Raw genomic sequence first — 71,779 nt, forward strand, 5'->3', positions numbered from 1 at the left:
CACGAAACAAGTTCATGAATTTACGTCCTTTAAACAAATGTAAAACATTGTTTGCTAGGATGAAATCTTCACCATAACCCATTCACATAATCATAACAGTATATACAAGATTATGTTGATGTCATATCTACGAAGTTCAAAAGATAAGTGTTATACTTCGTAGTCTAATTCCCTAATACTATGATCATACAATTTTGACCATGTCACATCACTAGAGTATTATACAATATGTACAGTATATATAACTTCGCAGTTATGTTTTTAATATAGCACGACTTGAAAGATACGTTAAAAATGAAACCTTTAAGTGGAAGGATGATGTCGTCGTCGTTGTAGTTCGTTACTTCTTCATATTCTTCAGGTCTTCAGAGTAATACTTGTATGTCTCAACATACGTAGACTTTCAAGTCAAACCTAAACGAAGTTGACTCTAGTATATAATCAAGTGACTTTAGATGAGTTTTGACACATTAAAATATGACAACCAAACTTGACATACCAGCGCTTGGTGAGTTCAATCGATCTATGCTCTAACAGTGTCCTATCAAATTAGTTCATTTGCCAAAGTCCTACTGGACTTGCTCTTACAGCGGTTGGTGTAACTGATTTCTTTTTAAGCAAACAAGACAAAACACAACTACAAGTTATCAGCTCTTCCCTCCATGTAATCATTGCACAAAGTAGGAAGGAGCCACACTGGTGGAACAACCCAAGCCATATAGCTAGCATTTACCTTTCCTTATTGAGCTAGATCGTGGGCATCCCCATTACATATTCGATTAACAGCTTTAAAAGTTAACGATTGAAACTGGAGATTAGTACTTTAATATCTTGGAATAGTCAATGAGTTCATAGATCTCCCAAGAAGAGCTTCTTGTTAATCTTCTCAATAACAGATGCAGCATCGGCTTCAATTATAATATGGTCCGACTTTCTTTTCTTCGAAACTCTTAACGCGTCTCTGATTCCACAAACTTCTGCTTATTCTGCTGAGAGACAGATCAAATTGGTCGATTCTACATTAATAAAGTTCTGGGTTGAATCTCTTATTAGGTAACTCATTTGTTAAGCGAACCTAATTAAGGGTATAAATCCCTCCTTGGAGATTGTTCTAGGGATATATGTCCTAGCAGTCTACCACGTGTGTGAGCAAGTAAAATATCGGGTGAAAATAAAGATGTTTTTCTTTGGGGAATCAAACATTTTCCTTTCAGGGAGAGGGGGTTTGGTTCAAGCTTTAATTCGCAGAGGGGAAAAAAAACACAAAAATGGCAGCAGATTCAATTTCTCGAAAATCTTTATTAATTCGTAATTTCGACAAATCAATCAAAAAGAAACATAAATTGTATTTATCATTCCTTTTCACTTTCATTTTCACCTCCAATTTTCAACTTCAACATAACCTTTGAATTTCTCGTTTCTACAAGCTTGAATCTCTACTCTTTGAAGGTATTTCTTTAAACCTTTTTTTTTTATCTTGTTGACAGAAGTTGAAAATTGTGTTTAAATTTGTGTCTGGGCATTGATTTTTGAATATGTCTTGTTTATGTGTTGAATTGATTTTGAAGGTTGAGAAGAGAGGCATTGTTGTTTCCCAATTTACAGTGCTGCTGCTTCTGCTTGTTCTGTATCCAAGCTTCCTCCTACTGAAGTTTGCACATTTATGACGGTTAGTCTAATTATTATTGCATTTATTTTTCTTTCGATTTGTAGATAAGAACTATACACAGTACATCTTGATCAATCAATTTGATCCGGAAGACCATAAGATTCTCATACTACAACCACCCTAATGAAATGGAGCTTAGTATAGAACAACGGTAGAACGAGGTACATACTAGAGAGATTACATTTGGTTATTCCATGAAAAAACAAGTATGCTTAACTATACACAGTACATCTTGAGCAATAGTGTAGTACAGGGTTTGCAGGGATGTTGATGAAATATCCTCATACCAGTTAGTAGAGCGAGTCTTAAAAAATAGGATCCGCGCATTTCCTTTAGTTGCTATGGCATAAGTCAGTCTAGGAGTTTTTCAGATGTTGTGACACCGTTATCAACCACTTTGTAATGTACCAGTCGACTGATTCCTCATCTAGATATAACTAGTGCATTGACTATTTTGGAAGGGATGTTGTTATTGTGTAGCTATCTGTTACTCGAAAGTGCATAACTATTGGTTGTTTCCACATTCACATCACCAACTAAATTAAAAACCCTTTTTCATTACAAAAAGTCTAAACAGAGACCGAGTAAATGAATGAAGATTTGTTTATACAAGATGAGAATAGGTAGAACCATACATCGGTGATATATATGTGCATGCACATTCAAAAGTCTCTTTCCTTCTAATTGCCAAGGTAGGTATAGACAACTTCAATGTAAACGCCCAGACTAAAAAGTGTTGTCTTAAAAATAATCATGATCTATATTAGACTATTAGTTATGCTGTAATTGACTTTCTATTGCTTCTTTGGATTTATATGCGATTATGTAATGGTGCTCTTATCCACCTTCAATTATGTATGTTCAAAATTTAATACGAAATATTCAAATTCTCATCTGATAAAAAAAGGACTCTCCATCTGTCTCTCAAAGTTGTAACTGAAACAACTTAATACGAAATATTCAAATTCTCACAGTACTCTTTTCTCTGCAGTTCCCCAGCCTTCGATCATTCACGTCCAGTGAGTTACTATGGCGTGGTATAAAGATCCTCAGTTGTATATATGTCGTGAAACGCCGGGGTTAAAACTATACAGGATGAAGGAACCAATTGGTACTCCCATTGCGCTATCAGGTATAATCGATTACGGATTCTTATATTACTCAAAACATCTCTCTTTGGCAAATAACAAAGAAAGTGATTTTAATGTTTTCTTATCTTCCATAAGTTTGATGGAGTGACTTTCAAGCTTATAAATTGTCAAGGCTGGGTGGTGTACCAGCTGGTCAGTAATTACCAGAACTTCACCTGAGCACGTGAACCACTAAGCTCGCCATTTTATAGGCTGCCTGGTATTCATACTCCTGAAGCAGTACTATTGGCTGAGAAAGAAGCTCTTAACAGAAAAGTTTCCAAGTTGACGGAACAAGTTTCCAGTTTGGCAGAACAAGTTTCTGATCTGACTTCAAAACTTAAAGAGTGTCGTGGTGTTGGTAGTGGATCATCTGAGGAAGAACCATGGAGGAGTGGTAATAGTAGTATTCCTAATAATTGGGTTCCTTTTGAGGATCTTGATATTCAAAATATTCTGAGGACCACTTCTTTGAAAATTATCAAAGCACCAATGCACTGAAATTCGAGGACGATTATACAACAAATGTTCAAGCGAGCCGTTTCTATGGAGGAATATCTCTAGTGGTCGTGAACATTAAAGAGTTGATTCCTGACAAAGATGAAGCAAGATTCGATCCAGATATCTGGGGTTCGCATAACAATGCAGGAACATCTTATGCAACCCGTAAGCTACATGAGTCAGAAGTTAAACCAAATTTATATCAGGCTTGTATTCTTTCTTTGATTTGTTTTTTATTTTGTTTATTGTTCATTTTGTGTTTACTTTCTGTTTTTCACCTTTTGCGTAAGGTGCCGGTACCAATATTGGATATGGGTCATCAAAGAACCAAATTTTTACCCAAATTTGAGAACCATACCAATGGGACAGAATTGGATATGGGTTAGAGGGGTTACACCTTGTTTGTTTTCTCCTGACTCACCTGACTCGTCAGGATCTGACTCACCAGGGGTAGTTAGTACCTGACTCAAACGGTTCCGAGTCAGGTGTTAGTTCTTACTCAGATCGCTAGTCAGATCTGATTATAAAACGATCTGATATCTGATTCGGTACGAGTCAGATCTAAACCCGGGTCAGCAAAAACAAACATTGGATGTAAAAAAAAAAGGGTAAATGAAAACATATTCCACACAGAGGGTTTAGGGTTAAAGCTTTGAACAAACAAAATGGCAGCAATTTCACTATCTCCAACATCCGTATTCGTCCGTAATTTCTGTAAATCAACCAAAAGTTTGAATAATATTTCACAATCATTTTCACTTTCAGCTTCAGCATCATCTTCTTCTTCAAAATCAACGAATTTCTTCTTTGCACAAACTCGAATCTCTACTCCTCGCAGGTATTTTGGTTTATCTCGAATAGTTGGATTTCATCAAATTAGATTGATATTCTGTTTGTAAATGTATCTAGGACCTTTATTTCTGAATTGAAATTTGGTTGAATTGATTTCAAGGTTGAGAAGAGAGGCGTTGTTGTTGAATACTTTGCACCCAATTCACAGCGCGACTGCTGCTGCTTGCCTGGTTTCTAAACTTCCCACTGAAGTTAGCTCATCCAATGACGGTTAGTCTAATCTCATATCCGGTTTTGTAAATAAGAAGAAATACTTGTTCATATGTAGTACATCTTGATCACAAAGACCTCAGTAATCACAAACCGCCACTACCTTAGTGAAATGGAGTTTAAACTAGAACAACCGTAGAACCAATCTTACATACTAAAGAGATTAGATTCAGTTACTCCATAAAAACACAAGTATGCTTTACTTTGTAATGTACTGGGCCTGCAAGGTTCTTGATGAAATGTCTTCTTCATACCAGTTAGTAGAGCAAGTCTTGAAAAATAGGATTGACACATTGTCCCCACTTGCCATGTATAAGTCCAGGAGTTTTTCATCTGGTGTGTTAACCACTTCATTGATGCAATCAAGAATTATGTTATCTTGTCAGATCTTCTTTCCAAGCCATCGTTGGTGAAGTTGAGAATGTCTTGTATAACTTATCCCCAAAAGGTTTCTTCAAACCCATCGTTGGCACCTTATTCCTCAGTTTCTTTTTTCTTTCTTATGGGATCCATTCAACCATCATATCAAGTGTGTTTTGTAAAGAAACATTATCATATGATATGCCCACCCAAAATGTTGGCATACTGATAAAATATGTTGTCCACCCAATGACATATGCCCATTACATTAGTTGCAACGCAAATTTGAGTGACATAATTGTTTGCCGGTCAATGGGGCATTTCTCTAAGTTTCACATATCCTTGACACCATTTAAAAGGAATTTACAGGTTCATCATGTTGTTGTTTTAAGTAATGGCCTTCCATGCTTATTTATTTCAAATTGTACTTTTTTTTTTCTTTTGGGTTTGTTTGGTTTTATTTACGTTTCATTTGGAGTGGTAAGAGATTGTATTGTCTATTCAGAAATGTATAAGCTCTTGTGTGCCATCAACAATTAGTGCTTTCTTTCTTGTTTACCTTATGCATAAGGTGCCAGAGTCAGGCTGCTGGCTGACTGAATCCACTGCTGAAGGGAAGGATTCTATCTAATCCTCAAAATATACCTAGTTGTGGCTGAAAATTCGTCTCATGTCGTCATTTATTTGCATCACCAACTCATTAAACTGACTCTTTTTTTTCTTTTTCATTTTGTTATGCCGGTTGGTGTAAGTGTACTAATTTACTAAGGGGACCTACCACTACCACGAGGGTGAACAAGTATAAAATTTCGGATGGAAATAGAAGAAAAAAAGGATTGGGGAAATCAAACATTTTCCTTTCAGGTAGAGGGGGTTTAGGCCCTTTAGGGTTAAAGCTTTCATTTGCCGAGGTGAAAAGAACACAAAAATTGCAGCAGCTTCAATTTCTCGAACATCCTTATTAATTCAATCAAAAAGATACAGTGTTTCTCATTCCTTTTCACTTCCACCTCCAATTTCAAACATCGTCTTATTATCAAAAAAAAAAAAAAAAACATCATCTTCAAAACTTCTTGTCTCAACAAGCTTGGATATCTACTCTTCGAAGGTGTTTCTTTACACCCTTTATTTGATTCTGTTGATAGAAGTTGAAAATTGTGTTTAAATTTGTGTCTGGCTGGTCTGGGGCATTGATTTCTGAATAAAAATGTTTTTTTTTTTGTGTCGAATTGATTTTGAAGGTTGAGAAGAGAGACATTGTTATTGAATACATTGCGCCCAAGTCACAGTGCTGCTGATTCTGCTTGTCCTGTGTCTGAGATTCCTACTGAAGTTAGCACATGACGGTTAGTCCAATTCTTATTGTATTTATTTTTCTTTCGGTTTGTAAGTTACCAGAAATACATGTTTATATGCAGTACATCTTGATCAATCAATTTGATCCGGAAGACCATAGGATTCTCATACTACAACCACCCTATTAAAGAATGGAGCTTAGGCTAGAACAACAGTAGAACAACGTAAATACTAGAGAGATTAGATTTGGTTATTCCATGGAAGCACTAATATGCTTTACATTTGCATCCTTAGTGTATGTACAGGGATTGCAAGGATGTTTATGAAATATCCTTGTACCAGTTAGTAGAGCTAGTCTTAAAAAATAGGATCCACGCATTGTCTTTACTTACGACGGTATAAGAGTATAAGTCAGTCCAGGAGTTTCTCAGCTGTTGTAACACCGTTATTAACCATTTCGTGAGTAATGTGCCAGCTGACTGATTCCTCATCTAGAGACAACTAATGCATTTACTATTTTGGAAGGGATGTTCTTATTGTATAGCTGTCTGTTACTCGAAACTATATAATTTTATTTTGTGGATCTCTAAGGCCGTTTCCGTATTTGCATCACCAACTAAATTAAAAACCCTTTTTCATTACAAAAAGTCTAAATGGACCGAGTAAATGAACACAGATTTGTTTATACAAGATGTGAATATGTAGAGCCATACATCATTGATGTATATGCGCATACACATTCCAAAGTCTCATGCCATCTAATTGCCAAGGTAGGCATAGACAACTTCAAAGTAAACGCCCAGACAAAAAAGTCTCGTCTTAAAACTAGTCATGATCTGTGTTAGGCGCTATCAGTTATGCTGTGATTGACTCTCTCATATTGTGTTACATCATGGCGATGCCTTAGAATTATGGAGGTCCTAGATGAATTTTTCTTGAGAAAATATCATCAAACGTTAGCCGTTAGGTGGCTGTCTTAGTCTAAAAATTCTGACCGGTGATGGACCGGCCAGATTGGGAATAATAGTTTACTTTCGAGATCGACATATTGTGTTTTATCATGGTGAAGCCTTAGAATGACGAGATCTAACGGTTTGTGGAGTCCTAGATGAATTTTTCTTAAGCAAATGTCATCACATGTTAGGTAGCTGTCTTAATATAAAATTATGACAGTTGACGGACTGGCCAGGTCTATTACGGGTATAGCCATTGGCAGGTATGTTTTAAGTTTCCTCTCTATATATATCGTCGTGTTTGATCTTGTTAAGGACCATAATTGTTTTTCTCTCACTTTAGATTTCTTCACAAGAACTTCTTGTTAAGACTCTCCCTCTCATCTGATCAAAAAAAAAAAAAAAAAACTCTCCTCTTTCTCTCAAAGTACTGGTAGTAAGTAAAACAACTTAATAAGAAATATTCATAGCCATTCAATACTCTTTTCTTTGCAGTTCCTCAGCCTTCAGTCACTCCTGTCAACTGAATAACTGTGTCGTGGTTTCAAGATCCTCAGTTGTATATATGTCGTGAAGCGCCGGGGTTAAAACTATACAGGATGAAGGAACCAATTGGAACCCCTATAGCGCTATCAGGTATAATTGATTATGGATTCTTAGACTATTCTAAACATCTCTCTTTACCAAATAACAAAGAAAGCAATTTTGATGCTTTCTTATCTTCTGTCAAGTTTGATGGAGTAACTTTCAAGCTTATAAATTGTCAAGGCTGGGTAGTTCACCAGATGGTCAGTAATTACAAACACTTCACCTGGTCACGTGAACCACTGGCCTCACCATTTTATAGGCTGCCTGGTATTAATACTCCTGAAACGGTGCTATTGACTCAGAAAGAAGATCTTGACAGCGAAAATCAAGCTCTGAAAATAATTATTTCGGACCTAAAAGCAAGAAATTCAATTCTTGAAGATGATAAGATCAAGCTAATCAATAACCTAAATGGAGCCAAGGCTATGAATCTAGTAGAGAAACGACTTTTCGATTTAGAAGCTACCGTTGCAACTCTCAGGGACGAATTCAGAAGGAACTATGATTGTGAGAAAGCCGAAAAACAAGTTTTGAAGGAACAAGTTTCTGAATTGACATCAAAACTCAAAGAGTGTTGTGGATCAGCAGATAAAGAACCATGGAAAAGTGGTAATAGTCCTGTTCCTAAGAATTGGGTTCCTTTCGAGGATCTCGATGTTCAAGATTTTCCAAGGAATACTTCTTTGAAAATCATCAAAACACCAGGTGCACTGAAATTCGTTGAAGATACTACAACAAATGTTCGAGCAAGCCGTTTCTATGGGGGATTATATCCGATAGTGGTTGTGAACGTTGAAGAGTTGATTCCTGACAAGCATGATGCAAGATTCGACCCAAATATATGGGGTTCGTATAGCGATGCAGGAACATCTTTTGCAGCCCGTAAGCTATTTAAGTCGGAGATGTAGATACACACATACAAGGCATGTTAATCTGTCTTTTGATCAGCAGGTTGAAGCCACCACTTTGGTGTTCTATCCTATGGCCTTCCATGTTTATTTATCTCGACTTGGATTTGTGTTTGATTTTGTTTATGTTTCGTTTGGGGTGGTAAAAGATTGTAATATATATAGAGACTTGTATAAGCTTCTGTGTCTTTTCTTCCTCCGGCTGGTGTCATTGTAGTACAGTGATAAAATTATGAAGTGATGATATCAGTAACTTCAGTTCGAAACTCACTAGTACTAAAAATGGAAATACTATCATTTTTCCAATTTGGCTTATTTCTAGGCTAGTTACCTCTTGCATAAGATACCCAGGCTAGTTAGTAGCCCGACTGATTCCTCATCTAGTGCTCAAGTTCATTTTTCATTTTTCTATTGATAAGAAAATATATACTTAAACCATTTGCCCTTAAGGTGGCGTCGGAGGCCAATTTTTTGTCCCGAGTTTAAATTTCAAACAAAATGCTGCGAGGATAGCCTGTATAATCCTAGGTTGTCATTGCATTTGGCATCTTAGGAAATGCCGAGGTTGCCTTGTAGGCTTCCTTACAACAGTTAATTGGTACTACATTCTTGTGCAATTATATTTTTAATTTCTCCATAATAATAAACGCTAAGAGCCTTGACAAGAGTATATAACACAATATGCTGGAGTGAAAATTCTTTGATGTTTTAAGAAACATGATGACTTATCTTGTCAAAAAAATTTATATATCATCCAAATAACACTATGTTTGTTCCTAATAATGTGGCGGTATCTATATCATTTACCTCTCATTTGTTTTGTTTTTTATGCCAATCATCAGCTTCATTCCTATCTACAATTGAAAAATATTTTTTGGTGTACTCTAAAACACTTGGGACAGCAACACCAATATTTCTAAACATCACACACTTTTACTTGCTAAATTTCTTTTTTAACTAATATAAAGGGAAACAATTAAGAATGTTTGGGGCTCTGAGGATTGGGAGATCAAACTGAGTTGACCAGTTGAATTTTTCTAGTGATTTATTTCATTATTCTTAAGATTTTCTCGTGATTTAATCGTTATAGTATCTTGGTTTGAATATCCTTATCTACTTTATGATTTCACAATAACTTTTTGTTTGATAAAAATCTGGGAATCTTTTGTTTTTGGTTTTATCAGATTTTGAAAATTAATATGCTTGTAGATGGAGATATCCCAGTTGGTGTTTACCATGTTCATAATTGTGATTCCAGCGTTTGCAAAAGTTATCCTGCTGCTTTTTGAAGTTATTGTGTTCTTTCAGTTGGTCATCGTTGATTGTGTGGAAAAAATTCTCTGCCGATTCACATCAATGACTCAGTGGGTTGAAGGTTTCCGCGTCTCTGTGAAATTCAAATTTCAAGAAGTCTATTACAAGATTTTTTCCATTAATTACTCTCGTTATTATCAGTAGTCTTCTCAACTACTTTCCTTTCTTTTCTGAAGCAAATTTTTGTCTAGAAGGAAATATTCAGTCTAGAATTTTCTCTCAAATACGGGATACTAGGAATAATATTTATCACGATTCAATGATCTCTCCGAATTTTCTATGGTTACAATTCTATAAAAATGGCATTTCTTAGAGTTTTCTTCATCTAAAAAATCCTTACCTAGTTAACCTTAAATCAGTTCTTCATCAAGGCAGAAGAAAATGATATTTCTGTTTCAGATCTGGCAACAAAATTTATGCCAATTGCGTTGGATCTTGGTGATGTAGTTGAGGTTGTCTATCATCAATCTAATAATGTTGATGGGCAAAATGAAATTGAAGAGGAGTTTAATCTTGTTGGGAAAATCTTTATTGAAGGGAAAATGGGTTTGAAGACTGTGGAAAAGTATCAGGGACTCACTTGGGATTTTATTCCAGCAAGTGATGTCAAGGTATTCGAATTGGAAAATAATATTATGGAGTTTAAATTCAAGAATAAAGATACCCAGGAAAAAAAATGATACTTGTCCGTTGAGGATTAATGGGCATCTTGTTAATCTTCGATATTACAATTATGAGATTATCTATCAAAAATTAGACTAAAGTAAGCAATGTTTTTGGATTCAAGTTAAAAAAAAAATACTTCCAGAGCATATGCATGTGAAGGCCATCACTAAAATTGGAAGTATTATTGGTGAAGTTCTAGCTATTGAACCTAAATATGGTATAACGGTTGGAAGAGATCTTGTGAAGGTGTGTGTGATCAAGTTTATATTAATTTTCCTTTGAGAAGGGGTGTTATGCACTAGATGGATTAAGTTTTTGCATGAGAAACAACCACACAAGATATGTCATAACTGATTCATCATTAATCATACAAAAGGAGCATGTAAGGCTGTTGTAGACTACCTAACTAAGGCTCAAGCTAAACGTCATTATTTTGGTGAACTTAAGAAAGGAGAAAGGAAACAAAATATGATTACTAGGGGTGGAGTTCAGGTTCCTAATAGTGAAAGAATAACTTTGTCTCATTGGAATAGAATGGAGTTCGGGATATTCAACATAATATTAAAAATCTTCAAAACATGTTGGAGGTTGCTCAAAATGATACTAGTTCTAATGATCATCATGTTAGAGTCAAGTCTATTACCAGTAAATTGGATAATTAGTATAAAATTCAAACTGAAATCCATAAGGAAAAATCTAAAGATAAATATATTTGTGATATGGATAATAACACAAGATATTTTCATACCATGGTGAATAAGAGATTGCATACTAATAGCATTTATGTTCTTTGTGATAATAATGGTAATTGGGTTATGGATAGGAATGATATTAGTAGATTGTTTACTCATCACTTTAGTGATGTTTCTTGTGCTTCTAATCCTACTTTACCTGATCACAATTTTAGTATTATTCCTAGTATTATAATTGAGAATGTTATTATTTATGTTGTTCCCGGTGAATTAGAAATTGAAAATATGGTTAAAAACATGCCTGCTTGAAGCTCACCTGGTCCTGATGGGTTCCAAGCTGGTTTTTATCAAACTCAGTGTCATATTGTTTGTAAGGGTATTGTTGAAGTAGTACAATTTTTTTTTAGAGTGGTCATATGCCTAGAAGTCTTAACAGAACTTATATTTCTCTTATACACAAATGCAAGAGTCCTAAAACTATAGCTGAGTTTAGACCAATTGGTCTCTGTAATGCTTCCTATAAGGTGGTCTCTAAGATTTTGGTTAACAGAATTAAGCCTCTTCTTAAGAAGTTAATTTCTCCTTACCAGGCAACATTTGTTCTACGAAGATTTTTTCATGACAATATTATTATTGCTCATGAAATGATTCAATCTATGAAACAAAAAGAAGGTATTAGTGGTACTATGGCTATCAAACTTGATATGTCAAAAGCTTTTGACAGATTGGAATGGAATTTTGTCAATAAGGTTCTTGAGAGTATTGGTTTTAGCAATGATTTTGTAACCTTATTATGAAGTGTGTTTCAACTACAAGTATAAATGTTCTTCTTAATGGTTCCCCATGTGATCAGTTTGAACCAACTATAGGAATTAGACAAGGTGATCCCCTTATCTTTTTATACTAGCCATGAAATGTCTTTCTAGATCTCTTCTTGCTGTTGAAACTAATAAAGATCTTATTGGTGTTAAATCTCTAGGAAAGCTCCTCCCATAACACACTTGCTTTTTACTGATGATATTCTAATCTTTGGCCAAGCTAACATGAAGCATGTTGACAATTTTTTATAGATTTTTCGGGATTTTGGTAATCTTTCTGGTCAGATGTTAAATTTTGATAAATCTTGTGTGTATTTCAGTAATAACCTTTTTCCTGATATTTGTTCTGAATTTGCCAAAGCTCTTAGTATGTCTTTAATGAATGATTCAGAAAAATATCTTGGAGCTCCTTTGTTACTTGGTCAAACTAAGGTGAAATCTTTTGATCCTATTGTTCAATCCTTTGAAGCTAGCATTAAGAATCACATAGGTATTACTCTCAATCAAGCAGGTAGGTCTACTTTAATTAAATATGTTTTAAGTTCCTTACCTACTTACCAAATGGGATATTTTTTAAAATTCCAAGTACTCTAATCAGTAAGTTGGATGCCTTGCAAAGAAATTTTTTTTGGGGTCATAAAACTGGAAAATGAATTAAGTTTATTGCTTGGGATAACATTAATAAGTATAAGGTTTGGAGGGGCTAGGTTTCAGAGACATTTAATGTTGCTCTTATATTGAAGCTTGTTTGGAAGATTATCAATGATCAGGATGAAATGTGGATTCAGATATTGAGTGATAAATCCTTTTATAATTTTAGTATTTTTCATCTGCAAAAACTCAATGAAAATTGTTCTTGGATTTGGAGGGGAATCTGTTGGTGCATCGACATAATTAATAACAATAGATTTTGTGTTGTTAGATGTTGAACTAAAATTAATATCTGGTTAGACAAATTGGTGTTAGGCCAGGATCATCCTCCTGTTCCTGCTGATGGTTTCATTAATACCATTTCTTATACTTTTGTGTTTGAGCTATTTCATGATGGTACTAGGAATTGGAATGAGTTGCTAATCCATTATTTATTTGAACATGATTATGCTTATAAAACCCTCTCTATGAATGTTCCTGAAATACAAAGTGACTTTCTTATTTGGTTTCCAGATCAGGAAGGGTCAATTTTCAGTGAAAAGTGTTTATAATGTATTAACTACACATGTTATCTCTTCTACGAGCCTTCCATCTTTTCATATACAGGTTTAGAAAACTTTATGGAAAGTTAAGTTGCCTCCCAAGATATAGTACCAAGTAGAGATAAGCTTTCTTGGTACAAGAATGGCATTGAACTTCAGTGTAGCATGTGTGGTCATCCTAGTGAATCTAGTGATCACCTTTTAATTAACTTTCCTTATGCTAGATATGTGTAGTTAGCTTTAAACATAAATGTGGGTAACATTATCGCTCAACATGGTTCTTCCAAGGGATGGGTAATATCTTGGTTCTTTGTTGGTGTTAATTTGAATATTGGTATAGGTATTGAAAAAGCGGGGGCATCAACCACACCCAATATTTCGATTAGCAATCTGTATGGACTAACTCCAATATACTTTCTAGAGAATAAACTAGACAGTCAGACTCAATCTAGAGAAAAGTATATCGAAGAGTTAATATCTCTCTCACTTGATTTGATCTTTACTCAAGCAAATAGAAATGTGCGAGTCTTTATCAAATACAAGGATAATAACTTGGATGGTACCAAAGACCAATATCCAAGTGTCAATCAATTTAAATCAACAACCAAAGGTTGGATATTCTAATTGATTGATCTTAACGCACAACCTGTGATATTTCAATTATATAACAAAATATAATGCGCAATAGAAATAACACATACACCAAAAATTTTATTAACGAGGAAACCGCAAATGCAGAAAAACCCCGGGATCTAGTCCAGATTGAACACCACACTGTATTAAGCCGCTACAGACACTAGCCTACTATAAACTAACTTCGGTCTGGACTGTAGTTGAACCCTAATCAATCTCACACTGATTCAAGGTACAGTTGCGCTCCTTATGTCTCTGATCCCAGAAGGATACTACACACTTGATTCCCTTAGCTGATCTCATCCACAACTAAGGGTTGCTACGACCCAAAGTCGAAGACTTCAATAAACAAATCTGTATCACACAGAAAAGTCTATGATAATAGATAAATCTGTCTCCCAAAGATAAACTTATGAGTTTTTATTCCGTCTTTTGATAAATCAAGGTGAACAAGAACTAATTGATAACCCAGACTTATATTCCCGAAGAACATCCTAGTATTATCAATCACCTCACAATAATCTAAATCGTATGGTAACGAAACTAGATATTGTGGAATCACAAACGATGAGACAAAGATGTTTGTGATTTCTTTTTATCTTTCCCTATCGGAGATATAATCTCAAGTCAATTATTCAATTGAATTCCTACGATAGAAAATGGAAAGATCAGATCGCTCAACTACAAGAAAGTAATTTCGTCTGGCTTCACAGTCCCAATGAAGTCTTTCAGTAGTTAACCTACAGGGTCTCGAGAAGAAACCTAAGGTTAAAGGAGAATCGACTCTAGCAAAACCAACTAGTACCACACAGGAGGTGTGGGGATTAGTTTTTCCAGTTGCTAGATGTCTCCTTTACATAGTTTTCAAATCAGGTTTTGCAATCTAAGTTACCTTGGTGACAAAGCATTCAATAATCACCGTTAGATGAAAAACCTGATTCAACCAAGCTAATATCTTTCAACCGTTAGATCGAAACTTAGCTTGTCACACACAAATGAAATGTATTCATTTAGGTTTGAGTAACCGTACCTAAACGTGTACACTTAGTTGGTTCAAAAATAGTTAACCAATGGTTAGCCATATGAGCACTTTCATATTAACCGTATTCATTTTTCTCATAACTAGTTCAAATGACTCATAAGAACTAGTTCAAGAGTTGTTCAATTGCTTAGGTCTTTATTCATAGACACCATTAAAACAAAATCGGTTTGATTCACTTGAATCAATTCATGAACAATATAGCCACGGTTTCCAAAGATTGCATTTCTTATAATTTATTGTTTTAAGTTCATAAACAACCGATTAGAGAAATAACCAGCTTGGGTACGCGTACGGGTATGCGTACCTTAGCTACCAGATTTGAGTTTACAAACTCAGCAGAAATTTTCGGTTCGAAAACTTCTGTGGGTACGTGTACAGGTATGCGTACCTAAGGTGACTGGTTTACTAGTTTGCAAACTTACAAACTCAGCAGAAATTTTCGGTATGAAAACTTCCTCAGGTACGCGTACGGGTACGCGTACTCAACCTGTCTCCTTCACCAATACCGCATGCACACATATGCACGCACTTGGTTTCCGGCACATGGATTTATACACCAATGTGCGAACACACTGTATATGCTTATATCCATAGTTGGTAATCTCAACTCTACACTTCAATCATTGAAACATTCTTCTATAATGTTATAACAATCGTTATTCACGACTATCGTCATCAAAGCTATTTATAAGATTGAAACGTCTTCATGACTTGCGTCACGGGTAAAGATGAAAATGGTTAAAGCAAAATCTTACCAACACATATTTCGAGAAAAAGATACGCGAGTAAACTCGGCTCGAAATAGTAAATGTGTATGTATGAAAATTATCATACTTATACGACTTTGTCTCCAAAGTAGGAGATAAAATAGACTTTTAAGTGACAGATAAGTTCAAGTTCCACATACCTTTTTGTCGGATGAAGTTCCACTTATTCCTCGAGTAGTTCTTCGTCTTCGTAAGATGATACCATGGAGTCTGTAGCTCAACTGCACTTAACTATCCTAGACCGAGACTTAGTCATAAGTAAACTAGAAATCAAGACATATAGTTTTGATCACTAATATTGACAAACATGCTTGATATAGTAATGCATGCGAGTTCGACCAAGCAGTGCTCTAACAATCTCCCCCTTTGTTAATTTTATTGACAAAACTATCAATACATATGGATTACAAAATAGATAAAAACTTTGTAGCTTCACGTCCACATGCTTGATCTCCTTGGCGCATCAACATTACTCGAAAACTTCGTCTTTTCCAAGTACTTTTATGATTCCAAAGGTTGTAAGTTCAACATCATAGTTGTTGAAGTTCCGTAGCCATAACAATGAGAAAACAAAAGCTCTCGATCATTGTTATACATTGTCATAGTATTATTACACAACATCAAAGTTCTCATATCACAACTTCGACAACAATACTATGGTGATATGTATTACTCCCCCTTAGTCAATACTTCGTCTCAACACGAAAACCACTCCCCCTTACATAATGATCCGAAAACCATATGTATTTGTAGTGTGAACTACATATTAATTCTCCCCTTTTTGTCAATAAAATTGACAAAGGTACGAAAACGAGATCCTAATGAAAATTTTCATGGAGGCACTTCAATACCAAACAAAAGTACATATCAACTTTGTTTATATGCAATCATAAAGTCGAAGCTAAATGAATTCATCACGGAGTTTATGAAGATACAAGATAACTCCTCAAATATTCCACAGCCGCACTCCCCACAAAGATATGGCAATTAAGCGCAAGTTCAAAAGAACTCTCCCCCATTTTATTTCATTCCCGAAAGAACAACAAGAGCGACCTTACTTTTACGAGAAAAGAAGGATTTCTTTGGACACCAAAGACCACAAAATGATTTTGTATTCTCAATTAAACTAACCACAAGGTAACTCGTGATTAATTTAATTGGAATACACAACCAAAATAACCACAAACGAATCTATGATTAGTCTAGTTGGAAATGCTCACACAAGAAGACTTATGGAACCACACAGTATATACATAAAATATGGATCGGGGAAGATCAATACTGCGGAATATACAAGGATTCATTTTATTTTCCATCACTATTTGCACAATGACATATAATAGACATAATCTTTGTAAACAAAAGATTTTAACCTATCTTTCATCAATAAATGACATAATAGGCTTAACTTTTGTTTGTAAAAAGTTCATCGATATTGTATCAAGACATGCATATCGACATATAACCGAGATAACTTTTGAAAATATATGGGGCAATAATAGTTCACGGACGCAAACATACATATCCCATAACACATTGCAATATATAAAACCATAAAGATTAATACTGCAAAAATCATCTTCCAAACCAAACTTTAGAATTTAAACAAATAAATCTAAAAACATGAAGATGAAAACGTTGGACATAGATATGTGTAGTCACAATAATGGCTATTCCAAAACCTAGTTATCCTTCTTAAACAAAAACAAGAATAAAATTCTTTTAAGAAGTTTTACTAGAAAAAAAAAAAATTCAACAAGCCAAAAACGAATACGGGCTAGACATCAAACAGCTGATTCAGGATCCTTAAGAAGCTTGAGATCTTTGAGATTGTGATTGACAGCATTCTCTGCTTCTTCAGAATGGATAATCTTGTTGAGAAGTCCCTTTACATGAGTTTTCATGGGAACAAGGTCAGAATTAACCTTTTTCAACTCAGTTCTTACCATATCAAGACACTTCATTGTATTAACAAGTTGTTGTTTTGCATCCTCAAAGTTCTTGAGAAAGTCAACAACCACTTCATTTGAAATCTCTTCAACGTCCTCAATGTCTGAGTAGGAATCAGGAGATTGAGGAAAAGATCTTTCAACTTCAACAAAGGTTCCCTTCTCTTTATCGAACTCGAAATACACCATATTATCAACGAAGTCTTCAGGTAAATCCCAAGAGCATGAAGAAGACGCCATTGATAATAAGAGGCCTAGAGTGAGATATCTCAACTCAATATGAAGGGTATATAAACGATTTCGAACAAACTTAGGGTTTACAAGCACGGTTTGCGAAAGAACCTAAAGACCGTGTGTATACCCATAGTAAGGAGAGTCCACAAGGACCAAAAAAAAGCTATTTGAAGAAAGACTGCACAAACCTATGCATCTCAGCTTTAGGGTCTGAAGCAAGTGGCAAAGAATAAAAACAAAGAGCAACGAAAGAACACGCATAAAAGAAATACTTATGTAAAAGTGTTTATGATTGACAATCCATCTAAGAACGATAAGAAATTATCTATATCATCATAGACACTTTGCCAAAAGTATACCTGTTCAATTCTCAGTCAACAAGGATTTTTGTAAGTAGGATTTCAACCTTGCGATCAATTTACACAAGTATGAGCCTCGATCTCATTAAATGACCATTGCCTTTGGTTATCCTTCTTTCTCCAAGACTTTGGAGAAAAAAATTATGATGTGAACAGTTGTCATAAACATTATTGTTATCAAAATATGACTCATAGTATCGGTTATTACCGGAAGACATGGTTGACAGCCTGCTGATGATTTCTTTATAACCCTTAATTACCTCCTTTAGGTTACTTCTTATATCATCATCTTTTCTCTTTTTCCTTGATACTTTGTTCACATCAACAGAACTATTATCTCCTTTGTAGTACAAGAAGGATTTCTGATTTTTTTCTTAGACGGTTTTTGAGACGTTTGTTATGCATCTTTGAGAGAACCATTGAACTGATTTTCTTGGTAGGATACACAGGATGAGTACTGAAACCATTTGGTTTACACATACTAATGTCATTTATACCTTTGAGAATTGAGTCCAAGGTGTGTTGAAATTGAACAAGGTACTTGTTATTCAACATAGGGTTCCCTTTTTGCACAACAGGCTCTTTTGACCTGCAAAAGAGACAAACTTTCTGATCAAGCGAGTGATTAGAATGTTTCGTCTTGACATCTTCGTCTAAAGATTTCTTCCTCCCCTGTGATGTGCAACATTCTTGAACAATGAAGATTGCAAGCACATCCTTTTTAATTTGAAGGGATTCCAGTTTTACTTCTGAACCAGGACACCTTTTGGTTTTAAGAGAAGTAGATGGTATAGTGGATTTTTTGAAGCATCCTTGAATCGAGAGTTTATTGAAATGATGTTCAATTTCCAAAACATCCTTTTCAAGGAGAGTCTCAAGAAGGACTTGTGAAGACAGGGCTTCTGTGTTTTTGGAATTGCCATCTCTTACTATACCAAGAAGAGCATTGACATGTTTTTTAAACCGATTGATTTTATCAGCTTGGATCCTCACAAGATTCAGAATCAGTTCACTCTCTTCAGCTGCTTCCCTTCTAATAATAGAGATAGACTCCTTTGAAGGGTAATCGGAAGGACACATGTCAGTGTCTATCTGTCTCGCTAGAACACTAGGTTCATCTATCTTTGAGATTGAATCATCTTTCTCTTTAATAGAATTAATAGAGACAGAACTTTTGTTACTGATGATGCGTTTATCAGAGATAATACTTATGTCCATCTAGTCAAATCGCCACAAACACATACTTTTGAGGTCTTAAACGTGTTTGCCTGCTCTGATACCAATTGAAAAAGCGGGGGGTATAACAACCACAACCAATATTTTGATTAGAAATCTGTATGAACTAACTCCAACATACTTTTTAGAGAATCCACTAGACAGTCAGACTCAATCTAGAGAAAAGTATATCGAGGAGTTAATATCTCTCTCACTTGATTTGATATTTACTCAAGCAAATAGAAATCTACGAGTCTTTATCAAATACAAGGATAATAACTTGGATGGTACCAAAGACTAATATCCAAGTGTCAATCAATTTAAATCAACAACCAAAGTTTGGATATTCTAATTGATTGATCTTAACGCACAACCTGTGATATTTCAATTATATAACAAAATATAATGCGCGATAGAAATAACACAGACACCAGAAATTTTGTTAATGAGGAAACTGCAAATGCAGAAAAAACCCAGGACCTAGTTCAGATTGAACACCACAATGTATTAAGCCGCTACAGACACTAGCGTACTACAAACTAACTTCAGTATGGACTGTACTTGAACCCTAATAAATCTCACACTGATTCAAGGTACAGTTGCGCTCCTTACGTCTCTGATCCCAGCAGGATACTACGCATTTGATTCCTTTAGCTGATCTCACCCACAACTAAGAGTTGCTACGACCCAAAGTCGAAGACTTTAATAAAAAAATCTGTATCACACATAAAAGTCTATGATAATAGACAAATCTGTCTCCCACAGATAAACCTATGAGTTTTTGTTCCGTATTTTGATAAATCAAGGTGAACATAAACTAATTGATAACCCGGACTTATATTCCCGAAGAACAACTTAGTATTCTCAATCACCTCACAATAATCTAATCGTATGGTAGCGAAACTAGATATTGTGGAATCACAAACGATGAGACGAAGATGTTTGTGATTTCTTTTTATCTTGCCCTATCGGAGATATAATCTCAAGTCAATTATTCAATTGAACTCCTATTATAGACAATGGCAAGAGCAGATTTCTCAACTACAAGAAAGTAGTTTCGTCTGGCTTCACAATCCCAATGAAGTCTTTCAGTCGTTAATCTATAGGGTCTCGAGAAGAAACCTAAGGTTAAAGGAGAATCGACTCTAGCAAAACCAACTAGTATCACAAAGGATACGTGGGGATTAGTTTTTCCAGTTGCTAGATGTCTCATTTATATAGTTTTCAAATCAGGTTTTACAATCTAAGTTACCTTGGTAACAAAGCGTTCAATAATCACCGTTAGATGAAAAACCTGATTCAACCAAGCTAATATCTTTCAACCGTTAGATCGAAACTTAGCTTGTCACACACAAATGAAATGTATTCATTTAGGTTTGAGTAACCGTACCTAAACGTGTACACTTAGTTGGTTCACAAATAGTTAAACAATGGTTAGCCATATGAGCACTTTCATATTAACCGTATTCATCTTTCTCATAACTAGTTCAAATGACTCACAAGAACTAGTTCAAGAGTTGTTCAATTGCTTAGATCTTTATTCATAGGCACAATTGAAACAAAATCGGTTTGATTCACTTGAATCAATTCGTGAACAATATAGCTACGGTTTGCAAAGATTGCGTTCCTTATAATTTATTGTGTTAAGTTCATGAACAACCGATTTGAGAACTAACCATCTTGGGTAAGCGTACGGGTATGCGTACCTTTGCTACCAGATTTGAGTTTACAAACTCAGCAGAAATTTTGGGTTCGATAACTTCCGTGGGTGCGCATACGGGTATGCATACCTAAGATGGCTGGTTTACTAGTTTGCAAACTTACAAACTCAACAGAAATTTTCGGTATGAAAACTTCCACGGCGACGCATACGGGTACGCGTACTCAACCTGTCTCCTTCATCAATACCGCATGCACACATATGCACGCACTTGGTTTTCGGCACATGGATTTATACACTAATGTGCGAACACACTATATATGCTTATATTCATAGTTGGTAATCTCAACTCTACATTTCAATCATTGAAACATTCTTCTATGATGTTATAACAATCGTTATTCACGACTATCGTCATCAAAGTGTTTTTCAAGATTGAAACGTCTTCATGACTTGCGTCACGGGTAAAGATGAAAATGGTTAAAGCAAATCTCACCGACACATATTTTGAGAAAAAGATACGCGAGTAATCTCGACTCGAAATAGCAAATGTGTATGTATGAAAACTATCATACTTATACGACTTTGTCTCAAGAGTAGGAGATAGAATAGACTTTTGAGTGACAGATAAGTTCAAGTCTCCACATACCTTTTTGTCGGATGAAGTTGCACTTATTCCTCGAGCAATTCTTTGTCTTCGTAAGATGATCACCATGGAGGCCGGAGCTCAACTTCACTTAACTATCCTAGATCAAGACTTAGTCATAAGTAAACTAGAAATCAAGACATATAGTTTTGATCACTAGTATTGAAAAATATGCTTGATATAAAAACACATGCGAGTTCGACTGAGCAGTGCTCTAACAGGTATATCTAGACATGACTTGAAAAAACTCCTTATGGTAGCATCTTGGACTATCTGGAAGGATAAATGCTCAAAAATCTTTCATAATCTTAATCCAAATTGACTGATATCTCTAGATAACATTAATAAACTTGTTTATTTGAATACCAATTAATCATTCTATTATGAGTAATATGACTTCGTAGACTCTGAGATGGAATCCTCCAGATGACAAAACAAGATGGTATATGACTGATTGTGAGGAATTTTGCAGGTAACTGTCTTGGTGTGCAAGGACAATATTTTGATAGAGGAATGAAAGAAGGTATTGAGGTTGAAGAGATGGAGTGTAGGGAAATGAAGGCAGTTGTTGTCCTGACAGTCTCAAGAAATCTCATTTGAGTCTGATAATGAAGTTTTAGTTAAATCCATAAATGAACCAAACTGATATGTTCGTTGGATCAACCAAGGTTTACTTTTAGATAATAAATTTTCTTTAAATAAAATAAGCAACTGGAAATGTGTCTCAGTGAAAAGAGAGGTTAATGGAGTTACAGACAAGCTATCTAAGTAAGCTAGAGCTCTCAAGGTTGATTTTGAGTTTTTTGATGTTTTTCCTCTTGATATTCAAGATTGGGTAACCCATGACAATAATGTAATCTCTGCTTAAGTTTAATGAAATTATCTTTTGAATAAAAAAAAGAACATATTACCTCAAGGAAGCCCCATACATCCTCAAGGATTGGGAAGTCCAATGATGCGATATCGAGATAAATGTATAACTTGCATAAGACGGCGGGCCCCCAATCATAAGTGGGAAAAACCCCATATCTCGCAGCGCCTCTAGTCGTCCTACTTGAATGCCAGCGCTTGAATGGAACATAAACCAATTAAGTTACCATAAATAAAAACCTTGACAATTTAATTATGTATCTATGGTGGGATCATTTGTATCAAATTCAAAAATGCCTCTCCCATGTGATTTTTTGATTAGAATTTCCTTTAAACTAGAATTAGGAATTCCACCATTTCTTATGTTCTTGTGATTCAATTATTTTAAATGTTTACTCAATGTACACCGCAAGATCCCAAGTAAAAGACAAATTTAATATAAAAAAGTTAAAATTGTTACTTAAATCTTCGTTTTAATTGCATTAAAACTATAATTCAAAATATTCCACATACCTATTTGTAAGTAAGTAAAATGAAAAGTCTGTACTATACCACCAATCCAATACAAACGCCAATCTGGGATGATGTTTCTTCGTACCAATATATATTCATATATTGAGATTGTTCTCGTTATCAAAACTAGATTTTGTTATCGGCATAGGTTGACTGGGTTTATTCCAAGGTGGTTTCTATTTCTTTATCGCATAATATCTCGAGATTGAGATATTTCTATTGAGTAAACATTTAAAATAATTGAAAAACAATTAGAAAGGTTTTTAGTAGAGAAATTTTGTAAAGAAGACTGAGTTTGGTATGAGCAGAAAGGTTTACTGAGAGTGTCATTTATATGTGTTGAAAATGTAATTATTTTTTGGACGTTGGAAAATCATCGTTGTCGTTGCAAGCTGAGCCTAGACTCGTCTTAAGTTGGAACGATCGCCTTAACTAGCAGTGATCGGTTCAGTTATCCACGATAAACTTTATCCCCACTACTCAATATATTGGGTTTGCTCATCCACGTGGCTTATCAAATTAGTTCATTTGCCAAGTCCTACTGGACTTGCTCTTACGGTCGTTGGTGTAACTGATTTGTTAAGCGAATTTTAGGCATATACGCCCTCCGTCCCAAATTAGATGAGCTAGTTGTAGTTTGCACAATTCTTAAGACAAGGAGGAAAGGGGAATATGTTTAAGTATTTTTTACAATTATAGTAAAACTTAGAATTGATTTATCTCTTAAACTATGCTACGGTTTTTCGTAAATTTTATACCGTTGAAAAGCATTTTAAAACACATACGTCACGAATATAAACATTGCTATCAAATTATACATATTTCTTGTAGTAACAATAATCAATTAAAAGAGTAGTTTTAGAATTAGTAGATAGAATCAAAGGAAGATTATCTGCCTGGAATGAAGATTCAATGTCCCAATGTAGCAAGTCACAAATGATCAACTCAGTAACCAATACAATACCTTCTTACTCGATGAACTGCCTACAAGTACTAGCTAAAACAATCAAACAGATTGACTCTCTACAGCGCAAGTTCTGGTGGGGATTCACTGATAAGAAAGGAATGTATATTACTTCTTGGAAGAAGCTTGGACTACACAAAAATCTAGGAGGACAAGGCTTTAAGAATTTTAAGATTCTAAACCGTGCACTTTTAGTTAGAGCTTCATAGAGAATATGCATCAATTCAAACGCGGTTAAAGCATTACACGAAAAATACTTTCCATGCACTAGCATGTTGCATGCAAACGTTAAGCAGAATTGCTTGTGGGTCTGGAAAAAAGTACAAAAGCAAATGCAGTTTGTCAAAGAGAATAGCGGATGGAGAGTTGGTAGAGGAGACAAGGTAAAAATTTGGTTAGATGTTTGGGTGACGGGTCTGAATGTTCCACCATCTCCAAAACAAGGAAACAGTGAATGTGAAAACTATATATGGGTACAAGACTTATTTCTTATTGGAGGCAGGCAGTGGAATACTTCTCTTGTGAACCATTTGTTTGAACCTAAAAATGCAGAGCTAATCTTGAATATGAGGATCCCAATTGCTGCACCTGACAAACTCATATGGAACTTGACAAGAAATGGGAAACATGCAGGTTTCTCTAAAGATTGAAGGTACGAATTTAAGTTGGAATGACTTCTGGAATATACAAGGATGGCCAAGAGTAAAGCACTTTTGGTGGAAGTGCTTAGCTGACATCTTACCCACAGAGGAAAGGCTTTCTAAAAACTGCAGACACATTAATCGAGATTTTCATTTCTGCGGCCAGTATGAAGAAACTACTATGCATATTCTCTTCTCCTGCACATTCTCAAGAGATGTTTGGATGTCCGTACCTAGTGGATCTACAGTTTTATCAGGATCACACACCAATATAGCTGCAGTTTTTGAAACATGGATGAGCAACAAATAACAATAACTTATCACACCAGAATGGTTAATAGTGGTTATGACAGTCTCATGGACGATCTGGAATGAGCGTTGTGAGGTTAACTTTCAGAACAAAAAGGCAGACCTAAGGGATGTGGCTAGAAGGGCGATTAGTTTTGCAGATTACATCAGTAAACTGAATTTGCAAAACCAATTACGTAGCACTAATAACCCAAGCCCTATCTCTCAGAAATTAGTTTGGAAACCACCTGTATCTCCATACTTTGTTATTAATTGTGATGCCTCATATAACAGTAACTTTGGACTAACTGGTGTTGCACTTGTTTTGCGTGACTTTACATGCAAATGGAGGGGATGCTCAACAAAATGCTACGCAAGAATAAAGAACTCGGAGCATGCAGAGTGCCTTGCGTTTTTTTATGTTGTCAACTGGAGTAAGGAACTGCAACATACTCATATAGTTTTGGAGACTGACTTACAAGGAATCGAGAACTATATCAACAAAGCAGAACCAGTTATTGCGTGGGAAAATGAAGGCATTCTTTTAGATGCTTTAGATGTTTTAAAAAGTATTCCTTTTTGGTTATGCCATTATGTTCCTAGCTATTGTAATAAACCTGTTGATAAACTCGCAAAATTCAACTGAAAATATGGAGTTACTAGAGTGTGGTTTGACAAACCTCCTAATATCATTGAGAATCAGTTGATTCAAGACAATGTACCAGTTTCAGTTTAATATATTCCTCATCTTTAACATCAAAAGAAAAGAAAAAATTGTTCCAGAAATATCCCCTTAAATAGTGAGATAGCTTATCTATTTATGGGACAAAATTTAAAACCGACTAATTTAAAACCGTCTGGCTCGTCTAATTTGGGACAGGGGAGTATAACCTACCAATCTACGACGAGGTGACGAGGGTGAGCGAGTAAAATATCGAGTCTAACTAAATAGAAAAGATATTTTTCTTTGGGTAATCAAACACATTCCTTACGGGGAGAGGGAGTTTAGGGTTCAAGCTTTAATTTGCGGAGGGGAAGAAAACACAAAAATGGCAGCAGATTCAATTTCTCGAAAATCTTTATTAATTCGTAATTTCTGTAAATCAATCGAGAAGAAACATAAACAGCATTTATCATTCCTTTACACTTTCACTTCCACCTCCAATTTCAACTTCAACATAACCTTCAAAATTTCTTGTTTCTACAAGCTTGAATCTCAACTCTTTGAAGGTATTTCTTTAAACCCTTTTCTTGATTTTGTTAATAAAAGTTGAAATTATGTTTAAATTTGTGTCTGGGGCATTGATTTCTGAATAAAAATGTGTTCTTTTTGTGTTGAATTGATTTTGAAGGTTGAGAAGAGAGGCATCTCTGTTGAATACATTGCGCCCAATTCACAGTGCTACTGCTTCTGCTTGTTCTGTATCCAAGCTTCCTACTGAAGTTTGCACATCTAATGACGGTTTGTCTAATTATTATTGCATTTATTTTTCTTTCAGTTTGTAGATAAGAAGAAATACATGTTTCATATACAGCACATCTTGATCAATCAATTTGATAGGATTCTCATACTACAACCACCCTATTGATATGGAGTTTAGGCTAGAACGACAGTGGAACGACGTACATACTAGAGAGATTAGATTTGGTTACTCCGTGAAAACACAAGTATGCTTTGCATTTGCATCCTTATAGGGCTTGCAAGGATGTTGCTGAAATATCCTCCTACCAGTTAGTAGAGCCAGTCTTAAAAAATAGGATCCGCTCACTGTCTTTTCTTTCCATGGTATATAAGTCAGTCTAGGAGTGTCAACCACTTCTTTAGTAATGTTCCAGCGGACTGATTCCTCATCTAGAGACAACTAATGCATTGACTATTTTGGAAGGGATGTTCTTATTGTATAGCTGCCTGTTACTTGAAACTACATCATTTTATTTTGTCGATCTCTAAGGCCATTTCCATATTCGCATCACCAACTAAATTGAAAACCCTTTTTCGTCACAAAAAATTCTAAACAGACTGAGGAAATGAATGCAGATTTGTTTATACAAGATGCGAATAGGTAGAATCATACATCATTGATATATATGTGCACACACATTCTAAAGTCTCTTGCTATCTAATTTCCAAGGTAGGTGTAGACAACTTCAAAATAAACGCCCTGTCAAGAAAACCTTATCTTAAAACTAATCATGATCTGTATTAGACTATTAGTTATGTTGTGATTGACTTTCTATTGCTTTGTTGGATGTGTAGGAAATTATGTAATGTGGCTCCTATCCTCCTTTAAGTGATACCGGGGCCAACTTGAGCCCGGGCATTCATGGTACGTCCATGTTCAATCTAAAACTTTTCTGGTCATATGTTCCAAATGTTCCATTTGCTTAGAATGTTAATAGAGATTCAATAGTTGTTATCTTGTATAACACCCTCGAATTGTCAATCCTAGTTCCATCCCTGGGCAAGAACAACTGTTATCGTTAGTTAGCTTTGTCATCACCAAATTATTGATACCGATTTACATGTACCAATGAATATACAGCTCAAAAATCAAAATAAAGTTTAGCTATACAAAGTCAATTGTTATAGTTTATTCATATTGTGTTACATCATGGTAAAGCCTGTGAATTATGGAGGTCTTAGATGCATTTTTCTCAAGAAAATATCATCAAAAGCAAGGTAGCGGTCTTAATCTAAACATTGTGACCGTTGATCGACCGTCCAGATTAAGAACATAGCCATTGGCAGGTATGTTTACAGTGTTCTCTCGCTATATATATTCTAGTGTTTGATCTTGTTAAGGATCATAATGTTTTTTTCCTCTCTTTAAATTTCTTCAAATAATACGAAATATTCATATTCTTACAGTACTCTTTTCTTTGCAATTTCTGAGCACTCGGTCATTCGCGTCCCACAAGTAACTATGGCGTGGTATAAAGATCCTCAATTGTATATATCTCGTGAAACGCCAGGGTTAAAGCTATACAGGATGAAGGAACCAATTGGTACCCCCATTGCTCTATCAGGTATAATTGATTACGGATTCTTAGATTACTCTAAACATCTCTCTTTGGCAAATAACAAAGAAAGCGATTTTGATGCTTTCTTATCTTCCATCCAATTTGATGGAGTGACTTTCAAGCTTATAAATTGTCAAGGCTGGGTGGTGTACCAGATGGCCAGTAATTACTACCACTTAACCTGGGCACGTGAACCACTTAATTCGCCCTTTTATAGGCTGCCTGGTATTAATACTCCCGAAACAGAACTATTGGCTCAGAAAGAAGCTCTTGACAGAAGAGTTTCCATCTTGGAAGCAGAAATATCACCGCTCAAAGTTGTAGTCCGAATGAGCAAAGAAAATAGGAATACTCTTATTCGCGAGAAACAAGCTCTGGAAAGAATAGTTTCGGACCTAAAAGCAAGAAATTCAACTCTCGAAGATGATAAGCTCAAGCTTATGAATGACTTGAATGAAATAAAGGCTGAGAATCGAGTAGAGAAACGACTTTCTGATCTAGAAGCAACAGTTTCAACTCTCAGGGAATTCATGAGGAGTTGTGATGGTAAGAACACTTTTGTCAATGAACTGGATGATGAGAAAGCGGAAATCAAGGCAGAACAAGTATCTGTTTTGACATCAAAACTCAAAGACTGTTGTGGTGCTGGAGGTAGATCAGCTGATGAAGAACCATGGAAAAGTGGGTACTGAGTGTGTAAGAGTTTTAGTAGAGTTTATGAGAGGTGTTAAAGAAGTGTAATGCTCGTTTTAGTTTGAACAGCTATAACTGTCAGCTAAGACAAATTTAAGTGACAGAATTCTGTTACCTCATCACCTCTCACACTCTCTGTCGTCACTGTTGTTTCCTCTCTTTTTTACAGCTTTTAGAAGGCATTTGATGTAAACTATTGTGCTTCTGAATGGAATGTTCTTATCTGATTCTCACATTTTAAAAGGCTTTATAGGTACCTAGTTGCTGCTGATAATTAGTCTCGTGTAGTCAGATTATGTATTTGGGTCGCAAACTGATTAAACTGAGACCCATTTTTTGTCACCCGGTTGCTAGTTGCCGAGAGTTGACAAGTATTCTCTTTGTTTCAGGAAAAGTGATATTTATTTATTTATTTTTTTTACTTTTCTTTTTCTTTTTTGGTCTAGACCAGATTGAACAAATGAAAATACAGTATCACTTTCCCTGAAAGGGTAATATCTATTTTGGAATTTGGACCATGGAAGATCCAAAAGTTTGAGAACCATACCGTTCGAGAACCCGATAAGGACCAGAATTGGATATGGGTCTTTGACTTGAGGGGTTAACAAGTAAAATTGAGGGATGCGGATAGAGAGAGAGAAAAAGGGAAAACATTTTTCCTCACACAGAGGGTTTAGGGTTGAAGCTTTTGAGATCTTTGGTAGACAAAAAAAAAAAAAAGAAAAAAAAATGGCAGCATCCTCGATTTCTAGAACATCATCCATATTCATTCGGAATTTCTGTAAAGCAACCAAAAGTTTAAATAGTATCTCTCAGTCATTTACACTTCCAACTTCAGCTTCTTCTTCTTCGAAATCTGCAAATTTCTTCTTTACACAAACTCGAATCTCTACTCCTCACAGGTATTTTGGTATATCTCGAATAGTTTGATTTCATCAAATTAAGTTCATATTCTGTTAGTAAATGTATTTGAGATCTTGATATCTGAATTAAATTTGGTTGAATTGATTTAAAGGTTGAGAAGAGAGGCATTGTTGTTGAATACTTTGCACCCAATTCACAGCGCGACTGCTGCTGCTTGCCTGGTTTCTAAGCTTCCCACGGAAGTTAGCTCATCTAATGACGGTTAGTCTAATATCAATTTTGCATTTCTTTATCGTTCGGTTTGTAAGTAAGAAGAAATAAATTTTCATACATATATAGTACATCTTGATCAATTTTATCCCGAAGACCTTGGTATTCACATACTACCACTACTTTAGTGAAATGGAGTTTAGATGAGAACAATCGAACATATTAAAGAGATTAGATTCAGTTACTCCATAAAAACACAAGTACGCTTTACATTTCCATGTGTAATGTACTGGGCCTGCAAGGTTCTTGATGAAATGTCTTTGTACCAGTTAGTAGAGCTGTAGAGCAAGTCTTGAAAAATAGGGTTGACACAGTTTCCCCACTTTCCATGGTATAAGTCTCGGATTCTTTCAGCTGGTGTGTTAACCACTTCTTTCAATGCATTCAAGAATTATGTTATCTTGTTTGATCTTCTTTCCAAGCCATCCTCGGTGAAGTTGAGAATGTCTTGTATAACATGCCTAAACAACCTATCCCGAAATGGTGTCTTCAAACCCATCATTGGCACCTTATTCCTCGGCATTTTTTTTTCTTTTGGGATCCAATCAGCTATCTTATTCATCATCATATAATATGCCCACCCAAAATGCTGGCGTACTGATAAAATATGTTGTCCACCCAGTGACATATGTCAGACCCATTACATTAGTTGCACGCAAAATTTGAGTGACATTATTGTTTGCCGGGGCATTCTCTTAGTTTCACATATCCCTGACTGCCGACTGGGTGGAGTAGGATTTCTTCTTTGACTGCCTGCTGCCATTATATATGATAGCATTTCCGACCTTCAGTCGAAGCCCTAGCGGCGACATTGTGACTAGCAAATTCTGCTGTTGGATTAGGTAATCGTATGGCAAACCTTTACAATCCAAGTAGGGTTGGATGGTTTAAACTTTTAAACTATGGTTAGAAACAGAACAGTTAAAAAACAGATGAGAAACAATTTCTGTAAGTCCAACCTGGGATGAGACAAGGTGTTTTCTACTTCGAGATTTGGTTCCTATTGTGACATAGGAGCCAAATGAAATTTCGAATTTTCTGTAGGCTAGAAAGTCTCCATACCTTCCCCCAGTTTGAGCCAATAATATTGGCTTCACTTGAGAAATAATAGCATGTTTCTAGCTGTAACATTACCGGACTTATCCTTGGTTCAAACAACCTGATACTCTGCATTTTCATCATACGGGGATAACTCTAATATCGTTAGGGATAGTATTATGGAGGGTTTTGGTGGAGTTCTTCTATAGAGAAACAGCTTTATGTAGCCTCTAGCTTGGCCATGGATTGTTTCTGCAGTTCAATCCTGACAAGTTTACTACCGTGGTCCATGGTTTGATCACCATAGACTTCCCCCATCACCAATTGAGTCTGAAGGCCATTCGTAGTGGTAGCTTATGTGGCCACTAACTCTTCCTTAGATTAGTTCGAGTCGGGTCATTCAGGAATTAAGAACCAAGGTTATTGAGAAACAACCGAAAGAACAAGCAAATCTTTTCCAGTATCTACTTGGACATTCTTATTCCCCTTGTTCAAAACTGTTAGAAATGTGAATTAGTTTTTCAACCATAAACATCACTAGAATAGATGTTTCCTTATTGGGAGGTGAAAATGGTTTACCAGTTGCACACAACTGTGTTTGATAACATCATTACATAGTCTATTTTGAGAGATGAGTTCAACCACAACCATCTTCACGAGATCCCAACAACTCCATTATGGGGCTTACTTTATTGACTTATAAATTTCAGGCAGTGTACAATGGACCTTGGATCAAATAGTCGCGTGTGTGCATCTTAGGTAGACACCTCTACGGATAGTTGGATAACGTTTTCATTGTACTTGGTTGACTCTGTGATTGCGCACAGTTCACCTTTTGGCACGTGTCTTGCTTGAACCCATGATGCAGCATGCATCCAGATGCCTTAAATCTTCTTAATGGTTAACCTGATCAGGTGAATGCCATGATCCAAGGATAGAAGTCGTGCCATGTCACCAGTGCCTAGTAAGTGGGTGGATGGAGCGTGTTTCCTATTATTGTGTTTTCTATGTCCGCCTGTCTCAGTATTTGTGTTATTTCGTCGCCTTTGTGGAATAATTAGCAAGTCTATTGTGTCCATGCCACTCTGTGCTTTTAAAGTGCGTAGTTACTAGACTGAAGAAAAATCACGTATGCAAGTTATTTATGAAAAAGTATTACAAACAGTGCCATGTTTGTGACTTTTGAACTAAAAACAACCTCGATTCAGCTGTACAAAAATTTCATAACTTTGGCATTAATGCCCTTGCTGTTTTGGGTAGGTAGTATCGTAGTCTGGAAGGTGGGTCATGAATTTTTGTGATAGAACTTAAGCTTGAAAAGGATTACACATTACACATACACTATTGTATGCTTCTAAACGAACATGCTGTATGACAGTACGAGATGCTTTTGTTTGTTCATGGATCAAAGTATCCCATGTCATATTAATAGGATAGGCCATAATGCTTGATCTATGCACTGTTGGTGCTGATAAATCATGTTGTAACCCTACCACCATGAAGCATCCATCAAGTTTGTAGTGCTACATTTGGCAAGAAAACCTTAAGATATTTTTTGGTGCTGGTTGTCATTAGTCAGTTAGGGGAAGACTGCTGAAAATGTGAGCGACTGTTTGGATAGGCCCTTAGTAACTTTGTTAACCAGAGTAGTATTTTACATTTAGTGGTATCTACTACTGTCAATGCCAGTCCAGGCACGCCAGGATTCAGTCCTTCTACGTCCATCGAGAGATATTCCGATGACGTCAAGTTATCTTTGAAAGCCATGTACTCAGTGGAGCCGGTTTTCAAAGCCAGCGGTTAGATTAACAATTTCTTTATTGGGTTAATCATGTTGGGTATAATATTTCCAATTAACCTTTAGAAGGTCTTCACACATGTACCATATATTGGATTGAGTGTATAACTTGCAGTGTCTACAGAAGTTGATGTATAATCAGTAAGAACCTATGTTATAGATGGCCTAAAATTGGGACACTGTGGAAACTCTGCATCTGTTTTTTCCTCTTTCCTGATGTTCTTCCTTATGTTAGTTAAAATCTATCTAATCTGTCTTAATATTTGTAAAAGTTTGAGCACAATTTCTAAGTCTTTGACCTTTGTTTAATTATAAAACTTGCTTTCACCATTAAGACATTTAACATACACTGTTTAGCGATATATCAAATCTATAAAAGAGACTGATAGTAGAAACGAAGGAACTCTAATGTTTTAATGTTCATCTTTTGTTTATCGCTGGCTGTTTAGATATGTGCCCATCTTTCGGTAATCGAAAAGACTATAAGTTGTTTCAGTAGTTGGAAGTACTAATTTTAGCTGCATACTCGGATAGGTTGGATTAATTGTCTTTTTGCAGCTTTTGTCGCATTAGGTTGAATTCATGAGCTATAAAAAATGGCTGATAGCTCATGAATTCAACCTAATGCATCAAAAGCTACATAAAGTCGATTAATCCAACCTATTCGAGTATTCGGCTAAACTTAAGTGATTTTCAGTATCCATATATAGTTAAAGTGTACAAAAACAAAACTATATACAAATTTATGCAGCATAGAGTTTCATTAAGTGATTTTCAGCATGTCAGAGAATTTAGAAAAAAGTAGAAGTGGGTCTTCTGGAATTCCCTATGTAATTAGCAAAAAGAATAAGTACTAAATCAAGCACTAATCTAGTTTGTGTGTTGTCTTCCCGTGTATTGAATTCACTAGATTTTTTAGCATTGTTGTGCTGGCCAACCTGGTCAAGGTTGCTGAGCTAATAAATCTGTTGCTTTGTGAATGAGTCAAAAATGCAGAAACTCGTGTCTGTTGCCAATCTTTACTGCATTATAAGAGCTTCTAGCTAGACCTGTGATGTTATGCGTCCTGAGATTATAGTTGATTTTGTCATTCTCAGCTCTAAAGCTTCTTTGTTAAGAGGTGTATTTTGTTCTTCCATGGTTTCAATCCTGCGAACTTAGTGATATTACCCTTCAGACTTCTGTCAGAATAGCTTATTAACAATCCCAAGTTTAAGTCTTTCGGATATTGGAATTTTACAACTTAGTGGCAGTGATATTACTCTTCAGACTTAAATCAGAATAGCTTATAGTAGTGACTTTGGTGAAACTGCTAATCTTTATTCTTAATTCGGATGAGAAGTGGAGAATGTTTTCTTCTGTTGGTGATGCTGGAATTTAACTGAGAGATGGGCGGCTGCTACATATCAGTCTTTAGCTTATGAGTGGTGTGGTTACATGGGTGTTTGTAGTTATAATGTAACAAGTTCTATTTGTGGTTGTGCATCTCAAAATTTCGAGCTGGTAGATCCAAATGATAGTGTGTAAGAGGAAGTTAGACTATTAAACTGAACTAGTTCTTTAACCATGGTGGAATTAGATAATACTATGTTTCAGGGTTCAGGGTTCAGGTTCAGGGATGTAAGTCGAATTGCCTAAAAGAGTTACCTAGTTCTCAGTTACCAACCGGAGCCCTCTTCTCAGTTCTTTTATGCCGGCACAGCGGGATGTAAGTTGAGTTGCCTAAAAGATTCCACATGTATTGCGTCGAATGCTCTTGCTGATAGGGCAGGAGTATGTTACTATGAAGCAACAACTTTTGTTAGCGGGTATCATTCGCCCACTGTTCCTAGTATTTCATAGGTTAAGAATTGCGGATTAGTGAACCCCAATCCACCTTCGTCTGCTCTTACTACGATGTTGAGTAGTAAATCATCTAACTTACATGGTTGGGCAGTTGCAATTGTGGCTTTTGTTGCTCTAGTTGCTGTGGTTTTGTTGGAAGGTGGTCTATGGAATTTGGTGTTACAGGAACAGCCAAAGTTCAATTCATTATCGGCGCAATATGCGTTGCTGGAATATGCCTCTGGCACTCCCGTCCAATTCGCATTCAGTGTCCTCCATAGGTCAACCAAAGGATTTGAGGAGAAACTCGGGTTTGGAGGTTTTGGACTGTTTATAAAGGGATTCTTGCCAGTAGATCAATAGTTGCAGTAAAACAACTAGAAGGAACTGAGATAGGGGGAAAACAGTTTAGAATGGAAGTTGCAACTATAAGTAGCACCCATCATTTGAATTTGACGAGACTGGTTGAGTTTTGCTCCGATGGGAGCCACAGGCTTCTGGTTTACGAGTTCATGAAAAATGAGTCTTGACACTAGATGTTATGTATTCTTTCTTTTTCTGATTCCACGGGGCTACTCAAGTGTTAGATTACACCATTTGTCTTTCTTTCTCACTAACCTCATTATCCAGTCATGCTTTATGTTTAGAATGCTTTGTGAGTAAATTCTTTTCACCAATATCACATGTTAATGCTTCAGTATACTAATAGACTCTACCTGTGAGTTTCACTCTATTGGTTGCCAAGAAGTTGAGGTTTATCATACAAGGTTTTAGCTCATTTAGTGTAAGGTGGAGCTGGGGGTGAAACTAGTGTCCTTTTAGCTCATTTAATGTAATGTGGAGCTGGGGGTGAAACTAGTGTGATTTCCCTAAAGAAAAGATAGGCGTTGACTAAGAGGATTCCATGGAGGAGTGCAGTGAGGGGTTACATATTATATTGGCTGAAGCTTAGTTTCTAGGTGTAGAGGAAAATCTATTTTTATCGTCAATAAAGTCCCATGAGTTCTTCGGATTTTTTTCTTTTTCCAATGTAAACAACATAATCTTTCAGATGTTTCTCAGTCTGTAGTCATAGCATGCTTGAAAAATGTGTCCTTATTCAATGCAGAATTTACTTCTTGGTTCTATGTGTAAATGCTGCTTACAGAGATTCTAACTTCAAAACTTATTCGTTTGATGACAGGTAGATTTGCCAACTATGTCAGTCCCATCTAATGTCTGCTAAATCTAAAATGCTGGTCCTTTATCCATCATGGGAAGTTTTGGATTTTCACATAAGCAGAGGTTCATAAGAAACAGTTTCTTCCCTTTTCTTAATTATTTAATTTTCCGATGTTTCTGTTAAAAAATAGTCCTTTGCTTCGAATTGTCATCATCTTATTGATAGAATAGAACAAACTGATAAGATATAAGAATGTGAATTTGCCGTTCAATGGGAGTTTACAATGTGATGGCACGTCATGTTTCCAAACCACTATCTATGCAGTTTTATAAAATGTCTAGTTTTGCAGCCCAAAATGTCGTATTGTTTTTCAGAATAATGCTATTTTTACGCTTTCTTGTTTGACGATAATGTTGCTATAAATGAGGTTGTTTAAGCTCTACGTACGATCATGGATGTGATATTTGTGGTCATATTCGAATAATAGGATTTCTGTGTTCTGCATTTCATCTTATTTGGTGATAAAAAGGAGGGATTCTTGAGATGTTGCCGTACTAAAGTTAGGGGTAGACAGAAAACTTTATGACTTCGAATTGACTGCTCTCAAGGTAAACAGGGTGAGAAAGTCCGTGTCTCTCATAAATTTTGGACCTACCCTTTCATTTTCAGATTTTTCTTTTCCAAACAGCCAATTCACATCATAAACACTAACCAAATATGTGAACTGCAGTGTAGTTTATGTAGTGCTAGCTTGTTCAGGTCATGTACCATCACGAGTTTACAACACAATTGAGGAGTTACAATCTTAGGGACAATATTTGACTTAAAAGTAGTACTTAATCATAAATTCATGTATGAATCATGTACTTAGACATAGGGTTCACAAGAAAAGATCCTATAGATTTAAGTTGGTTTATGAACAAGAAGATCTCTATCTCGAGTTTATGCTGGTTAGTGGGGTTGAGCCTTGCACGTGCTAGGGTTTGCCTGGTTGGCTTACGAGTAGACAGGCATCAATAAATAAGCTGGTAGACTTAAATAAAAACCCAACTAACAATTTAGTAAGTGTGACCCTCTGGCTCTGTGAGTGAGAGTTTTTGAAAGGGTCACGGAATTTAAAGAGTCATTGTCATTGCAGGAAAGTTGAAATTCTTGGAAGGGTCAGTAGATTTATTAGTCATTTTCATTGCAGAACATTTTGGTGTATAAACTACAAACTTAGTCTTATTAAAACAAAAAATTTGTGTCATTGAGTTTTGACTTTGTTTTCTGATGATGTTTTCATATGTTTTTAAGTCGTTGGTTTTTAGTTCAATGCATATCTAATCAAATTACAGGAAAAGATAAACAGTAAAACAAACCCCTCAATTCTTTGTTAGGTAGTCTTTTGTTAGTATTTGAGATTCTATGTTTTTTGCTCAAGTTTTACATTGATCGGTAAAGTGACTGAAAAAATTAGGGCGCCGTCAGAACGAAGAAGTTCGGAACGATGCTGCCGCGAAACAGACTTGTAAGTGAGATTATCAGAAACTAATGTTTAAAAAATGAAAGTTCGTGTGCCCTGAACTTGTCTAATAATTGAGATTAGCATTTGTTAATTAGAAAAAAAGAGGGTATGTCCTAATAGTCTATCTGGAAGTAATGAGCTAGGGGACAAGTAAACTAACCACCAAATCCTTTAAAAATTAGGTTTTTTTTTTACATTATGGTTTGGTGGTACTCTTAACTACTAATAACTGCTAATGAAGAAAACTTCATAGTTGTTTGGATCTTTCTTAAAACATACACATGTATTAAGAGAGGCGGAATTTGTTCCTTTCTTGTGGAATCATCAACTTCTTTTCTTTGTGGTATCCATGTTCTTCTTCTATCTATCTATCTATCTCTAGGTGAAACCTAATCCTTCTCACACGTAAACATAGAGTACATCACAAATGCAACAAAGCAAAGCAACAAACAACAACTCACTACAATTGGTTAGTAGGGTCTCAATGGGAATCTTTTTTTTTTATGTTTCTGCACCCAAATTGTATAAACCATCTCTAACGAGAAAGAAAGAGTTTTATTACCACATTATCATTTATAGGATTACCGCACCCATCAATAACAAGGAAATGGCCAAATGGGGGTACCAAAAAAAAAAAAAAAAGGAATAAAGAGAAAAGAGAAAAGTTTCCTGCTCTTTTTTATTTCAGGGTAACGGTCATGTTTCCATATCATCTGAGAAATATGCAATCTCTCAATCCCATACAAGAAGCTCAGGAATTCCAGTTAGCCGCTATAATGTTTAAGCTTTAAAATAGGCCTTTGTAAAGATTTTGGTGTTTGATGAGTTTCGGACCAGCACCACCCAACAATTTAACCATTGCATTATATACAGTGATATCGGCATTGTAGCCGTTTTTCTGGCTGTTGTTAACATACGTTTTTTAATCAAACGGTATCAACGCAGTTGGAGACTAACTTTTTCATTTTTGAAAAGTTGAGCAGGGGACTTGAACATAAGTCCGAAGTACAGAGTGTGTGTGATCATATCAGTTAGAGACATAAAAAGTTTCTGAGTGACCTCCAGACTGGTGTTACTTGTAGGGATAGCCCTATCCCTCTCTGTGTCAGTTAAAAAAACAAGTCACACCTCCTCCACCTTCAATTCCATGGCCATACACACAAAAAGAAAAACTTACTAGATTTTAAAAAATTGGTGGTAGAAATATGAATGAATGGGTCCAACTTCTTCAATACTATGTCTTTTTTCTTGTTCTGTATTCTTTAATGGGTTTTAACATCCCACATGAACTGTCAAGATAAATTAAACATTTATTTCATTCTTGTCAGTGATTCTTCTTCTTTTTTTCTTTTTCTTTTTTTCATTTCTCTATTTGGTTTTTGTCTTCCAAATATATCTATCTCTAGAGGGCAGCAGCATCTAGGACAATATAGAAATAGGGACATAACTCTCCCCCTCTCCCACCTCTCTGTCTCAATATCTCATTTTCTCTCCCATTCATGTATGAGAAGTCAGAAGAAGAAGAAGAAGCCATTTTCTAATCATAACTTTCCTTTGTTTAGACAAAAAATAATTCCGTTTTCAATCTTCATCGAGAGATATGGCTTCATGTTTCAATGATTATGCAGTAAAAGTATCTGATGCAACATCTTGTTCAAGCACCGCAAACTTAGCTTGTTATCCAGCAAACTTGTTACCATCAACCAAGAATGCAATCTCTTGTCTCTACAAAACCAAGTTATCTACTGAGAAACAGTTTTACATTACAATTTCATGGTGCAAGAATAATATTGCAAACAGTCAAGGTCTTAGCATAAACGTGAACGAGATGTCGTCGCCGAGTTTCAAATTCAGCACGGATTACCGGTTGTTCCGACGGAAGAAAGGTACTCGGAAACTAGAAGCAGGGAGTTCAAAGGTTGAGCTCTTCTGGGATATCTCCATGGCTAAGTACGGTTTGGAACCGGAACCTGTAACGGGGTTTTACATCGCGGTCGTAATTGATTCTGAACTAGTACTTCTTTTAGGAGACATGGGTGGTGAAGAATTATCATCCGCTTCCAAGAAGTACATTTCAAGTTTATGCAAAATTGCGAAATTCTCATTAGTTTCCCGGAGAGAACATTTCAACGGCAACAATCTGTACAACACCAAGGCGCAATTCAGCGATTTGGGCACTGCTCATGACATACTGATAAAATGCACGAGAGAAGACGGTCCGGTTCTATCTGTTTTCATCGATAAAAAGAAAGTCATACGAGTAAAGAGCTTGCAATGGAATTTCCGGGGGAACCGAACTATATTCGTCGACGGAGTCTTGATCGATATGATGTGGGATGTTCATGACTGGTTCTTTAATAAAGAAGAGTCGGGGAATGCTGTGTTCATGTTTAGGAGACGAAGTGGATTAGATACTAAGTTGTGGTTAGAAGAAAAGGTTTTTCAGAAAGAGCAGGAAAAAGTTGAGTTTTCTTTGTTGATTTTTGCTTCTAAGAAAAACAACAACACTTGATTAATTAATTAATAAAACTCATTTTAGTACTAATTCTTCTTCATGTATTTTGATTAATTGATGTTGGTTTTTCATGGTTGTTGTAATTGTAAAGACATTTGAGAGATGGAATAATGCAATGAAGCTTAATTAGGTTCAAATCTATCTTCGTCCTTGTTGACTTTAAATTGATAATTAAGTTATGCTTTTGATGGACATGGTTATTAATATCTTGCTTGATAATATCTCAATTTTTTTGGAACTTCTATTTGATTGCCGGAAGTTCAACGGATGGAAGAAAAAAATAAAATCCAACCACAGTGGGAGTCGAACCCACGACCTTTTGATCCGAAGTCAAACGCGCTAATCCACTGCGCTATGCGGTCTTGCGTTGTTAATTCTGTAATGAGAAGAAAATATAGCGGATATCAGGCAAATGTGGGAGTTTCTTTAGAGAAGTGATACAAAAATGGGAATGTAAGCTATTAGGCAGTAGGAGAAGAAATACTGTGTGATATCTTACGTTATCTGTTGTTTGTAAGATCCACTTGGTACTAACAAATATATTGTCTGATATTTTCTCGTGATAACTCAGCTGTTTTAGAAAACCCCCAACGATCTTAGATCCTTGAGAGCCCAACGATGTCAGGAAAGGCCAGCCCATTAATAGATTCATCCTTTAATAGTTTAAGGTTGCAAGCCACATGTGTTCAACTCATCCTTTTCTAATTTTCTTTGTTTGATCTTCCAATTTCTGGTCTCTAACTCTAAGAGTCTAATAGGAAATTTCAAAAGTTGCTCGGTAAGGAAGCCATCAATAAATCGGTGAGGAAGAGCTAAATTCCTAACCTTGTGCTAGGACGGACCTATGGGCTGATTGTCGATGTGGTCGTGTAGTCCTCATAGGCCCAAACTCCCCAGTGCCTATAGGAATCATTTGGATTGTTTCCCAGCGTTTGCCGTTGGTTGAAACCCCTTTGGTCCCATGAAAAGAGATACTTGCTAGTTTTTTACCTCGTCTTTGGCTGTGCACAGGGCCGTCCCTGCCATACAAGCAAAGAAAGCCTTGATTGGGGCCACAAATATAAGGAGACCACGAAAATTTTGTTTTGTTCGCTGTACTGCTGTAGTGACTAGTGAGTGTTGGTTAAATATCTGCGGGAAGCTTTTTAATCGTGGTAAGAAAGTCAATATCAAACGGCCAAAGTCAAAGGCGATTCTTAGACGATTTTAGGATTAGGTTTTTTCCTGTTTTCTACGTATCTCCTCTGGTGAGATGCAAGCTTCTTCTTCTTCAATACCTCTGGTGGCTTCCTCCAAACCATCAGGGGATTCTCGTATGGGGGATCTGAGTTCTAGTGGCGGTTTGGGTTTGAATCCTGTAGCTCCTTCGGGTTTTGAGAAACTTCCACATGTTGCTTCAATGGTTTCTCCTCCTGTATGGACTTCTTTGTTTGATAAGGAAAAAACAGTTGTTATTTCTTCGGATACGGAATTCTATTCGTTTCCTGTTGTGGATGGGAAGAAAACTATGGATATTCTTTATGAAGTTTTTGATGAAGATATTCGGCAATGTGAAGACAAAGTAATTGGAGCTTTTGTGGGTAGGAGATTGAAATGACTATTCATGGTGAAAGTATGTTTATCTTTGAATTCAATTCTGCAGAGGATAGAATTAAAGCTTTGGAAATGGGTTTAATGTTTATCTCTAACAGATTGTTTATTATTAAACCATGGTCAAGAATGGTTGAGAAGGAAATTGCAGAATTGAAACCATTCCAATATGGATGAATATTAGAAATGTTCCTTTATTCATGTGGAACAATAAGGGATTGAGTATGATTGCTAGTTATCTTTGGAAACCACTTATGATGGATACTCAAACTCTAAATAAAACTAGAATAAGTTATGCCAGAATTTGTGTGGAAGTAGATGTCAATTGTGAGTTTCCAGATTCTTTCATTTTTACTCTAGGTGGTAAGGATACTGTTGAAATCAAAATGGATTATTCTTGGTAACATCCAAAATGCAGTGAGTGTGCAGTATTTGGTCATGTTAATTCAAATTGCCCCAAACATGTAAAACCAGTTCAGAAAGTAGTTCAAAAATGGGTCAAGAAGCAGAATGTAAACACCACAACTGAAGATGGTTGGATTTTAAAAACAAGAAATGGTGTTAAGGCAAATGTGCAACAATCTAGTGGTCAAGTTAATGTGGATTCTCAAGTTGTTCTTGAAGTTGAACCAATGGATTACGATCAAGGACATAGTCAAGAACATAATCATATTTTGCAGGAGGTAAACATAAGGAAAGACAATAATGTAAATGAGCTTATTTCTTCTAATTTTTTTTTTTCATTTTGGATAAGGGTTTGGATAATTTACAAGAACACCTATCTGAACAAAATAAGGAGAATCTTCAAACTGTTCTTCAAGTTTCTCAGCATAGGTCAAATGTACCTGAATCTTCTAACACTGGCTCAAGAGCTCATTTTCAGAAGAGAGGTAGTCTTGCACCACCATCTATTAACCTCTTCCTTAAGATTTTATATTTGAATAAATCTGCTAGAGGTTCTGTTTCTCTCCCTTTAAATTTTAAATGATGTTAAACACTGGATGTTGGAACATCAGGGGGCTTAATGACCCTTTGAAACAGTTAGAAGTAAAACATCTTATTAGGAATAATAATCTCTCTCTAATTGATACTGTAGAAACTCATGTTCAAGTCTGTAATAAAGTAAGAATAAGGAATAATATCAACCCTTCTTGGTGTTTTTTGGATAATGATACAATTGATTGTTTTGGTAGAATTTAGGTGGGTTGGGACCCAAATAAAATTCAAGTTAATGTTCTTTAGATGTCTTCTCAAGCTATTTCTTAGAAGTTTCTTCCTCCAGGATTAATTTCATCGCAACTTTTTTATATGGGGATAACTATTACATTACTAGGAACCAACTCTGGGATATGATTTCTTCTTTTGCTGATTCTGATAACAAGCCATGGATGCTCCTTGGAGACTTTAATTCTATTATGTATCCTTCTGATAAAGTGGGAGGGTCTCAAATTATGTCATATCAGTATGAGGGTTTTACCAGATGCAGTCGGATGTATCAACTCTTGGATCTTTCTGTAAGGACCCTCAAGCTCGTCAACGCTATTAGACCAATCAACAGACGACTAAGCCGCTAATGACTCGATTAATTAGAGACGAATATTAATTAATAGAAATTAATCTAACAACAGTTTAGATATGAAACTGGTATCATCGAATAGGTCTCAGAAAGTTGTACGAATTGGGATTCTCGAACGTGTCATTCGGATACCTGACGAAGAAGATATCTTTGGTTTGGTATGAAGGGAAAATTCGTTTTTTTCTTCGCTAAGCCGCCTTGGCTGCCCTTATCCTTTTTCTGGTCGCCTTAATAATTTCCTTGGCCTTATCACTTAGGCGTGTCGAAGAGAATCTCATTTCTCTTTTCTTGTTTCTTTTTCTTCTTCTTTCTTCTTCGTTCTTCTTCTTTCTGTTCTTCTTCTTTCCTCTTCCTTTCAATCTCAATTCGAAGAATTGAGTTTGTTTTCGTATGAAAAATTCATAAGAACTTGATTAGTATGATGAATAGAAGAAGATGAAGTCAGACCTGAGGTTGTTTGAACTCGAGAGAAAAAGGAGATGATGATGTAGATGGAGGTTGAATTAAGAGTTCGATTTTGGTGTTGTTTAAGATGAAACTAAGGATGGGTGTTAGGAACAGATCATGAAGAAGAGGTTGTTGTGTTAATTTGGGAGTTTGATTTGAGAGATTGAAGGGTTATGGTTCATGTGTTCTTCCTCAAATTGAAATTAGAGTTTCAGTGGAATTGAAATGGGAAATTAGTTATTCAGAGGATGTTAATTCTTGGGTAAGATTCCATTTTCGTTTAAGTTTAGTGTTTTAGTTTAATTGTTTAAATTATTGAATTTATGTGTTTGTGAATGAATTGTTGAGTTGAGTTAGATGAGCCTGATTCTAGGGTTATTAGTAATTGTCATGGAGTTAGAGATGGTAAAGAAACTGTAGTATGAGATGAGAATGGAATGGAATGGGTCGCAGCTGTTGAGTGGTTGGTTGTAAGGAGTTGTGAAACTCAGGTTGCAGGCAATGAAGAGATTGAAAAAAGGATTGTGTTGTTACTGAAATGGTTGTTGAGTTGGTTTGATCTGTGCTAAGATGATAATGATGATAGTGATAGGTAGAGGTAATTGTGATGTGGTTGTGGGTACAAATAAAGATGGAATGAAAGAGATTTATGGTTGTAGTTTAAGTGATGTTGAGATACAGGGGATGAGAAGTTCAATTTGAACTGAAGGTGAAGATCTATGTTATGGAGTGAACTGGAGATGAATTTGTCTGTGCGTTGGTGAGTGCAAATGGTTGGAGGTTCACAGATCAATTGCTGATGAATAGAACAATGAAGTAAGATGATAGTGTTGAACAAAATTGGGTGGTAGCAGCTCCTGGTTGATGAAGATAAGTTACATTGAGCCAGTGGAGAGATTGGAACTGATGTATCTTTTCAGGAATTTGATACAACTTGGAGTTGAACTCCAAGTGGTGGTGCTGAACTGAGATTGAGATGAGTATAGATATGAAGTGGATTTATTGCTTGGAACTAGAACTACAAGAGTAATTGGTGATAGTTAGATGTGTGTTTAGGTGCAGATGAAGTGTGGGTTAGAATTCTGGTGGTATTGTTGCTGCTGTGGGAGTTGTTGTAATTATAGGTTGATGTGGAGTGTTGAATGTCGAGGGACTATTTGTAATGAAAATAACATTGCTGTTGAGAATTGATTGGATACGCAGTATAGAGTTGGGTTTAGACTGCAGCTGTGAGTGATGGTGTTTGGGTTCGTATGTCAATGCAGGTGGGGGGATATGAGCTGATATGTTTGTAAATGTAGAATTGGTGGTTGTATCTGATGGAGCAGTAATGGTTTTGATTGAGAGATGGGAGTAGTCTTAGTTAAGTTGTAGAGTTGAAATTGAAGTTAGAAATGATGTATTGTGTGTAATTGATTTGTTTATAGCTTTGAGTTTCTTTTCTTTTCAGTCAGATGTTTATCTGATTTATTCTACCCGACTTGGATTATATGACCGGGTTGGATCGGTGTTAACTCACCGAGTTTCCCTGAATTGACTAGAGTTGACTCAGTTGACCGACTCAGAGACCTGACCAATTGACCTTAGACTCGACCTTTGACCTGGACTTAGGCATTGACTGTTAGTTGACCTCTCCGACCTGACGTTGACTGAACCAGGCCTTGGATTATGGGGCAGTTCTAGTGGACTTGGACTTAGAGTCAGTTTATTCTATTGAACATGAATTGGACCCTTATGGTCCGAATTACCTTTTGGTTCCTTCTACAAAGTTGTAGATATTCATAAGACATATCTAATGGACTATAGAACCAACCTAATTGGATTAGTAAACCTTTAGATGTGCTAAAGATAGATAATAAAAGATGTAAAACCATAAATGGGCATATAACCATTAGATAGTTCACTTAGTCTATAACCAGAGATTCGTATAAGATTATGATATGAGCCTTATGTGAGCCTTTTGGCTAATTTCTTACAGTGCTTGTGTGATAACAGTTACTCTTTATTAACAACGATCGATTCGGTGGATAAACCAGTGGATGGTGGATTTCGAGGTAGACATGGCTAGTCATCTAAACAGGTGGGAACTCTGTAACCTTCTTGTAATCATTAAGCTTTATTATTGTTAGAGCATTGCTCGGTCGAACTCGCATGCATTGCTATCTCAAGCATGTTTGTCAATGTTAGTGATCAAAATTATAAGCCTTGATTTTTAGTTTATTATAGCTAAGTCTCGGACTAGGATAGAAAGTGTAGTTGAGCTCAAGGACTTCATGGCGATTCATCATACAAGTAGAAGAACTACTCAAGGAACCGGTGGAACTTCTCGACAAAAAGGTATGTGAAGACTTGAACTTATCTGTCACTCAAAAGTCTATCTACTTTATCTCCTACTTCTTGAGACAAAAAGTCGTATGCTATATATAGACTTAGATTATACACATTTGGTGGTATTTCGAGCCGAGTATACCTCGCCTATCTATATCTCGAAATATGTGTTGGTAAGCTTTTCGCTTCGACCAAGTTTATCTTTACCTAGTGACGAAAGCCATGATATGTTTCAATCGTCTTGAAAATTGATTTGACGAGAAATGGTGTAACAACTATATAACGTTCTCTAAGAATGTTTCAATGATTGAAATGAGAGTTTAGATTACATAACCAATGATGGACATAAGCATTGTTGTGGAAACACATTTATGTATAAGTCATATTCCTTGAACCAAAGTTTGCGAACTTTGTTGATCAAGAGAAACCGGAAGAATCGCTTATTGCCAAGTCCGCGAACTCAGTCCGCGAACTACTTCTCATCCCGAGAAATTCTGCTGGAGTTGAAAAACTAGTTGCGTGAGTACCAGTCCGCGAACCAGCAGAAGGTCTCTTGCCGAGATTTTCTGCTGGAGTTTGTAAACTCTGCCGGTTACTTAAGTCTGCGAACCTAGTGTGCGAACTTAAGAAGGTTATATATCTGAAGATGATATCTTAACTTAAACTTTAAAAAGACTAAGGAATGCAGTTTGCATACCGTGGCTATAAAAGTTCATAAACCGATTCAAGTGAATCAAATCATCTTTGCTTCAATTGTGTCTTGTGTAGTTACATAAGATTTCCTTGCAATTGAACAACTCTCTAACTAGTTCATTTGAGTCATTTGAACTAGTTATGGTGAAGAAGAACATGGCTGATATGAAATACTCATATGGCTAACCTTTTGGTTAACTATTGTTGAACCAACAATGTACACGTTTGGGTACGACTAACAAACCTAGAAGCGTGCAGTTCATTTGTGTATAACAAACTAAGTTTTCGATCTAACGGTTGAGAAATATTAGCTTGAACTTAAATTAGGTTTTCATCTAACGGTGAATTTTGATTGCTTTGTTACCAAGGCAAAACCCTGATTTGAAACACTATATAAAGGAGATATCTAGTATTGTGCAAAACTAATCCCCGCACCTTATGTGTGATACTAGTTTGCGTACTAGAGTCGGTTCTCCTTTAACCTTTGGTTTTCTTCTTCTAAAACCATGTTAGCGACTTAAATACTTCATTGGGATTGTGAAGCCAGACCGATACTACTTTTATCATAGTTGTGTGATCTGATATTGCATCTTCTATCGTACGAGTACAATCAGATTGATTGGATTGAGATTTGATATCTCCGATAGGCAAGATATAAAAAGTAATCACAAACATCTTCGTCTCATTGTTTGTGATTCCACAACATCTTGTTTCGCTACCATACCATTAAGATTGTTGTGAGGTGATTGATTAATCTAGGTTGTTCTTCGGGAATATAAGACCAGATTATTAATTGATTCCTGTTCACCTTGATTATTATCAAAAGACGGAACAAAAACTTTAGGGTTTTTCTGTGGGAGACAAATTGATCCTTCGATAGACTTGTCTGTGTGAGACAGATTTGTTTATTGTCAAAGCCTGCGATTTTGGGTCGTAGCAACTCTTAGTTGTGGGTGAGATCAGCTAAGGGAATCAAGTGCGCAGTATCCTGCTGGGATCATAGGCGTAGGGAATACAACTGTACCTTGGATCAGTGGGAGACTGATTGGGGTTCAACTACAGTCCAGTCCTAAGTTAGCTTGGAGTAGGCTAGTGTCTGTAGCGGCTTAATACAGTGTCTATTCAATCTGGACTAGGTCCCGGGGTTTTTCTGCATTTGCAGTTTCCTCGTTAACAAAATTTCTGGTGTCTGTGTTATGTCAATTTCCGCATTATATTGTTTTATCTTTATAATTGAAATAATACAGGTTTTTTGTTAGATCAATCAATTGCAGAATCCGACCTAACGGTTGTTGATTGATATTGATTGACACTTGGATATTGTTCTTTGGTACCATCCAAGTTATTCCTTGTATTTTATTGGTACTCGCAGTTTCTGTTTGAGGAAATCAGATCAAGAGAGATATATAAACTCGTCGGTATACTTTTAATTGATTGAGTCTTGTTGATTCTATTAAAAGTATATTCGAGTTTGTTCATACAGATTGCTAAGCGAAATATTGGGTGGTGTTGTTAGACCCCCGCTTTTTCAATTGGTATCAGAGCAGGCAAACACGTTCAAGACCTCAAAAGTCTGTGTTTGTAGCGATCTGACTATATGGACCATAAAGTCTCAATTGGGCATGCGGTTTTGTTACAGAAAAGGGTTGGATGAACAAATCCGGATCAACTCTGGTCTTGTTGCAGAAATTGCAAATCTTAAGGATTTGATATCTTGTAAAAGTCCCTTGATGAATCTGAGTAACTCTAGTTGTTCCTCCTTAAAGAATAGTCGTAAATCAGATGGTAATCAACGACCAGTTGTTATGAAAACTGATATGACTAGGAACCACTCAGAAAAACTTGAAAGTCTTGGCACATGTTGGTGTTGTGATTCTTCCGATCACCGTCAACAAGTCTGTATGTCGTTTCAAAGGAGCCTAAATGTTTCAAGTGATCTTTGTAAGAAAGCTAAACAACTTTTTGATACTCAGAAAGGACATACAAACCTAGTAGGAAACTCTAAACAGAGAAGTACTAATAGTATGGGTTCCTTTGCTTTAATATTTACGTCTCCCTTTCAATGGTCTATTGATAGTGGATGTAGTAGACATATGACAGGCGATCTCACATGGTTTGTTTTGTCTATTGACTATGAAGGAGGTCATGTAACGTTCGGATATGGGAGTTGTTGCTACATCAACAAGACGGGAACTGTCAAACTGCTCGGTGTTCCAGAAATCCATGATGTAGTATACGTAAAAGGTATGACTGCTAATCTTCTTTCTATTAGTCAAATCTGTGACAAAGTCCATCGAGTTGTCTTGAATGCAAACGGATGTGACATTGTAGACAAAACTGGGAAAGTAATTTTTCAAGGAACTCGTGGTAAAAACAACTGTTATCTTCTCGATACTCAGTTCAGTAACCGTTGCAATTTGACTAAGGTGGAATCTACAAATCTTTGGCATGAGCGTTTTGGTCACATCAGTTATCGTCTTCTAACTAAGATCATTAACAAAGAAATTGTAGAGGCATTCCCAAAATCAATTCAAAGATTGAAGGTGTATGTGGTGCCTGTCAAAAGGGTAAACAAACGAAGTCCCACCACAAATCATCTCGAGATATTCTCACAAAAGCTCCACTTGATTTAATTCATATGGCTGTCTTCGGACCAATTCAACAACCCACTGTTGCTGGTAAGAAGTATGCTTTAGTTATGGTAGATGATTATACCAGATTCACTTGGTTTGCATTCCTATCTCATAACAATGAAACTCTTAGTGAATTCAATATTATTGTTAAAAGGATCCATAACGAACAAGGTCGCAAGCTAAAGAAATTTAGAAGCGATCGTGGAACTGAATTCAAAGACACCAAAGTATTTGAATTCTGTGATGAACTGGGAATCATTCAAAAATACTCACCACCTATTACTCCTCAAGGTAATGGAGTTGCTGAAAGAAAAAATAGGAATATTCAGGAAATGGCCAGGGTAATGCTCCATAACAAAAACTTACCATTAAGATTTTGGGGAGAAGCTGTTTTTACAGCATGTTACTTGATCAACCGTGTGTATTTACGGTCTCAAATTCCTAACACTACTTATGAGTTATGGTACGGAAGGAAACCCAACCTACACTATCCCAGGGTGTTTGGAAGTAAGTGCTATTCTGATAGATCGAGAACAGAAAGGGAAATTTGACACCAAAAGTGATGAAGGTATCTTTCTTGGCTATGCTTCTGATAGTCGTGGTTTCGAGTGTTTAATCTCAGAACACAAGTCATGATGGAATTTGCTAATGTTATAATCGACGACATTAGTAACTTTCGTCATGATAATCCTTCTGCTGAGTTGCCTCCAACCGAGACAATTGAGAAAGTCAAAGAAATTCCAGAATCAGTTGAAGTTATCCCAACGGTTACTGATCCTGACATTTCTAGTGACGAGGAGAAGAGCACTGATCAAGCCATTCCTAACGAACAAGAACGTGTCCCTCCACGACATCTCTGGGTTCAAATGAATCATGATCCTAACAGTATTATTGGAGGAAGAGATTCTACATCCAAAACAAGAGGACAACTTCAAAATATGTGCAATTTTGGTTGTTATCTTTCACAGGTAGAACCAAGGAATATTGATGAAGCTCTGAACGATCCCTTTTGGTTGAATGAGATGCATGAAGATTTAAATCAATTTTAAAGACAAGATGTGTGGGAACTTGTACTTTGTCCCTCTAATATCAATATTGTTGGTACCAAATGGATATTCAAGAATAAGTCTGATGAATTTGGAACGATTGTCAGAAACAAAGCTAGACTTGTCGCTCAAGGATATTCACAGATTGAAGGGATTGACTTTGATGAGACATTTGCTCCTGTGGCACATCTTGAGTCCATTCGTCTCTTGTTAGCTCATGCTTGTTTTCTTAAGGTTAAGATTTTTCAAATGGATATAAATCCGCGTTCCTAAACGGAATTTTAAATGAGGAAGTCTATGTCGCTCAACCTAAGGGGTTTGAAAATCCTGAATTCCCAGATCATGTGTTAAAGCTCAAAAAAGCATTGTATGGGTTGAAACAAGCACCTAGAGCCTGGTTTGAAAAACTTACTACTTCTCTCATTAGAAAAGGTTTTTCAAGAGGCGGAGCTGATAAAACTTTATTTACCAAATGGAGTTGGAAAGATGTGGTTATTGCTCAAATCTATGTAGATGATATCATCTATGGATCAAATTATGAAAAATTTGCAAAGGACTTCCAAGTCTCTCTTGCTAAGGAATTTGAAATGAGCAATATTGGTGAATTAAAATTCTTCTTAGGATTACAAATTCAACAACATAAGGATGGAATTTACTTATCCCAAGAGAAGTATGCTCGAGACCTTGTGAAAAGGTTCGGTCTGGATAAGTCTTCCCCAAAATTAACACCTATGATATTATATATACTATTTTATTTGAGGGAAATCACTCGTGTGCATATTGTACTTGTTTGTCCAACTTTCTGATCTTGATGGTAATATTATGAATCATGGTCTGTATGGGCACTCTGTGCGGACGATGTTATTATTATTGATTAGGGTTGCTTTCGCGTCGTCTTCTTTTGGCGAGGTTAGAGTGGCACTTGCTTCGTGATGCATAAATGGTTGTATGATTAGTTTCTACTTGTTTCCTTTCAAATTATATTCTTTAGAACTATGAAGCATGTTAGTGATTTCTTGAAAGCTATATGTTTCCATTGGGCATCCCTTGGGTATGATGTGCTCACTTGTTCCCACTTCAGTTTCAGTTTACCGAAGAGATGGTGTACTTGAAGACATCTGTTTCCATAGTTTAAATCGATAGCCGACTAAGAACGTTTTTGTATCTTTCATTTATATGAATTCTTGTTGTTTGTATAACAATACACATATATATTAAAATCTTTTGGGAGTTTCACCTATAAAGTATCAGAGTGCTTGGGAATTAGTGTTGTTTTACTTTATGTAAATATGTTCCTTAAAACCGATGATCTAGATAATGTTACTTCAGATCTAAGCTATAATATTATTAGCTAATCAGGTTTAAGATTAGGGGTGTGACACTTTCTTTCACTGGCTGCTTATACACTTCGACAAACTGCCAACAAGATGGTGTTATTATCATATCAAAGTTGGATAGAGCTATGGTGAATCGGGAGTGGATCCCGCAGTTTCAATTGTCTAAAGCAGAGTTTCTCTTACTAGGTGTCTCTGATCATTCCCCTGTTATAGTATCTATTTGTGAAGACAGAAAGCATGGCCCACCTCCCTTTAGGTTTTATAACTATATGTCTGAGGAAGAAGATTTTCTTGATGTGGTTAGAACTGGTTGGAACTTGCCAGTCAGGGGAAACCCTATGATTGTTTTGGTAAATAAAATGAAGAATGTTAAGCATGAACTCATAAAGTGGAGGAAAATTAGATTTAAAGCTAATTCTGAACAAGTTAGATTAGCTAAGGAAGACATGGACTCTGCCCAATTGCTTCTTCAGTCTCACACTCTTGATCAAGAACTTGCTAGAAGAGAAAGAGATTATGTTGCTGAGTATGTAAAGTTAGCTACGTATGAGGAATCTGCCCTTAAGCAGCAATTCAGAGTAAAATGGTTTGTGTGATACAATCATTTGGTGTAAACTTGGAATGTTTCGTTATGATTATTTCAACTAGCTTGAAAATTTCTTTGATGCTAATAGTGTGTGAAAAAGGATATTGTCATCCTCTAAGAAAGTTTCAATGATTGAAATAAGAGTTTAGAACACTTAACCATTATTGGATATGACATGTTGTGTACTCTTTCACATATGTAATTCATGTCCGGGAATCATAGTATGCGTACCCGTATGCGTACCTGTTGGCTTGAGAAATCCGGGAACCTAAGTATGCGTACCCGTTCGCTTACTGGCGTAAGGTTCATGTCCGAATATTTCTGCTGGGATTGGAAGTACGCGTACCCCTTTGCGTACTGGCGAAACCCAATCTTGGTTCGGGTATTTCAAGTATGCATACCCGTTTGCATACTTGAAGGTTAAATTTATAAAATCTGTTGTGTACATGAATTTAAACATTTATATAATAAGGAATGTAATCTCTGCAAACCATGGCTATAATGTTCATGAATTGATTCGAGTGAATCAAACCGATTCTGCTTCAATTGTGTTTTTGTATACTTTTATGAGAATATAGAAATTGAACAACTCTTTAACTAGCTTCATTCGAGTCATTTGAACTAGTTATGGTTAAGATGAATAAGGTTGATATGAGAGTGATCATATGGCTAACTTCGGTTAACTATTATTGAGCCAACATGGTGTACACGTTTAGGTACGGTTACATAAACCTAAAAGAGGGTACATTTTATTTGTGTGTAACAAGATAAGTTCGATCTAACGGTTGAAATATATTATCTTGGTTGAATCATGTTTTTCATCTAACGGTGAATATCGAATGCTTTGTTACCAAGGTAACTTAGATTGCAAACCCTGATTTGAAAACTATATGAAGGAGAATTATAGCAACTGGGAAACCTAACCCCACACTTATGTGTGTTACTAGTTGCATAACTAGAGTCGATTCTCCTTTAACCTTAGGTTTCTCTAGAGACCCTGTAGGTTAACGACTTTCATTGGGATTATGAAGACAAAACCAACTATTTTCTCTGCATCTGCGTGATCTGATCTTGTCGTGTTGAGTACAATTGAAATAATTGGCTCGAGATTAATATCTCCGATAAAAGTAATCACAAACACCTTCGTCTCATCGTTTTTGATTCCACAATATCTTGTTTCGCTAGTCGATTAAGATTAGTGTGAGGTGATTGATAATACTAGGCTGTTCTTCGGGAATATATGACCGGTTTATCAATTGGTTCCTGTTCACCTTGATTTAACACGGAACAAAAACTCTTGGATATTTCTGTGGGAGACAAATTTATTCATTCTATATACTTTTCTGTGTGAGACGGTTTTGTTTATCAAGTCTTTGACTTTGGGTCGTAGAAACTATTGGTTGTGGGTGAGATCAGCTAAGGGAATCAAGTGCGTAGTATCCTGATGGGATCAGAGACGTAAGGAACACAACTGTACCTTGAATCAGTGTGAGATTGATTAGGGTTCAACTATAGTCCATTCTGAAGTTCATTGTAGTAGGCTAGTGTCTGTAGCGGCTTAATACAGTGTGGTGTTCAAAGCTGGACTAATAAGGCTTGGTAGTATAAAGTATGAATTTAGGTCAAATGCCACATGCATTTTAAACTTGATTAGTAAGGTTTATAATCATACATATTCCACAGGTATATAACCGACACCGTACCGAGTTAATAGGTACATGTAAAGAAACGAACTGAACTTTACATGTATTGGTACAAGTACACAGGTAGAGTACCAACCATAGGAAGGTAAAGATACTTGGATAGGCTAAGAACCGTATCGTACCGTACCCTATGCAACCCTAGCATGTTATGTAGTTCTAAATTTATTTTTAACACAAATATTTTCTTCACTTTGTTAGATATTAATTATTTTTTTAAGGAAGTAAAACACTAACAAAAAGATGAACTTTTTTAGAGTCTGTGGGATTTGTTTGTGTGGTTAGTAAGGGTATCTTAGACCGAGTCAAAAAGAATATGGTGTTTGTAGTTGTGGTTACTTACTGCTGTGATGTTTTTTGTTTCTTGTATTACTTCGTTCTATATTTGTTTGTTGTGATTTTATCTTGTGTTTTACAGTGGTTACTTGTGTGGTTTTGTTATGTATTGGGTGTGTTTATTGTTTGGTTCTTGTCTGGGTGCATGTGGTTATTGTGTTTTTTTTTTTTTTTTTTGTATCTTTGGTCTTCAGCAGTTGTTGAGTTTTGTCTTTTCATGCATGTTTTTAGGAAAAGGGCTTGATGTTTCCTTTGTGATTTGGTTCAATTCTATCTTGTTTACTCTTCTTTTTATGGTGTTTTATTTTTTTTGTACATGTATTGTGTATTTTACATAGTTATGGTTAAGTTGTGTTGAATTCTTTCGTCATTAAGCAAAGAACAAATATTTTTTCGTATGATTGCAAGTATTTTATAGTCAACGCTTGAATTTTGAAAATACGGGGGTCTAAAAACCACACCCAACAATTCGTTTGGCAATCTGAGAGGACTTACTCCAATACACTTTCTAGAGAATCAACTAGACAGTCAGATTCAATCTAGAATAAAGTATATCAAAGATTTTAATATCTCTAACTCTTAATTCAATCCGTAATCAGCAAATAGAAATCTGCGAGCTCGATTGAATATAAGAGGAATTACTTGAACGGTACCAAAGACCAATGTTCAAGTGTCAATCAATGTAAATCAACAACCAAAGGTTGGATATTCTAATTGATTGATCTTAACGCACAACCTATGATATTTCAATTATATAACAAAATACAATGCGGAAAAGAAATAACACAGACACCGGAATTTTGTTAACGAGGAAACCACAAATGCAGAAAAACCCCGGGACCTAGTCCAGATTGAACACCAAACTGTATTAAGCCGCTAAAGATACTAGCCTACTACCAATTAACTTCAGACTGGACTGTAGTTGAACCCTAATCAATCTCACACTGATTGAAGGTACAATTGTGCTCCTTACGTCTCTGATCCCAGCAGGATACTACGCACTTGATTTCCTTAGCTGATCTCACCCAAAACTAAGAGTTGCTATGACCCAAAGTCGAAGACTTGATAAACAAATTTATCTCACACAGAAAAGTCTATAGGATTGAATAAATATTTCTCCCACAGAAATACCCAAGAGTTTTTGTTCCTTCTTTTGATAAATCAAGGTGAACAGGAACCAATTGATAAACCGGACTTATATTCCCGAAGAACAACCTAGTATTATCAATCACCTCACAATAAACTTAATCGAATAGCAAAAGAAGTTATTGTGGAATCACAAACGATGAGACGAAGGTGTTTGTGATTACTTTTCTATCTTGCCTATCGGAGATATAAATCTCAAGCCAATTTTACAATTGCACTCAATCACGATAGAAACAACAAGATCAAATCACGCAACTATAAAGAGAATAGTTGGGTCTGGCTTCACAATCCCAATGAAGTCTTCAAGTCGTTAACCTACAGGGTCTCGAGAACAAACCTAAGGTTAAAGGAGAATCTACTCTAATTATGCAACTAGTAGCACACAGAGGTGTGAGAATTTCCCAGTTGCTAGAGTTCTCCTTTATATAGTTTTCAAATAAGGGTTTGCAATCCAAGTTACCTTGGTAACAGAGCATTCAATATTCACCGTTAGATGAAAAAACTGATTTAACCAAGCTAATATCTTTGAACCGTTAGATCGAACTTAGCTTATTACACACAAATGAAATGTACCCTCATTTAGGTTTATGTAACCGTACCCAAACGTGTACACCATGTTAGTTCACAAATAGTTAACCGAGGTTAGCCATATGATTACTCTCATATCAACCTTATTCATCTTAACCATAACTAGTTCAAATGACTCAAATGAAACTAGTTAAAGAGTTGTTCAATTTCTATATTCTCATGGATTTATACAAGAACACAATTGAAGCAAAATCGGTTTGATTCACTCGAATCGATACATGAACATTATAGCCACTGTTTGCAAAGATTGCATTCCTTATTGATAAATGTTTTAGGTTCATGTACAAACGATTTTAGAAAGTAACTACTTAAGTATGCGTAAGGGTATGCGTACTTAAGTAACCGGATTTGAGTTTGTTTTAGTTTTCAAACTCAGCAGAAATCCACGGACGTGAACTTTCCGCCAGTATGCGTACGGGTACGTGTACTTTAGGTAACTAGATGAGTTTGGTTTTGGTTTTCAAACTCAGCAGAAATTCACGGACGTGAACTTCCGCCAGTATGCGTACGGTACGCATACTTACCCAGTGTCCTACAACCCTTTTGTATACACACAAGTATGCATACTTTAGGCTCCCAGTTTTTGACTTATACACTAATGTGCGAACACACTATGCTTATATCCAAAGATGGTTACATAATTCTAAACTCTTTATTTCAATCCATTGAAACATTCTTCTATAATGACAATAGTCTCTTTCACACACTATTAGCATCAAAGCAATTTTCAAGATATTGAAATAATCATAATCGAAACATTCCAAGTCTTACACAAAATGATTGTATCACACAAACCATTTAAGATGTTACTCAGCAATTTTCTCATAAGATGCACTTGGTCAAAGCGAAAGCTTACCAATACATATTTCGAGAAATATGTAAGCATGATATTCTCAGTTCGAAATCTCAAATGTGTGTAAAGAAAACTATATCGTAACACGACTTATGTCTCAATATAGGAGATAGAGTAGAAATATACTTTCCAAGTGATAGATGAGTTTAAGTCTCCACATACTTTTTATCGATGAAGTTCCACAAGCTCTCCTTAGTAGTTCTTCGTCTTCAAGTGATAAGCGCCGTGAAGTCTAAGCTCAACTACACAAACTATGTCCTAGTCGAAGACATCTATAAATAGGCTAGAACTGGAATAAGATTCGAGTTTACAAATTGTTTGCAAACTGCTGTCCCAAGTTACAAGTTTAACTTCTTTTATACATATATTTATATCGTTGGTAATGTTTTCGATTGTTGTTGATTTGTATTGGGTTCTGAATTTGGTGTTTCTGGTGTCATTTATACAGGATGATGATTTTAGCTTCTTTTATACATATATTTATATTGTTGATAATGTTTTTGATTTTTGATTTGTCTTGGGTTCTGAATTTGGTGTTTGTGGTGTCATTTATATACAATGATGATAAGGTGGATGAAGAGGACAAAAAGGGTACTTAGAGAAAGATGATTCAAATAAAGAATAAGGCATTTTCACACATGCATCTAGCAATGTCAATAACATGAACAACATCTTCAAGGGCTTCCTTTAGTGCATCCCATAGATAAACTGGGTTCATACATTCGAACCAAAGTATTTGTTATTTCAGATTCGGATGGTGAGCACGAGGAAAAGAAATGGGACAAATAGTTTTTCTAAGAAACGCACGGCTCCACTAACATCGTTAGTTCCATTCTTTTGTCATGTCGTTGGGTACAATTTTTAAGTTTGGCTTCAAATATGGTTGTAATTATTAGCACTATATTGGTTTTGGTCAATTATGTGTCATTATATCAGCAACATGATTAACTATAATTTATACACAAAGATTATGATCTACATATATGTATCTGTTTTTGGTATCTCACATTGAATGCAAATTGATTTTGCTTGTTCCAATAGAAAATGGTTTCGTATTTTTTATTTTTGTAGCTGCCGAAAATCAATGAATATATGTTTGCTGCAAGGTTCATGAATGAAATGGTTATCGCCTTTTCTTTAAGCGTACTTCTATCATACAGTTCTGGCCATTGGTGGTGGCACAATAAGAACAACAATTACATGAATGATCTGCTTACCGACTTACTCCAGAATTGAACACATAATACAGTTTTAGATTTACGATTGAAGTACTTGATAATTTCTTTTGTTATTTTGGATCCTTTATAAACTGCCAATGGAAAGAGAGAAAATATGTCGCTTATCTTATAAGTTATATAATTCAAAAGCCGAAAGCATGTATAATATGACACTAGCCCGCGCATTATTCGGGCTTAAATCACTTGTTATATGTATATATATAATAATTGCATCATGTATTATTAGGGTGTATATCTTGTATATTTTTCCTTATTGAACAAAGTTTTTTCATCCGACTAGTTCACAGGGAACTCGACAGATAGAAGTCAATTAAATCTTTGGTGAATTTCTAAAAGTAAGATACTAAAATGGAACGCAGAGATGGAGTCAAGCACGGTTAACGGCAGATTCAAAAAACATCTGTAAACTTGTCCTTTTAATAGTTTATTTATATATACTAACATATTATTTCTATTTCAATTACCATATGATACGACATTATAATCACTGTAATTTTGATTTTTATTGACTATGTTAGCCTTGTTTTTTCTAATAAGAAAAACTAAACCTAGAACTTTACTAGTCTATTACATCACAATCAGGATGGGAATCCTTACAAACATAATTTAAATTACATTAACTAGAAAAAGAAATCAATCAAAGTTAACCAACAACTACAACATGATTTCAGAATATGAGATACAAGTCTTTCGCGTTTCCAAAATAACAGATGTAACACTAACACTAAAATACATGTTTGAATGGTATTGTTTGGCTTGTGGAGAAAAAAACAAACCAAATAACAATTATGAAAAAAAAAATGATCCAACCATTTTCCAAGGGTTTTTTGGATCAAAAACTCATAACAGTAACATCCCTGACTATAAACGACGGTTAGAATCGGTATCGAAAGGTCGGACTGAGTTGAGATCTTCATATGAGTCGTGATGTAGAATATTGTTGTTTCAATTGACGGTGATGTTTTTGAAGACAAAACCGCTTCTGAAAGTGATTTTATGTTCAATAAACTGCTCAGTAAGGGATTTACTCATGAAAAGAACTCCTAAGATCACATTTCTCAAACAGTCACAAGAAAACCAGTGATACAAGTCAGAAAATAAATGACAAACCCTAAAAGGTATAAAGATCAACAGAAAAAGAGAATCGAAAGACATTTTATAAACACTTAATCTCTTATGCAATTCAACTCACACCTAGTCTTCACCTCTCATTCGAAATGGCTCGCTCTTGATTCACACGAGAAGAAGATGTTGACTTTATTCGAGTTTGGTTATCGGTTGCAAGTGATAGACATATGAATTTTACCAATTTCAATTGATGGGACAACACATTTCAAAGGTTTGCGGCTTCAGTCGATAATGAAATTCAAGAACCCAAAAAAACCTTGAGTTTAGATTTTTCATCGTCAAGAATCATGTGAGAAATTATGTGGAAATTTTATCAATAGTTAACCAATGGTGATTGAAATTCTCCCTTTGATGATAGAGTTTGGATTTAAAGAGCATAATTTCTATCGCAAACAACATAGTCTTGATTGCTGGTGATAGAGACTCCATCATGTAATAAAAATTCAGTCGTTCAGTTATTTTCCCATAGTTGCGAGGTATGTTTCCCAGACCACCTGGCATGAAAAAATTCTAATTTTTCCATGTCATGTCCCATGAGAAACGTCCTTATGATTAATATTGTTTGTATAAAAAAGAGTTGAACAGAAATCTTACCGGTTGATTACATAATAACGAAAAATGGCATTATGAATTATTTTCAAAAACGGTGAAACTAAACCCAGACCAACCTAACTTTTTATATATTAATGTTATATAGAATACAAAACAAAGCTTGGCTAAGTTAGGTTATATAAAGAGCGGTCGAGATTTGTCTAGGAGTGATAAATCTACGGTCGTGTTTTTTCAACTAACCGTTATAAATTCTTTATTAATTAGTGTCCTATTAATTGCTCATGATGAATGATTAATTAATTTTACATGATAAATGTTCATTTAATGAATCTAATAAATACATATTTTTATTAATAAATAAGTTTATTAAAAACTATATATATATATATATATATATATATTGATCGGTAAAGAATTTGGTGCTGGCAAGTTTCGAACTCAGGTAACTGGAATCACCACCCAATGACTTTACCACTGTACTACAGAGACCCCGGTTAAAGATTATATTAATAATTTTTAATGGTGGTAGTGAAAGAAGCACTAGGTGGTGGAAACAATGGCGGGTATTTGTGACTACTGGAGGTGGTAACATTACTGGTGATGGAAAAAATAGTGGGCATGGCTGGTTTTTACGTACGGTGGTGGATGTTAGTGAATAGTAGTGAACAATAATAGTTTTGTGTCTTTACAAAATGGGCAACATTTTATTATGATCATATAAGACAATACGATCATGACCGCTGGATCACTCAAATGGGATCCCAGCTATTTATAGTACCCGATCGAATAAATCACGGTTTTTAGTGTTCAAATAAAATTGATTACATTTCCAGAATACAAAACAAAGTTTGGACAAGTTTGGCTAGATAAAGAACAATCAAATTTGGGGTATTTTGCGTTTCCTCCCCTTTAAAGATAGCTAATTAGCGTTTCCTCCCCAAATAGATTTAAATTAGTGTTTCCTCCCATCGTTAGGAATTCCGTCCATGGCTTGGTTAGCTGAGTCAGCGAGAATATACGCGTGGCAAAATTATACATGTGTCGGCTAACGTTACCAAAATACCCTCATATATTTCTGTAAATTAGACCAAAGGCACCATCTTCAACAACCACCCATATCATATGAGCCCTAATTAGGTCGAATGGGAGAGAAATGTTCTTCCCCTTTTCCCAATTCACCCCCCATTTCTCTCTGCTGCTGTAGGAATCCGTTGTTGTTGGTGAAGATTCAGAGGTTGGAATCAGTGAAGTAGTCTAAGATACAAATTGAGAACTGTTCGCAATTCTTCCCTACTGTAAGAACTGTTTGCAGGCTTGATTCAAATCACGTATACAAATTGACACCATATTCCAATCGACTCTATGGTGAAAGGAAAAAAGATGGGTTTATTCAGAATTCGATGTTGCCGCAGCTAAATTAAGAAGGAATTAAAATTTTGTATGGATTGAAGATTTCTGAAAAGGAATTAAGGGTTTGAGAAGAAAATTTTCTGAAATTGAAGGAATTTTTTGTTAAATTTAATCGGTATTTGGATTTCTTCTACATCTGTAGCATGGGTTTTCATCAATGGGGTGGTGGTGCTTGATTTGAAGATGTTGCTGGTATGGTTTTTTTGTTTGAAGATGGTGCTGGTAGGTTTTTTTTTTGTTTGAAGATGGTGCTGATAGGTTTTGGGTTTTATCAATTTTGGAATTAGGGTTCTTTGAAGAATGTGGCATGATTTTGCAGAAACGGATTTGAATTGATGTAGAAATTGAATCCAGGGTTGTCCTTGATTTGCAGAGATGTTGAGCAGTGATTATAGAAGATGAAGATATCGTTAATGGAAGAGATGAAGAGTTGTTGTCGTAGATACATGGTAGTTGGGGTTTGAGATAAATTCAATCTCGGTGGCAATTTGATGGAGAAATTGATGAGATTCAGAAAGGGATTAGGGTTTCTGCTACTGAAATTGGTGGTGGTTGTTGTAAGAAGACTAAAACCAGTTCAGTAGACGGTTAAACGTGGAAGATCATTATTATATGGAAAACCGGTAAGAAGACTAAAACCACCGAAGAAGATGAGGGTATTTTGGGAAGGTGACAAACCACGTGTACAGTTTCTGCCACACGTGCACAGGTGTTGAGTCATCTAACCGAGCCATGGACGGAATTCCTAACGATGGGAGGAAACACTAATTTGAATCTATTTGAGGAGGAAACCGTTAATTAGCTATCTTTAAAGGGGAGGAAACGCAAAATATCCCATCAAATTTATACTTGCAGAACATAAATCTACCGCTATAAATAATCACGTTTAATTAAAATTTAATAATAAATGTACAATTGTTATTTCATAGTAAATATTTCTTTAATTAATCAAATAAATATATTTTTGTTGATAGATAATAAATTTATTTGATATTAACCATATCAGTAAGCATTAATGGTGGTTGCGATGGTGGGCAGTGGTGGGGATAATGGTGGTGGGTATTGGTGAGACTGGTGGAGTGGTGACGATAATGTGGTGGTAGAAGAAGTAGTGGTAGTAGGGTGAGAAAAAAGGTCCTAAGATAGGTAAATTAAGTATTAATGGTGGTCTTGATGGTGGGTAGTGGTGATGGATCGACGGTGGGGATTATGGTGGTGGGTATTGGTGAGACTGGTGGAGTGGTGACGATAATGCGGTGGTGGAAGAAGTAGTGGTAGTAGGGTGAGAAAATGTGTCCTAAGATAGGTAAATTATTTAGTCACCCTTGGTTAATTTATCTTTGTTTTGTTTTAATTTGATTTTAGTTTTCAAATTACTTTTTTTTGTTATTTTTAAAAATTAAAACAATTTTTAAAGACCAGATTTTTCCAAAAAAGATGTTGTGATTTGAAGATTTGCCGAGTAGGGGGCTGGAAGAAAAATGAAACCTATAAAAAAATTGACGAAACACAAGGTTATAAGCGAATTAATTGTAATCGGTTCAGTTTCTCACATATATCTTTATTCCCTTTTTTTTGTCATGGTTTCTGTTTCTGTCTCTGTCTCTGTCATTATTTCTCTCCTACTTCATGGGATTATGCAAGGCTACGCGTGAATTAATTGTAATCAATTCAGTTTCTCACATCTCTCTTTATTCCCCTTTTTTGTCATGATTTCTGTTTTTGTCATTTCTCCCCAACTTCGTGTAATTATGCATGCTTGAGAAATAGTTCATAATAATAGGTAAAGAGACGAGAAAAGAAATAGATCAAGAATTAAATGTTATTGTAAATTTTAGGAAAATGAATAAACACAAATCTATGTAAATTGGGAACCCAACAATTTATACCAAAGAGAAAAATTAAATTCTAACGCTAACCGATTTTGCAAGATTAATCTAATGATTTTCAAGTAATTTTAGGAGTTTTTAGTTTTGCTACAAGTTTGGTGAATGACCTTTGATAATATTTTTTGAAGTAGTAAACGAAGTAACGTTCTACTGCCCATAGGATTTGCTCTAATGATTAACTATGCTTGTCCCAAAGGGTTGTATGACTTACATACGCAATATTAAAAGATTCGAGGATAAGGACATGTTTCTTAACCAACTCCTCAGAACATTTAGACCTGAGTCGATCAGTTCGATTCTTCTTAGACCATTATGACATGTATGAATCAATGGATACATTTGAAACACATATCTTTACCCGTGCCGTTACGGCACGGGTTGAGACCTAGTTCCACAACAAAGAAAGTAAGACCCTTGCTGCAATGCATCGTAAATTTATGGGAATCCATGACCGGTAATCATGCCTAAATAATAAATAGCAAGTTGAAATCTCTCTGTCAACTCATAGACTAAGTGGTGGACTTGTTGTTGGCTAATTTTGCAACAAGCATGCAGCATTGGTCACCGTGACATATCAACCCACGCCTGATTTTTCAATAAAAAAAATAAAGCCACGCCCGTTCGTCATCGTATCCCTAAAGAAAACAATAAGGAAAAAAAATATTAGTTGACAATGAAATTTCCATATAGACGGTGACATATCTCAACATGACTTCTTACCCAAAAAAAAAAAAAAAAAAAAAAAAAAAAAAAAAAAAAAAAAAAAAAAAAAGACATATCTCAACATGACTAAATTTTCAAATGGTTGAAAAATAAATATATGGTTTGAAAAACTCAAAGGGAAATGAGGCCAGACCGCCAGAGAGACTACATTTTCAAATGCTTTGGAAAAAAATAAATGGCTTGACCAAAGTTTGACAAACTTAAAAAAGAATGGGGCGAGAGAGGCTCGAACTCTCGACCTCAGTATCACTCTTTAAGCTATGAGACCTACGCGCTAGCCAACTGCGCCACCGCCCCATGTTATTTTTCTATTCTCTGGCATATTAAAAGACGTAAGGTTCATGCTGTTTTGTCAAAGAAATTTATTTAGTTTTTTCTCTCCAACTTTATAAATAAAGATTTTTGTTAGCGGGGAGCAAAAGCGGATTCGAGGAGTGCGAAAATTGTGACCGACTCGCTAACTAGGCCGTTTACATATAGGCTGTTGACTCGGACAATATTACCCCCAGTTACACACACTCTCTTCACATGCTCACAACAAATCCTAAACTAACCTAAACTAAACAAGGGGAACGTGATTTGAAAGTGAGTTGTTTCTTTAGAACCAACACTGTTTATCATTTTTTGACCCAAGGGAGTTACATCTGTTAACAAACTTTTCCATAAGTGGAATGGAGAAACAAGAAACGTAAAAATTAAAAGTGGAAGTTGTGGAACTTGCTTCAATTTGCACATACAAGCGACCAACATATCTATTGTGGTGATCGTTCATGGACACAAAAGAGCGGAGAGATGCGAATGGAATGGAAGAACCTGAACATTAAAAGAAGATTAGGATAAAACTGTGTAGTACTAAACCAGCAAAACAGAACCAAACTTTTGAACAGAAATAAAAAAAAATGTATGCTAAAATATTTTGGGTACCTGTGATTCGTAGTTTCTTGTCAAATCAGGCATGTTTGAAGACAAAAAATCTTAGTTAAAAACTGATGACCTGCCATTGCCGAGGAATTACGAGGGGAAAGGGTCGAAGTCCTAATGGTGTTACGACAGGTGATTCATAAACGGCATTTAGATTTAGGGTTTAGTGGTGTTTATATCTGGATGATCAAAAAGGAATACGAATAATTGTGATTTAGGATGAAGGGTTAATAGGCAGTTAGCGTGAAGGGTATTATGATATCGGAAAAAAACTAAACTTGACTCAATGTACAAAATGGCCTACTTAGCGAGTTGGTCACGATTTTCGTACTCCTCGAATCCATTTTTGTTCTCACCCTAACAAAAACCATAAATAAATGAAAGGGATCTGGATCTAAAAACTCTCATCAACCAAAATGCATGTAGAAGGACAATGATACTGATAATTGATAATGATAATAATAGCACTTGCATGTGAAGTGTTGATTGGACCTTTCTCTATTTTTAAAATATGGTCCTAGTTTAGATCTTAAACTGCGGATCATCACTTGTACTATGGTGGTAATATTTCATGTAAAGTACAGGGTTTCGATAATTCTTGTTCTTTTAAGAACGACAAAATGCAAGCTGCTTGGCAAGTTAGTTGCAAGCGAGCTTAGGTGGTAGTGGGATGAGGATCTATGTGCAGAAACTCCCACCACAAAAAAGATTTGTGGCCTTGGAGTTTTATTTTGTTTTGCATATGAATGGACATTTCAGATTAAACGGAATAGACTACATAGGTAAGACAGAATAACTGAATATCGTCGATACAATGTGTGGCTTGTAGTAGACCTAGGTTTACATTTGGTGCATCATTCAAGTAGTCCCAGTGTCCCACTATCTCAGGTTGCCTAGATAACGTTTTGTTTTGTGTGTAAGAATCTCCTTGGAAGTTAAAACAGTTGGGATATTTTTGCAATTTCCATAGTCCAAAGCCAAGAAATGCCAAAAGGTCCCAAACACAATGAAGATATTATTTGATATTTGTTGCTGGATAAGCTCGCAAGGGTTGAGGACAGATCCGTGTGGGATGTAACTCTACAAATTTCCATTGTAGAAATTGAATAAATACCCCATATTTTCAGGGATCTTCACAAATATTCCTAAGGACTTCACAAATATTCCTAAGGACTTCACAAATACTCTCAACGGGTATATTTTAAAGTTTTTGGATATAATCTTTGGCACATCTAAAATTATATTAAGTCAATTCAATCTCTGGATGAGGTTGGGTTGACGTTTTCACGCGTCAAAAACATATTAGTTCATTTTCATTATCCAAAAAAGTACTAGTTCATTTTCTTTATCCATTTAAAAAATATCCCTTAAGCGTGTTTAAATAAAATGGGCAAGGGTATTTGTGAAGGCCTTATATTCTAGAAGTATTTAATTAATGTTCCCCATTTCATTTTCATGTATTTTTCCATAATTTTTAAAGGCCGGTACCGATATTATTTGGACGGGTACTAATTCAGAGATCCAATGGTTAAGATTTTTTTTTATCTTATATGAACTGGCATATGTCCTGGCAATTTTGCTATCAGCCTTAAAACAATCGTGTATTATTTCAGACAGAGAACTAGTGGCACCCAATACGGTGGACTTTAGATCTCGATCTCGTTTTGGCCAGGATCAAGATCCCTAACAGTTTTATCTCGGGAAAATGTCAGAATTATTGTGTCTAAATTTTATTCATTTGATTAACTAGTTGACGAAGACACCGAGGATTTTAGACTAATTTGTGAAAGAAAATCGAAAAGGGTTGCAAAAAAATTGACTACCCATGGGGGTGCAAGATGGCTTGGAAAGCCAATTTACACAAAAAAAAATAAATAAAAAGGCCTACATAGAAGTAGTTAGGCTTGGGAGCTAACTGGCTGCTCTAAGATGGCTCCGTCCTCTGGACAAAATCCCTAGTCTCGTTAATCTATGTTATTGGTAATGGAAATTGGAAGGATCTTGGTTGTTTCGGCGAGTTTTTCGGGAAAATTTTGTCTCACCAAGATTGGAGAACTCGCTTGAGGTACCGAGGCTGGGAACTTCGGTCGAAATTGATCACATTAAGATACTTTTGCAATATCGATCATCCAAAACCAAGAAATTCAAAAAGTTCCCGGGAACAAAAAAGATATTTAAGATATTTGTTACTAGATAAGCTTACTTGCAAGATGAGTCAGAGGGTTAATGACAGATCCGTTCGGGATAACTTTCTATATTTTATTTTCATATATTTTTCGTAAGTAGACTACCTTGACAGTTTTATCCCGGAAAGAATTCTGTTCCATTTAATTAAATAATTGACGATGATGTTCGTTGGGGTGACATAGACTAATTAAATTTGCTCATGGTATGATTAGCAATTTCAAAAAATAGAAAGAAAATCGATTTTACAAGAATAATTTTTGTATTTTTTTAATAATAAAATTCTCGTAATATCTATTGTGACCTCATCATTGTGGGATTTTTGGTCGTGTCAGCCATATCTCGATCATTTCATTGAATTTCCTGGCTAAATCTCATATCGCCAGAGTTGAGAAATCCGCCTCATCAATTGACCAGACCAGAAATCTAGAAAAAAATTCGGCCATCTCGGCTAAAATTGATTATGTTGCCACCTTCTTGAGAACTTAAATTGCACCTTGCACAAGCCAAAACTCTTATGGCAGACCAAAGTGAGTCAAAATCGAGTTCAATTCTATATGACACACAACTATTAATTGCACATGACCTTCCGTGTAGGACAAATTATTCCCAAAAAGAATCACTACACGTATAATGAAGGTTCTGATCAATGTAGTTTGGCCGAAATCTTGACAGGAATTCCGGTTTCGACTCTCAAGATAGCGGAGTCCTTAATTTTGTCGAGACGAAATTTGACCGGAATCGTCCGGAATTTTTAGTTTAGTGTCGGGTGACTCGGCGGGAATTGGTAGGAATTGACCGGAAACTTGGTTGAAGCTTTTAAAATTTGTTTGGATATAAAGTCTTCAACTGTTTGAATGAAGAGTTGTTTCTATTTAAAAAAATTAGTGGAATTTACACACAATTATGCATGAAAAACGTTTGACTAATGCATATACATAATATATGTATAAAATTCGAAACAAAGTTTTCGGTAGTTACTCCGAGATTTCACCGAAAATCTCCCTGAGATAAAATTGTCACAGTATCTCGGTCGCGGCCGAGATGAATCGCAATCCAGAATTAACTACATTGAAGCTGCGAAGTGGGTTAAAGAACAAGGTTACAACAAAATCTGACTAAAGAGTGATGCTAAAAATGTTATTTCCTTTCTTAATAATAGTACGGATCAGATTAGCTGGTTCAACAACTCTATCTTAGAGGATTGCCTTTTTATTTTGAGTGATCTCAGCTTTGTTAAATCTGAGTTTGTTAGTAGAAACTTTAACGGTTGGGCTGATAAAGCAACGAAATATAGTAGAAGATTCGTATCAGGCGAATGGTTGGACAGATATCCGCCATTTAACCTAATATAATGTAATTTTTTTTTATCATATCAATATATCTTTCTTTCCTAACAAAAAATAAAAATAAAATAAAAAATAAACATCGACTTTGATTGTTGGCAGTCCTCTTGATGGTCTAGAGTTGTTGGACCCACACTATTGGATCACCTGCATTACTAGCACCCAAGGTCCAAACTATGGCAGTAAAGTCCAACTAAATGTGATCGGCATGTCGAGTTACAAAAGGTACAGTAACAAAGTTAGATGCGCATAATGGATGAGAATATCCTTTAAAAACCAACAGTTGAGTAGGGTGTCAGGTGTTCGCTGCAATCTGTGATCATTCGAACCCAAGAAACTAGAGAAATATAAGCATTAAATGGATGCCACTCCCTTTTCTCTACTTCTAACGACAACACTTATTAAGAAATTCAATGTGTGGGGCAAAATCTTCAAAAGTTGTTTAATCTATTACCACTTTGGAACACTACCATTCTTTTTGGCTGGGAAATTTGTTAGGTCACAAACTTGAATTGGGCATAAAATTAGTATTCATGTTGGATGGTGAAAGTATAGTATCGTGGAATCTTGGATGCATCATGCAAGTTAGGTCGTCTATTAGTTGGAAATGACAGAACCTGAAAAATGTAGATTAAGCCGGTTACTAAGATTGCCTTCGATTAGGCAGAGTTGTATAGATATAAGAAATGGAAAAAAATAAAACTAAAATGTTTCTCAAAAATTAGCTCTAAAAAATAATGTTAAATATTAACCGGAAAATAGAAATATATAACACAAGGAAAAAATATTTTAATCAAGCAGAAACTCATATAAAGATAAATGGAGACACTAGACAACACTCCACTGGTTTATGAATCTTATAATAATTGTTCATTCATAAGTTGCTTTTTGACTTTTGAAAGTAACAAAATAAGAAGTCAAAGCAAAATGCAAGTGGCAGGTCAAGGGTTCAAGTCTCACTTCTTGCATTTTTTTTAGCCGAGTAAAAGAAAAATGAAGTCAAAGCAAAATGATTTTACTTCTGATATCCAAATATACTTAGTGTAAGGTTATTGCGAATTTGAAATCCGTCAATATGACCTATAATTTGTATTTATATTCTTTATAAAGTTGGATAAATAAAATATTAAAAGAGATTTTATTTCGGAAATGCTATTCACCTCTTTCTACTCTGCTTCCTTCAATCTAAACCATACATTTAAAATTTGAATCACATTTAGGTACAAGTGAGATTCACCATTTTCCAGATGTGGCGTTTAGATTAGAAGGAACAGCTTAGGGAGATGGACAATAAAAAGCTGAATAGCACCACCGATTTTATTTCACCTCGTTAAGAAAATTCCGGAACGGTAACCAGGATCGCTCTCTGTAATAAGCTGTATTTGTTACGTGAAAGTAACTCATTTAATGACGTTAGTGTGTTAAATCTTCAAGAACCGAGTAAAAAAAGTGTTAAAGCATTATTTAGATTAATTTGGAAAATCATTAATTTCTTTACATAACTAAATAAATTAATGGTATAATTTTTTTTTTTTGGTAAATCATAATTATAAATAAATTAATGCCAAAAAGTTTCCATCGTAAAAAACAACCTAATACAGGGGAGTCTTGCGTGGAAAACCACCACGTCAGACGAAGTGGGTGGGCTGGCGATAAAACCGACGACGATACTTGCTCTCTACCCTCCCATACTCTCTTTATAAACCTAACAATCTCTCCTCCTTTTCCTCCATCACCTCTCTCTCACTATACCTTCCCATCTCATATTTTCTTGTTTGAGAAGAAATTTCAGTTCATCTTATTCAAAATTATCATGTCTTGCTACAAGGGAAAGTACGCTGGTAATAATCTCAATCTCTTCTCGTTTCTGTTCTCATTGTTTGATTTGATTTGGTTTCATCTTAATATATTGATTTGATTTGGTTAGATCTGATTTGGTTGTTCTTATGTTCTTATTTTAATTAGTTTTGGTACTTTTTTTTACTCAGATCTTGGTTGTTTATGCTTAGATTTTGGTTTTTTGTTATGGATCTGATTTGATTTAAGCTCACTATTTAGATCTTACTTTGAAAACCAGTGATTCTGTTTTTTAGATTTGTGATAACAAAGCTTGACATTGTAATAGTTTGTTTCTGTCAAGAACAGTGAATCTTAATTTGTTATTGGTTGGTGAATTGAATATTGAGATCTTTGATTTGATTCTGTAAAGCTTATGATTCATGTATCTCAACACAAGAGTTTTGTATGCTGTAATCAATTTTGCCTTTAATCAATTTATTTGATTTGGTAATCAATTGTGCCTTTAATTTTTAGCAGTAATAACAGCTACATGATTCTGTATTTTTTGTACCTAATTTATATCGATTTTCATTGATCCATGGATAGTGTAGACTTGGGGAAGAAGTAGGATTCATGTTCTGTTTTTACTGAATGCTATTTTTGAGTTTCTCTATTTATTATATTTTTTTCCAGATGTAGATTCATCCTTTGTTCAATTGCACTGGGGTATTTGATTGAGAATTTGTTCACTTTGCTTGTTGGTTAACGATTTTGCTTTTTTAATGTGCAGATGAATTGATTGCCAATGCTGCCTACATTGGTACCCCTGGAAAGGGTATCCTTGCTGCTGATGAATCTACCGGTACCATTGGAAAGCGTCTATCAAGCATCAATGTTGAGAACGTTGAGTCCAACAGACGTGCTCTTCGTGAGCTTCTTTTCTGCACCCCTGGATGTCTTCAATACCTAAGTGGTGTTATCCTTTTCGAAGAGACTCTATACCAAAAGACTGCTGCTGGTAAGATGTTCGTTGATGTCATGAAGGAAGGTGGTGTCCTTCCAGGTATCAAGGTTGACAAGGGTACCGTTGAACTTGCCGGAACCAACGGTGAGACCACCACTCAGGGTCTTGATGGCCTTGCCCAGAGATGTGCTACATACTACGCAGCTGGTGCTAGATTTGCTAAGTGGCGTGCAGTTCTAAAGATTGGCCCCAACGAGCCATCACAATTGGCCATCAACGAGAATGCTAACGGTTTGGCCAGATATGCCATCATCTGCCAAGAGAATGGTTTGGTGCCAATTGTTGAGCCTGAAATCTTGGTTGATGGAACACACGACATTGACCGATGTGCTGATGTTACCGAGAGAGTTCTTGCAGCTTGCTACAAGGCTTTGAACGACCACAAGGTTCTTCTTGAGGGAACTCTATTGAAGCCCAACATGGTTACCCCAGGTTCTGAAGCCAAGAAGGTTGCTCCAGAAGTGATTGCTGAGTACACCGTCCGTGCTCTTCAGAGGACCATGCCCCCAGCTGTTCCAGCTGTTGTTTTCTTGTCAGGTGGACAAAGTGAGGAGGAAGCAACCAGAAACCTTAACGCAATGAACCAGCTCAAGGCCAAGAAGCCATGGTCACTATCTTTCTCCTTCGGTCGTGCTCTTCAACAAAGTACCCTCAAGGCGTGGTCAGGAAAGGACGAGAACATTGAGAAGGCACAAGCAGCTTTCCTCGCAAGGTGCAAGGCTAACTCTGAAGCTACTTTGGGTACCTACAAGGGTGATGCTCCAGTTGGAGAAGGTGCTGCAGAGAGCCTTCACGTTAAGGGCTACACCTACTAATCAATCAACTAGATGAGGTTGTGGTTTCTCTCTGATAATCTTGTCCTTTTATTCTGATTTTAGTTTGCTATTTTGATGTGTTAAAAGAACATGGTATAGTGGGGAATCAGGATGAAGTATCTCTTCTCTTTGGATTTTTAGAGTTTAGTGGTTTTTATTTAGAGTGAGTGATGAAGAAACGGATGCTGTTGCAAATAATTTACGGGAGTTTCATGACACACAATGCTGAGTTTGAGAAACGTCTCCCTTTGAACTTTATCTTTCAAATTTATGATTTCTTGTTCATGT

At 35.8% G+C, this 71,779-nt stretch overlaps 6 protein-coding genes and 2 non-coding genes across 18 annotated transcripts in view; 6 read left to right on the forward strand and 2 right to left on the reverse strand.

The window, feature by feature from the left end:
- The first annotated feature begins 1,140 nt into the window (after positions 1-1,140).
- LOC113337577 lies at positions 1,141-8,714 on the forward strand. Of its 6 annotated transcripts, XR_003354299.1 has the most exons (8): positions 1,141-1,449; positions 1,569-1,669; positions 2,661-2,801; positions 2,896-3,465; positions 4,066-4,138; positions 4,253-5,830; positions 5,964-6,068; positions 7,467-8,714. XR_003354299.1 is itself a non-coding variant. In XM_026583241.1 (5 exons), the coding sequence occupies exon 5, from the start codon at positions 7,571-7,573 to the stop codon at positions 8,465-8,467; it is 897 nt and encodes a 298-aa protein (XP_026439026.1). In that variant the 5' UTR covers positions 3,839-4,138; positions 4,253-4,362; positions 5,228-5,830; positions 5,964-6,068; positions 7,467-7,570; the 3' UTR covers positions 8,468-8,714. The 6 variants fall into 6 exon arrangements, 3 of the variants coding, with proteins under 3 accessions (XP_026439026.1, XP_026439025.1, XP_026439028.1); XR_003354300.1 differs by lacking the exons at positions 1,141-1,449; positions 1,569-1,669; positions 2,661-2,801; positions 2,896-3,465 and having other exon boundaries at positions 3,822-4,138; positions 7,467-7,607; positions 7,703-8,714; XR_003354301.1 differs by lacking the exons at positions 1,141-1,449; positions 1,569-1,669; positions 2,661-2,801; positions 2,896-3,465 and having other exon boundaries at positions 3,823-4,138; positions 7,467-7,607; positions 7,862-8,714.
- Positions 8,715-24,989: 16,275 nt separating this feature from the next.
- Positions 24,990-25,577, forward strand: LOC113337521. Its single transcript, XM_026583189.1, has one exon. It carries the CDS (start codon positions 24,990-24,992, stop codon positions 25,575-25,577), a length of 588 nt encoding a protein of 195 aa, XP_026438974.1.
- A 312-nt stretch (positions 25,578-25,889) lies between these two features.
- LOC113337497 lies at positions 25,890-28,880 on the forward strand. 6 transcript variants are annotated; one of them, XR_003354281.1, is made up of 4 exons: positions 25,890-26,161; positions 26,284-26,393; positions 27,189-27,958; positions 28,075-28,880. XR_003354281.1 is itself a non-coding variant. In XM_026583166.1 (4 exons), exons 3-4 carry the CDS (start codon positions 27,856-27,858, stop codon positions 28,642-28,644), a joined length of 657 nt encoding a protein of 218 aa, XP_026438951.1. In that variant the 5' UTR covers positions 25,891-26,161; positions 26,284-26,393; positions 27,189-27,855; the 3' UTR covers positions 28,645-28,880. The 6 variants fall into 6 exon arrangements, 5 of the variants coding, with proteins under 5 accessions (XP_026438951.1, XP_026438948.1, XP_026438949.1 ...); XM_026583166.1 differs by having other exon boundaries at positions 25,891-26,161; positions 28,091-28,880; XM_026583163.1 differs by having other exon boundaries at positions 25,892-26,161; positions 27,189-27,680; positions 27,801-28,880.
- Positions 28,881-29,263: 383 nt separating this feature from the next.
- LOC113337568 lies at positions 29,264-36,006 on the forward strand. Its single transcript, XM_026583230.1, has 3 exons — positions 29,264-29,547; positions 29,661-29,770; positions 35,623-36,006. The coding sequence occupies exons 1-3, from the start codon at positions 29,267-29,269 to the stop codon at positions 35,652-35,654; spliced, it is 423 nt and encodes a 140-aa protein (XP_026439015.1). The 5' UTR covers positions 29,264-29,266; the 3' UTR covers positions 35,655-36,006.
- A 2,702-nt stretch (positions 36,007-38,708) lies between these two features.
- LOC113337522 lies at positions 38,709-39,620 on the forward strand. The gene has a single exon (XM_026583190.1). The coding sequence runs from the start codon at positions 38,709-38,711 to the stop codon at positions 39,618-39,620; it is 912 nt and encodes a 303-aa protein (XP_026438975.1).
- A 291-nt stretch (positions 39,621-39,911) lies between these two features.
- TRNAR-UCG lies at positions 39,912-39,985 on the reverse strand. The gene has a single exon. It is a non-coding gene; the product is annotated as a tRNA-Arg (tRNA).
- A 23,648-nt stretch (positions 39,986-63,633) lies between these two features.
- On the reverse strand, positions 63,634-63,719 carry TRNAM-CAU. The gene is given in 2 exon segments: positions 63,634-63,669; positions 63,682-63,719. It is a non-coding gene; the product is annotated as a tRNA-Met (tRNA).
- Positions 63,720-69,547: 5,828 nt separating this feature from the next.
- Positions 69,548-71,779, forward strand: part of LOC113337564 (fructose-bisphosphate aldolase 6, cytosolic-like) — a 2,299-nt gene continuing 67 nt past the window's right edge. The window contains exons 1-2 of the mRNA XM_026583224.1: positions 69,548-69,714; positions 70,443-71,779. The exon at positions 70,443-71,779 is cut by the window's right edge and continues 67 nt beyond it. Of these exons, the coding sequence (XP_026439009.1) occupies positions 69,687-69,714; positions 70,443-71,491 (1,077 nt within the window). The 5' untranslated portion in view covers positions 69,548-69,686 and the 3' untranslated portion in view covers positions 71,492-71,779. The remainder of the gene's footprint in view (positions 69,715-70,442) is intronic.

This window comes from Papaver somniferum, unplaced genomic scaffold, assembly GCF_003573695.1.
Source record: "Papaver somniferum cultivar HN1 unplaced genomic scaffold, ASM357369v1 unplaced-scaffold_160, whole genome shotgun sequence".
Taxonomy (NCBI): domain Eukaryota; kingdom Viridiplantae; phylum Streptophyta; class Magnoliopsida; order Ranunculales; family Papaveraceae; genus Papaver; species Papaver somniferum.

Bases quoted from the DNA above. Each gene is read 5' to 3' on its own strand.
- LOC113337522 (XM_026583190.1), top strand. From the start codon at position 38,709: ATGGCTTCATGTTTCAATGATTATGCAGTAAAAGTATCTGATGCAACA.
- LOC113337577 (XM_026583240.1), top strand. From the start codon at position 7,571: ATGAAGGAACCAATTGGAACCCCTATAGCGCTATCAGGTATAATTGAT.
- LOC113337521 (XM_026583189.1), top strand. From the start codon at position 24,990: ATGACAGTCTCATGGACGATCTGGAATGAGCGTTGTGAGGTTAACTTT.
- LOC113337497 (XM_026583162.1), top strand. From the start codon at position 27,856: ATGGCGTGGTATAAAGATCCTCAATTGTATATATCTCGTGAAACGCCA.
- LOC113337568 (XM_026583230.1), top strand. From the start codon at position 29,267: ATGCGGATAGAGAGAGAGAAAAAGGGAAAACATTTTTCCTCACACAGA. The intron at 29,548-29,660 runs GTATTTTGGTAT...ATTGATTTAAAG, and splicing joins CGAATCTCTACTCCTCACAG to GTTGAGAAGAGAGGCATTGT. The intron at 29,771-35,622 runs GTTAGTCTAATA...GTTTGATGACAG, and splicing joins AGTTAGCTCATCTAATGACG to GTAGATTTGCCAACTATGTC.